This window comes from Rhinoderma darwinii, chromosome 2 (assembly GCF_050947455.1).
Source record: "Rhinoderma darwinii isolate aRhiDar2 chromosome 2, aRhiDar2.hap1, whole genome shotgun sequence".
Taxonomy (NCBI): Eukaryota; Metazoa; Chordata; class Amphibia; order Anura; family Rhinodermatidae; genus Rhinoderma; species Rhinoderma darwinii.
Window position 1 is genome coordinate 412996038 of NC_134688.1, and position 72089 is coordinate 413068126.

The window sequence follows — 72089 nt, forward strand, 5'->3', positions numbered from 1 at the left end:
CTCCTGAACATTGGTGATACGGCTGTGGTACTGAGTAAATACCGTCCAGTTGCTAAGCTCTCACAGGTCTTCTTCCAAGATGTCTGGAGCCCTGAGACTACAGTGTTCCAGCAAGCTACCCAGAATCAAGTTACCCCTGAGATGACAACAAAACCCTGGTGGACCGAGATCCATGTTGGCGACGCTAATACTACCGAAGAGGAGATCGAAGGAGCCCTGATGGTGGCCAAAGACAATCAACAAGCCTTCAGTAAACATCCTATGGATTTTGGGAAGGCTACTATCATTGAGCACACCATCCCTACAGGCGTCCATCCACCCATCAAAGAAAGGTACCGTCCCCTTCCACCAGCCATGTACCAGCCAGTGAAGAAAATGATTCGGGAGATGAAGGACGCAGATGTGATTCGGGAGAGCTACAGTCCATGGGCTGCACCCCTAGTCCTGGTGAAAAAGAAGGATGGCAACATTAGATTCTGCGTGGACTACCGCAAAATCAATAATATCACTCACAAGGATGCGTATCCCCTGCCACGCATTGAAGAATCCCTGACTGCTTTGGGGTCTGCTGCCTACTTCTCAACTCTGGATTTGACCAGCGGGTATTGGCAGGTACCTATGGCTCCCGAAGATAGGGAAAAGACTGCTTTCACTACTCCCATGGGGTTGTTCGAGTTTAATTGTATGCCCTTTGGGCTATGCAATGCCCCGGGAACCTTCCAGAGGCTGATGGAACGCTGCCTGGGTCACCAAAACTTCGAGACTGTCCTCTTGTACCTGGACGACGTAATCATCTACTCAAAGACTTATGAGGAACACCTACAGCACCTGGCAGAAGTCCTCAAAACCCTCATCAAATATGGCCTGAAAGTGAAACCCTCCAAGTGTCATCTCCTGAAGCCGGAAGTCCATTACTTAGGCCATGTCGTGAGTGCAGAAGGAGTGGTTCCTGATCCAGGCAAAGTAGCAGCAGTAAAGAGCTGGCCAGCCCCTACCACAGTCAAGGAGGTGAGAAGTTTCTTGGGATTTGCAGGGTATTATAGACGGTTCATCCCACACTTTGCCCAGATTGCAGAACCCCTCCAGGGATTGTTAAGAGGTCACTCCAAGGAAGCTATGAAGAGAAGGATCCCGATTGAGTGGGCTGAAGCCCATGAAGCCGCTTTCCAGAAGCTGAAGCAGCTGTTAACCGAACCACCTATCCTGGGATATCCTGACTACAACCAACCCTTTAGGCTGTATACTGATGCCAGCCAGAAGGGATTGGGGGCCGTCCTGTCGCAGGTACAGGACCAGAAAGAGAGAGTCATCGCTTATGCCAGTAGAGGTCTTCGAGGCGCTGAACGGAACGACCAGAATTATAGTTCCTTTAAGCTGGAATTCCTGGCCCTTGTGTGGGCAGTGACCGAAAAATTTAAAGATTACCTGGCTGCAACACCCTTCATCGTCTTCACGGATAATAATCCGCTGGCCCACTTGGATACAGCGCGACTGGGAGCTCTTGAACAGCGATGGGCATCCAGACTGGCGAATTATCAGTTTGTGATCAAGTACCGGACTGGTGCGTCCAACGTGAATGCCGATGCCTTATCCCGTTTGCCTGTGGGTGAAGAACTGGTCCGATGTAATGATGAATGGGAAGAGGTAGAGATGCCTACATTCTATGCTCAGTTTGCAACCCAGAATTCGGTGATCGCTCAGAGGAAGCGAAACGAACATCCGCAACCAAATGTTCCTGACTGCTCCCAAGATTCCAGACAGTGGGCTAGATTCCAACGGGAGAGTAGAAACCTACAGGAATTGCAGACTTCCCTTCTTCAGAAGAGGACTCCGGACCGAATAAGTAGAGGTCAAGCTGATCAGGAATTAATTTGTCTATGGAGACTGAGGAATCGACTTTTCGTGTCCAGAGGTCTACTACAGAGGACTGCCCTGGATCCAGTAACGGGTGAGCGTCTACATCAAATTGTGGTACCCCGGCGAGATTCCAAATCCATCTTGGAAGCCTACCATGACAGATCGGGACACTTTGGGGTTCATAAAACGGAAGATACCATACGCCGACGATTTTACTGGATTGGCATGAGAGACGACATAGAGAAGTGGTGCCGAGAATGTCCCACCTGTGCTCAGAGCCGAGGAGAGCGTCATGACCAGAGAGCCCCACTTCACCCCATCATCAGTCATAGACCGCTGGAACTGGTAGCCATTGACCATGTCAAGTTTGAACCAAGCCGCACTGGGTATACTTATGCTATAACTATAATTGACCACTATACGAAGTTCGTGGTAGCTATGCCAGTGAAAGACCTGACTGCCAAGACCACCGCTGCCATCTTTTGGAAGAATTTCGTACTCCCCTATGGCTGTCCGGACAAGATCCTGACTGATCGTGGTTCCGCATTTGAGTCTCAACTGTTCCACGAGTTGTGTTCCCTCTATGGCTGTCAGAAGCTGAGAACTACCGCTTATCATCCACAAGGTAATGGCTTATGTGAAAAGATGAACCAGACTCTTATTGGGATGTTAAGAACTGTTCCGTCCCAGAAGAGGGCTGATTGGCCGACTCTCCTGCCAGAATTGGTGTACCTGTATAACAACACTGTGCACTGCTCCACAGGGTACACTCCTTACTATCTCCTGTTTGGCCGTCAGGGCAAATTGCCTTCGGACTTGGCCATGGATGTCGAAGTTCCAGATACTATCAACCCCCTGCCAAACACAGAGTGGGTGAGTGATCACCAGCGTCGCCTGGCTGAAGCCAACGAGATTGTGGAAAGACGGATGGAAGATGCTCGTCAAAGGCAACAAGCAGGTTTTGATCAAAAGGCCGAAGCAGAACCCTTCCAAATTGGAGACCGTGTGTGGCTGAAAAACAACCATCGTTCAAGTAAGTTGGACAGCAAGTGGCAGAAAGAACCATACACAATTAAGTCCATCCCGCACCCTGGGACTGATGTCTATGAGATTGTGCGCGAAGGCCGAGATTCCCAAGTCGTCCACCGTAATCGTCTCAAGCTCTGCCTAAAGGAAGAGGTACCAGCAGAACCACAGACAACTGAGAAATCTCCTGCAGCTGAACCGCTACCGCCAACAACTAGTATGTCCCCTCTTGATTGGCTGTTCCAACCTTGGCTGTCTATTTTTGTTCCTAGAACTGTTCTTGATCCCGGCGAAGACCAAGTGACCTCGTCATCCGAGTTCCGGCCTGGTCCAGAGGAATCCAGGGACCCTGAAATTGTTATAGAGGAGCCCCTGAGGAGATCTGATAGAGCTACCCGAGGTAAGATGCCAGCTCGATATCAAGATTGAACTGTTGAATCTGAGACTTCATTTTTGGATTATCCTTCACCAGAGACATTGTATTGTTTACATCCCAATTGGGTAACAAGCCCTTCATTTTCCCCAGTTCATATGACAAGGACTCTTGGACATTTTCCCTGTTCAGCATTATATCCTCATATTCCTCAGAGACTGTATGGACTCTTAGTTTATTATTGCAATTGTGATTAACCTTTGTTTTAGGTTAACCTGCCGCCTGGAGAGTCGGACGCCGAGGACGGCTTTATTTAAAGAGGGGGTGTATGTAGTGTCCCACAGGAGCACTACTATGAAAACTATGTTTGTCTTTATGTGTTGTGTTATGCTGCCATCTACAGGTTCAGAAATGTTATGACATTGTGTTTCAGCCTATGCGGAGTGTTTTTTCTATAATGTAACAGAAGCTGGGAGGAGTTAATTAGGGAGTGGGGAGAGTGGTGAGCTAGGAGGGGATGCAGCAGGAAGCACAGGGAAGGTGCTCCTGAGTTCAGCCATTTGCGGATTACAGAGAAAGACAGGCCTAAAGAGATTCATTGGAATAACAGCTCAAGGAGCCAGAAGAGTCCAGAAAGAGAGACTGTGAGTAGAGAGATAATAGCACTCCTGCATTTAGCATTGGGCTACACTGATTGAGCTGAATTTGGATGACATATTTGTATTGTACTATCTCCATCTTGAAAAGTAAAAGTGTGCTGCAAGCTCTCCTGATTAACTGCCACCACCGTCTCCTGTCTTCTATTTGCATTCTACACCAAGGGCACCCCAAATAACACCAGACAGGAGTCAGCCACCAAGGGAGTGCCCCGGGGGAAACAACAGTCATCATCATCATCTTGTGCAACCCCCTCATCACTGTGTGTGTGTGTCCCTGGGAGGTGGGAAGGCCTGCAAGGCAAAATACCACCGTGACACAAGACAGAGAGCCCAGTATCCACCATTTTGGGTTCCTGCATTCCCCGCCACCCACGGGCCACCACAGATCTATCTACTAATAAATGCAATGCCCACATTTATTTTTTATTTCAAGAACACTTGTGGGGTCCATGTTCTGAATAGACAGATGTGGGCTCCTGCACAATAAACTGTATTCATTTGTGAGTGATCAAGTCCAGGATTTAATTGTCCAAGAATTGTATAAAAAAAATCATAAAGGGGAAATTTAGTTTTACAGTCTGAAATAAATAAACCTCCCCATGAGAATCCCTCCCTCCCTTGGAAAGCCCAGAAACTAAACAAAAAAATATGCATAAATGAAATTGACTCCCTAAAAAGAATCCCCCCCCCACCCCACCCTTTCTGGTTTTCCCTAAATTATAGATAAAATTTATAATTAGAAACGGTGTGGTAGGTCTCAAAACAGGGGTAGTTGCACAGGCCTGGATTTGAAGGGCACATGGGGCAGTAAAACCGGGAATCGCTCCTCCTTCCGTGTTTACTGCACACCCGTCATCTCTTTTGGGGGTATCTTTGGTTCACAGAGGCAGGGACGGGGTGAAGGAAGTGGCGCTCAGTGAGCCTTTTGACATCCTCTGACTCGAAGGTGCGGGGGAGTCAAACAGGAGGTGCTCTATAATTTTCTCCTGATACTGGAGGAAACTGAGCGTTCCCTGGGTCTTGTACAGCACATAGCTGTTGTAAGTGGCCATTTGGATAAGGTAGATCGCTACCTTTTTATACCAGGCCCTAGTTTTGCGCTTGACCAGGTACGGTTGTAGGACCTGGTCAGATAGATCGACTCCCCCCATGAACTTGTTATAGTCCACCACGCAGACCGGTTTCCTCTTATCAGAGGTAGCGCCCCTCTCTCTTACTGCCACTGTGGTGTCCTCGTGCACGGTGGAGAGCATGTACACGTCCTTTTTGTCACTCCATTTGACAGCGTGCAACTGGTCACTTGCAAATGAGAGTGACGCACCCCTTACTAGTCGCCTGGACACCAGTCGTTGAGGGAAGCCGACTCTATTTTTTCGTACCGTCCCACAGGCCCCTGTATTCGCAGCATGGAGGGACTTATACAGGGGGACACTGGTGTAGTAATTGTCTATGTACACATGGTACCCTTTTTGTAGGAATGGCACCATGAGTTCCCAGACAATGCCAATATCCTCTGGGCATCCTGGGGGATTAAGGTGGCGGTCCCTGCCCTCATAAATGAAAAAGCCACAGGTGTAGCCCGTTGTGCTCTTGCACACCTTATAGAATTTCACTCCGTATCGGGCTCTTTTGGAGGGGATGTATTGGCGAAACGATAGACGGCCCTTGAAGGACATAAGGGACTCATCTACCGCTAGTTTTTGGCCTGGGGTGTATAAATTGAAAAATGAGTCACTTAGGAGGGAGATTAGGGGTCTCAGTTTGTTGAGGCGATCATGGCCTGGGTCACTTCTTGGGGGGATTTGTGTATTGTCAGAAAAATGCATGAAACGCATTAGAGTCTCATAGCGCGTTCGGGCCATAACGGCTGCAAATACAGGCGTGCTATGGATAGCGCTGGTAGCCCAATAGGAGCGGATAGAGGGTTTTTTTACTATGCCCATGTTTAGGGTAATTCCCCCAAAAAAAATTTTATTTCAGAAACTGTTGTGGGGATCCATCCTCTGGCACAGCAAGACCTGGGATTTTGGGTGCCAAATTGCCTGGCGTATAAATTCGTCTGCTGGACGATTAGTTCCAGGACCTGATCGCCTATAAACAAATGAAAAAAATGATAGGGACTAAAATTTGAGACATCTGCGTTGATGCCTGGAGTCGCTGTAAATGGCAAAACTTGGGGGGAGAAAGCAATTGCAGGATCCCAAATTGCGGAAGGGACTGCAGTACTAGGCCCGTCTCCTGACGCTTCACCGCTGACCGCTGCGTCCACCACCATAGGGCTGGGGGGTCCAGTGGCAGAAGCAGAACTTGTGTCGCTTTCTGAGCCAAGTTCTGCTTCTGACGCAGTGTCCGTATCACTGCCGGAACCGCTAGTGCACAGCATGGCGTATGCCTGCTCTGCAGAGAACATTCTGCGGCTTCTGCGGTTCATGTTCACCACACTAATAATTTTTTTTTTTTTAGAAGACAAACAAAAAAACGGAGGTGATTACGTGTAATCTGGGGTGATTACTGGTAATCTGGGGTAATTACGGGTAATCTGGGGTAATTACGGGTAATCTGGGGTGATTACGGGTAATCTGGGGTGATTACAGTAATCTGGGGTGATTACGGGTAATCTGGGGTAATTACGGACAATATTCGGATAATATCGGAACACTGGCGAGTAAGTATGTGGTGTATTTTACAGTATAATACAGCACAAGATTTGTATAGTATCTCTCTATCTCTCCTCTCACAGATCAACTACAGTGAGAGGAGGGAGGGAAAGAGCACAAATCCTGTGCTGTATTTTGAAAATATGGGACTATGGTCACTGTGATAGGTATATCACAGTGACCATCTGATCAGGGACCAATTATAACGGTCCCTGATCAGTTTCTATTTACAGGCAGAATAGCTGCCTTTCACTGACAGCGCATGCGTGCGCCATTTTTTTAAAATTTTCCCGGCGGTTGGGGGTGAGGGGGGGCACGATCGGGGGCCTAACAAGTAGTTTTTTATCTCCTCTCACCAAACATTCATGGTGAGAGGAGATAAAAAGTTAGATTTCACTGCTGCACTAATTGTAACGGCGATCGCCGGTATTCGTTGAATCTCTTTTCACGGCGCCGCAATTTTATTCTCATGCAGCGCCGTGAAAAGGCGTATGCATCAGAATAAAGCCCGTTCGTGGCCGCCGTGAAAAGGCGTATTGGCGGTCACTCACGGGTTAATCTACTGGCAGAAACAAATCAGTCACCATTTTAAGGAGGGACTCCAGACCGCAAGTGTGTATTCAGCCTTACCAATCTAAAGATATTCAAAATTCAGGCATGTTCGCCCACTGTCCCCCATTCTGTACAGCAGTCTCAACATAGGAGTTTTGTGACCAGTAGATATAGCACTGTACAAGTACAGTTTAAAGTCTGTTGTATAGGCTGGCAAATTTGCAATAATACTTACGAAATTCCTGAAGGTGGAGCTAAAGTCTTAGTTTTTAGCCTTGATGATCTAAAAGACACAAAGTAAAGGTCCATTTACACCGGCCGACATGGGGCATGAAAACGTGCGTTGATCAATGGGACAGCTCGTTGATCGGCGCTCGTTTGCTCCTTTCACTAGGAGCTATGTATGGAGACAAGCACTCGTTACTCCGATCGCTCGTCCCCATGCATTTGCATCATGTTTACACAGGGAGATGTGCTGCTGAAAACGATAACATTTATTGCTGCATAAAAGATGTGATCTGCCGATGAATGAGCATTTCCCCGTCCATCGGCTGATCGTTGCCCCGTTTACACAGGGCAATGATCGGGAACGAGCATTCAAATTAACACTCGTTTATCCGATCATTGGTCCATGTAAAAGGGCCTTAATACTTACGTATACCTAACATCAATCTCCCTGGGGGTTGAACTTTTCTAATATATATTTAGTATGTACTTTTAGTAAAGTCTGTGTTTTGTAATAATGCATCGGGTGTATCGCTAATATTAGTAAACATACTGAAAAATGTATATATTTATTTTTCAAAAAGAATAGCACTATCTATGCTGAGCTAGTATTTGGACATTAAACATGATTTTCCCTTTATAAGGTACGTATTTGTGTATGGGTGTAAGTTACCTGATAATATATTTCTGATCTGTGATCTAGTTGGCTTTTGTTTATAATCATTCTATTCTTGCTGTAATGGATATCAGTTCTCCATACACTGACTAAGGGCTCATTTAGACGAACGTGAATAACGTCAGTGTGCTGCTAAGGGAAATCACGCGCAGCACACGGACCCATTGATTTCAATGGGGCCGTTCACACATACAGTAATTTTCACGCAGCGTGTGTACGTTGCGTAAAACTCACTGTATGTCCTATATTAGTGCGTTTTTCACGCAGCTATCGCCCATTGAAGTCAATGGGTGCGTAAAAATCACGCACCACACAAGGTTTACTCCATTACTAAAATTACCATTTTAATGTGGTGGGATGACGATTGTATAACTGGTGCAAAATAAGTATCACGTATGTGCTCTCTTCCACTGTGCTGTTATCAATGGCGAATCATCATATGGGCTTTTCGGCCTGAACTACACATAATCTTAAAAAACTATGGTCCCGCTTGCAACTGAACCTGCGTCTCCAGGACGCAGATTCAGTTGGGTTGAATGCTGGAGCCTTGCTCCAGTAGTCACTCTGCCGTGAGCGGCTCGGCGCAGGCAGGCGCGATGTAGTGACATCATTGCGCCTGTCTGCACCGAGACACTCACGGGACAGTACAGAAGAGGAGAAGCATCCTCCACCCGTCGTGGGAACGGGAATAGGTGAGTAATTATGTTATTATTTTTCTATTAGGTACATACATATGGGGGCATTATACAGTATAGGACAGCTAAGGGGAACATTATACTGTATGGGGCAGCTATGGAGGGCATTATACTGTGTGGCAGCTATGGGGGCATTATACTGTATGGGGCAGCTATGGATGGCATTATATTGTATGGGGCAACTATAGGGGGCATTATACTGTATGGGGCAGATATAGGGGGCATTATACTGTATGGGGCAGCTATGGAGAGCATTATACAGTATGGGGCAGCTATGGAGAGCATTATACAGTATGGGGCAGCTATGGGGACATTATACTGTATGGGGCAGCTATGTTGGGCATTATATTGTATGGGGGGCATTATACTGTATGGGGCAGCTATGGGTGGCAATATACTGTGGGGGTAGCTATGGGGGACATTATAATGTGGGGGCAGCTATAGGGGACATTATGCTGAGCAATTACAAGAGCTGCAGGTCCAAGGGGTGGGGGGTGCTGTGTAGCACTATATGCAAGGGGGGAGGCGCTGTGTAGCACTATATACAAGGGGGGTGGTGCTGTGTGGCACTATATACAAGGGGGGATTGCTGTATAGCACTATATAGGAGGGGGTGCGCTGTGTATCAGTATATCTAAGGGGGATTGCTGTGCAGCACTATATACAAGGGGGGCTTTGTGGCACTATATACAAGAGGGGGAGGGCTGTGTGACGTTATTTACAGCGGTCTGTGTGTAGCGCTATCTACAGGGGGCAGTGTGTGGCTCTATCTACAGGGGTCTGTGTGTGAAGCTATCTACAGGGGGCTGTGTGTGGTGCTCTCTACACAGGGTCTGTGTGGCGCCATCTACACGGGGCTGTGTGTGACGGTATCTACAGGGGCTGCATGTGGTGCTATCTGCAGGGGGTGTGGCGCTATCTACAGGGGTTTGTGTGTGGCACTATCTATAGTTAGGGCTGTGTGTAATGCTTTCTACAGGGGATGTGTGTGGCGCTACCCACAGGGGGGGTGTGGCGCTACCCACAGGGGGGGTGTGGCGCTATCCACAGGGGGTTGTGGCGCTATCCACAGGGGGATGTGTGTGGCGCTCTCTACAGGGCGGGTGTGGCACTATTCACAGGGGGGGTGGCGCTATCTATAGGGGGTGTGTGGTGTGATCTACAGGGGGATGTGTGTGTGTGATGCTATCTACAGGGGCTGTGTGTTGCGCTATGTTCAGGGGGCTATGTGTGGCGCTATCTACAGGGGCTGTGTATATGTGGTGCTTTACTTTACAATGTTTAACACAATTATATTCTGGGGTGCAGTCTGTGGTGCTATAATATTTAGGGACACAGCGTTTGGTACTATTTTATTCAGGGGTGCAGTATTTTGTGCTATTATATTTAGGGGCACAGTGTGTGGCACCATGATAATGTTAACTTTGTTTATAGGTGTGGAAATGTTGGAAAAGTGAGGAGCCGAAGACATCTGAGTGCCAAATTGTGCAGAAATGGGTCATAGCTGGGAGAAGTCGTCATGAAGTCTGGACCGGATGGAGTAGAAAAGAGGAAAAAAACTACGTAGTGACCTGTGAGTCACTAGATTTATAGAGAATCTGTCATCTCTCCTGACATGCTTATTATAGGAAATCCTTGTATTTCACAAAAAGTCTTTGTGCAGTCCAGGACTAATAGACAAATAAGTGTTACTATTCCCCTTGTCAGGAGAATGTGTCCCTACACGGTGCGATACTGTCAGCGATGGTTGGAGACTGTCAGTTTGTAGGGACACAGCCTTTTGACAAGGGGAGTTGTAACACCCATTTGTTAATGCCTGGACAAAAAGGAAGTGTTAACAATAGTTACAGGGCGGCGGTGGAGAAGGGGGGCCCAATTTTGGGTAACAGCCCAGGGCCTATGGTCTACTTAATCCGCCACTGGCTGTTATCCATGAATGCTGGTCGTGGCTGCTTGCTTTTGGCACACCAGCCGCAACCATGGGATTCCTCTTTACACAAGTTTAGCAGTATTCGACCCGGGTCAGTCAATAGCACTAGTTGATCCTTACAAGCCTCTGTGATTTACGAAGGCACCTGTCACTTACATAGACAAGAACATATTATTGAGAGTTTTCCAGCAGGCCAGCAGCTAAACAGTCTTTAATGGTAATTACTTAACCGACAGATGACAATGAACTTTTCAGATATTAATGTGGGTCGTTTGCTTTTGTCAGCCACTTTTTAATTGTTCTTTTAGGGCATATTTATATAATAGGCTAGTTGTGTTCTTAGTATGCCACGGAAGAAGCCAGAACTGGGACGAAACCCAGGGTCGGGCTGTTACTTTGGGATGCTGCGCATGAGATTTTACTGATACATGTGTTTTTTATCATACCAGTTGTGAGTATAATAAATCACTATTGTTTCTTACAAGTGTGTGGCAATATTACACTATCACACTCTATTTGGCCTAAAATAGGTGAATCTCATCCTAACTGCTGACTTTAGTCGGAGGACGAACCACTGGCCTCAGCACACCTTGCGAGGGTTTCTCACACCCCTTGTCTGTTCCACTTGTTGTATCTCCCCCGAATGAGCAAACAATCCTGAAGTGTTATCGTGTGAACACGGACCCAGCAGTATCTTGGATTTAAAAAACGAGTGGTGAAGTACATATATTTCTTTAGTTGTGTTCTATATTCAAAATTCCCATCTTAAAGGAACACTCCAGGAATACACATCATGTCCTGGCTGGAGGTAACGTATATTCATTGTCATGACACTGCAGTAACGTTACAGTGTGTTTATGTGGCTGCACGTAGCGATATAGCTATATCGCTATGTGTTGTATAAATGAATGGAGAGAAGTGCATGACGCTGATTGGTCACTGATTGGTCAGCGTCATACACTCCTCTGTACAACGCCCACTTGGCCATATAGTAAAACACGCCCAGTTGTCCATTGAGAAAGTCATTAGCATAAAGCTAACATAGGTCATAATTCCGTCAAAAATGATCGGTTTTCTAAATAAAAAAACACTACTGTAATCTACATTACAGCTCCGATTACATAATGTACAAGATAGGCCACTTATAATGTGGTGACAGAGCCTCTTTAAGGCAGTGCATTCCTTCTCTCTTTGGTGTTCTTTGAATCTCGGTCAGTGGCATGACTACCACTGTAGCAGCCATAGCGGCTGCTACGGGGCCCATGGCATGAGGGGGCCCTTGCCGCCCGCCAGCACGGGCACCCCCATGCCGGTGGCTCCGCTAGCAGCCGCTATGGCTGTTACAGTGGTAGAGATGCCACATTTAATATTAGGGCTGTATAGAACTGTCTACAGGGGGGGCTATATAGCACTGTCTACAAGGGGGCTGTATAGCACTGTCTACAGGGGGCTGTGTAGCACTGTCTATGGGGGGCTGTATGGCACAGTCTACAGGGTGTGCTGTATGACACAGTCTACAAGGGAAGCTGTATGGCACAGTCTACAGGGGGCTGTATGGCACAGTCTACAGGGGGGGATGTATGGCACAATCTATAGGGGGGCACTATCTACTAAGGGGGGCTGTGTGTAGCACCCAGGGGAAGGAAGGGGGCCCAGTCAAAAGTGTGCTATGGGGAACAGTGTTTCCTACTTACGCCCCTGATCCCTGAACTCCCACAGGCCCTGCATTGTGAATAACACAGTGTATATGTTTTTTCTGGAGTGTTCCTTTAACTAAAGCCAGTAGCCATGTCAAATGCAGTCCCAACAAAATCTCTCATTGTAAACAATGTTCGGCACAAACAGCTAATCAGAAGAAAACTCCAAGGAACATTTAGCTTCTGGAAAGCCAACCTGCAAAATGACCCCTAGTTGTACAAATTGCGCAACCCTTTCAAGCCTCTACCTAGAGTTGAAATTAATTACTTCTGTTCATAATATCTCTAGATGCACTTTGGCCTTTGAGGACAATTTTGCCATCTTACAAAGCATTAGTATATGAAATTCATTTCTGGACTCAATTTCACACAAAAAAAGATGTCCATTAGCTGTAAAGATCACAAAGAAAAGTATCACAATTGACAAGGGGCATGAAGAACTGCAGTTATAAGAAGAGGTTAACAGAGTGGAATCTGTTCTGAGACGAGTTATTAGAGGGTAGACATGATTATCTTGTACTAACAAAAGCTCCCTTGGGTCCAAAACAGTGCTGTGGAATAGGTTGGTGCTATATAAGCGAAATTTTAAAAAGGCCTCTAAAAGGCTGTAAAGGTTTAGAATATTTTTCTCCTTAAGAACAAATGGGACCATGCCTCTGTTTTTAGTATCTGGATTTTCAGAATTTTCCCTCTTCCTGCTTAAATAACCGCAACATAAAAAAAATATATAATTACTCAACTTACTATTTATGATCCAGTGCTGGAGATCAGAGGGACCATCTTATCCTGTGTAATGAAGGGCAAGAAAGAAGATGTGCTAGAGGTGAATATCGAGACATAGCTGGATCCTTACAAAAACTTTTTAACCACTAATACCAGTGACTGATGCTAAATAGCCACTTAAACTGCCCAGCAAGTACAGGGCTTGCAAAAGTTATTTAGGAATTCTGAATAAAACATACTTGAAACTATTCAAAAAGCTAAATATGCCATTTTAGATACTTTATACTAAAGGCACGGCTACATTTTTTACAGTATGATAACCTAAACCAAATTGATTTGTTTGCTTTAGTCCTAAAATAAATTGTGTGTACAGAAATTTCATTTATTTGCTTTCTGTTGATGACATGTTTGGTATCATGATGCCTAAATCCAAAGAGCTCTCTGAGAATTTCAGAAATAAGATTATAGATGCCTATGAGTCTAGATAGGGATTTAAAAAAGATTGCCAAACAATTGGACATCAAGCATTTCACTGTTTAGAAGATGGTCTCCAACTGAAGAAGATTCCAAAAAACGTCTAACTTGCTCAAGCCATCGCAGCAAGTTCAGCTCAAGAGCAGAATGCAAGATGCTGAGAGAAGTCTTTAAGAACAACACAATTTCATCACGGGACCTGCAGTTAGCGCTCACCACTATTAATGTCAAAATGCATTAGTCTACCATTAAAAAGAAAGAGGCTGTGCGTATTAGATCTACATGGGAAGTTTGAGAAACCTTTATTGTCCAGAAGGAACATCTGCAGAGGATTAAATGGTTATTCCCATCACAGAAAGTAATGACTTATTGCTGGAATATGTTATCACTTTCTGATCGGTGGGGATCTCGCTGCTGAGACCTCCTCCATTACTTAAAATGAATGGGCCGCAGCACATCTCCATTCAAGTGCAGCCCCTTTATGCTCAGGATCTGGGACACCCTACCCCACCCCACACCCGATTAGCAATGGATGGCATTTCGTAGTGATATACCATCGCTTTTTGTGATGAGAATAATCTGTCAACTTTGCCCATGAACACCTAGGAAGAACCAGAACTTATAGAATAATAATAATCTTTATTTATATAGCGCCAATATATTCCGCAGCACTTCCAGTATCTGTGTATGACAGACGTGAAGTGCATTACATTAGGGTGCAAGGATGTGGGGGATACTGCTGAATGAAGGGGTCAAGTTCTGATGACTAATGTAAAAGCGGGGGCAGAAAAATGCGTCCGATTAGGGAATATTATAGGATAATTTGAGACCATGTGTCAGAAGATTGAAGCTCAGCCAAAAGTGGACCATGCAACATGAAAATGACACATGCCAGTAAATCCACCTAGGAAGGGCTGAAAAAAATGGAGGGTCCTTGTCATAAATGGCCAAGTCAAATAGGGAACTACTAGGTATTAGAGAGCAGGGCCAGGACAAGCGTTCTTTACATTTATATGTTACAGGGGAGCTCTGATTGGTTACAGTGCGTTCAGGTCACACAGTTAAAGGCACTTACAGCATTATCAGCTGTTCACATACAGCATCTTAATGGTTGTACAAAAAAATGTCTAACAAGCCTACCCAGGGCCGCACCGTCCATGAGGCGAGATGAGCATCTCCTCTCTGGCAGCGGCCTGCTGCCTCTCTGAGGGACCACCCCCACTTCTGCACTATAATTGTACATGCATATAAGACACAGATAGAATACATGCATACGTGCTGCATAAGAGCTCAGTGCCTTTTAACCCCTTAAGGACTCGGCCAATTTGAGTTTTTCATTTTCGATTTTTCCTCCACGCATTCCAAAAGCCATGACTTTTTTATTTATTTGTCGACATAGTCATATGAGGGCTTGTTTTTTGTGGGACAAGTTGTAGTTTTTCATGGCTCCATTTATTGTACTGCACAATTTACTGGGAAGCTGCAAAAAATTATCTGTGGGGTGAAATGGGCAAAAAACTGCGATTATGCCATATTTTGGGGGGTTTTGTTTTTACGGTGGCCATCAGGCGGTAAAAACTACATATTCACTTTCTACAGGTTGATACGATTATGGCGATACCAAATTTATATGTTTTGTTTTATGTTTTACCACTTTAAAAAAATATATATATATTTTGAGTCGCCATATTCTGAGAGCCATAACTTTTTTTTATTTTTACATCAATTTAGTGGTGTGAAGGTTTAAATTTTGCAGGGCAAGCTGTCGTTTTCACCGATAACATTTTGGGGTAAATGCGACTTTTTGATCACTTTTTATTCTATTATAAAATTCTATTTTTATTCTATCTATCTAAGGTGACCAAAAAACAGCAATTTGCATGTTTTATATATTTATTTTTTTACGGCGTTCACTGAGCGGCTTAAAGAGGCTCTGTCACCAGATTTTGCAACCCCTATCTGCTATTGCAGCAGATCGGCGCTGCAATGTAGATTACAGTAACGTTTTTATTTTTAAAAAACGAGCATTTTTGGCCAAGTTATGACCATTTTTGTAGTTATGCAAATGAGGCTTCAAAAGTCCAAGTGGGTGTGTTTAAAAGTAAAAGTCCAATTGGGCGTGTATTATGTGCGTACATCGGGGCGTTTTTAATACTTTTACTAGCTGGGCGTTCTGATGAGAAGTATCATCCACTTCTCTTCACAACGCCCAGCTTCTGGCAGTGCAGATCTGTGACGTCACTCACAGGTCCTGCATCGTGTCGGCCACATCGGCACCAGAGGCTACAGTTGATTCTGCAGCAGCATCCACGTTTGCAGGTAAGTCGATGTAGCTACTTACCTACAAATGCTGATGCTGCTGCAGAATCAACTGTAGCCTCTGGTGCCGATGTGGCCGACACGATGCAGGACCTGTGAGTGACGTCACAGGTCTGCACTGTCAGAAGCTGGGCGTTGTGAAGAGAAGTGGATGATACTTCTATACACAACGCCCAGCTCGTAAAAGTAGTAAACACGCCCCGATGTACGCACATAACACACGCCCAGTTGTACTTTTACTTTTCAACACGCCCAGTTGTACTTTTGCAAGCCTCATTTGCATAAATACGAAAATGGTCATAACTTGGCCAAAAATGCTCGTTTTTTAAAAATAAAAACGTTACTGTAATCTACATTGCAGCGCCTATCTGCTGCAATAGCAGATAGGGGTTGCAAAATCTGGTGACAGAGCCTCTTTAAACAATGTTTTATTGTGATAGTTTGGACTTTTACAGTTATGTTAACATTTATTTTTTTAACATTGCTTTAGGGGAAAAATGGGAAAAGGTTGTTTTTTTTTAACTTTTAATCCTTTTTTTTTTGCAACATAAAAAAAACTTTATTTAATTTTTTTTTAGTTTTCTTTATTAGTCCCCCCAGGGGACTTGAAGCAGCGATCGTTGAATCGCTTGCATAATATACTTCAATACTAATGTATTGCAGTATATCGTGATTCTAAGGCTGGATTCACACGAGGTCATTACGTCCGTAATTGACGGACGTATTTCGGCCGCAAGTCCCGGACCGAATACAGTGCAGGGAGCCAGGCTCCTAGCATCATACTTATGTACGATGCTAGGAGTCCCTGCCTCGCTGCCGGACAACTGTCCCGTACTGTAATCATGTTTTCAGTACAGGACAGTTGTCCGGCAGCGAGGCAGCGAGGCAGGGACTCCTAGCGTCGTACATAAGTATGATGCTAGGAGCCTGGCTCACTGCACTGTGTTCGGTCCGGGACTTGTGGCCGAAATACGTCCGTCAATTACGGACGTAATGACCTTGTGTGAATCCAGCCTGACAGTCTCCTTTGAAGCCTTGCCGGAGGCAGGGCTTCAAAGGTAGTACAAAGATGGCAGACCTGGGGGACATCATTAGTCCCCTACTCTGCCATGACAAGCATTGTCACCAGCCGATCGCGTCACGGGGGGGAGCGATGTCGTGTTGGATGTGGCGACCCCATTATTCTAACAATTTAAATGCCGCGGCATTTAAGGTGTTAAACAGGCAGAATCAAAGTGATCTTTGATTCCACCTGTTGCAGTGAGGTGTCGGCTGTGTAACACAGCTGTCACCAGCTGAATATGGCGCAAGTTTAGACCGTGAGCCCCCTCCATAGCTCCCCTTAACTAGTACGTGACATGTCGTTAAGGGGTTAATGACGCAAGCGGCGCGATAACGTCATTGCGCCACTTACGTTGTTGAATGACAGGGCAAGGCACCCTGACAATCAGCGCCTTTCCATGGCGCAAGAGGTGCGATGACGTCATCTCTCCGATTGTGTCGTTCATTGTAAGAGGAAGGCGCAGGAACGGTATCAGGTGAGTATATAAAGTTGGGTTTTTTTCAGTTAAAAGTATGTGGGGCAGTATCTACATGGGGGCTATATGTGGGGCACTAGCTACAAGGGGGCTATATGTGGGGCACTATCTACAGGGGGGCTATATGTGGGGCACTATCTACAGGGGAGGCTATATGTGAGGCACTATCTACAGGGAGGGCTATATGTGGGGCACTCTCTACAGGGAGGGCTATATGTTTGGCACTATCTACAGGGGGCTGTATGTGTGCCACTATCTACAGGGGGCTGTTATGGAATCACCAGTTGAGCAATTCTCAGGGTGTAAGTTTATGGAATTGCTAGGTGAGCGATTCCACAAAGCCTGCTGGAGACGGTCAGGCATGAGCGTGCAAATAAATCCGCAACCCCAAATCCGTCACAACTCTGATCAACAGAATCTAAGGCTATTCTATGGTTTTTGCCAGAGCCCACCACAAGGCAGGTTGGACTTTGCAACAAAGAACCGAGGTTGTTTTAACAGAGTTCAGTGTTGGATAAGAGGTGCAATGCAGGCAATACCAGAGCAGATAACAAGACAGCCCGAGGGTAAACAGAAAGTCCAAATCACAAATCTAATGGATATCAGGGATTGCAGAGGTCAAAACCAGCCGGGAGCAGAAAGTCCAAATCAGTAAGCAAAGGTAATGCAGAGTATTTAATAGTGCCCTCTATGATCCATTGTATGATCTGCAGGGAGATGATCGATGGTATTATTATTATTATTATTATTATTATTATTATTATTATTATTATTATTATTGGTGAAACAGCAACTCCCAGCATATCCTTACCATTGTTCGGGCCATGCTGGGTGCTGTAGTTTTACGCCGTACAAACCTATACGACAGGGGTTGCACTAAATTGAACTGTTTGTCCTGGTGCTGTATTTATGAACTGACCTTGATTCTGGTGCTGTATATGTGTATGAAGCTCAGTTCTGGTGATGTAAATATGAACTGTGCTTGGTTCTGGTACTGTATATATGTTAGAGCTTGGTTCTGGAGCTGTAATTATATAGGATATATTTCTAATAACAGAATTGCAGGGCAGATGGAATTGTTGCTATTCAATGTATATTTAATGGGAACCTGTCAAGTAGGTTTAATCCCTTGAACTGCCACCATGCGGTAATACATGACCTTTCAATATTTCCAAACATTCCCTTTTATGTTTTTTTCTGATGCAGCAAATCTATAAAGTCAACTTTTAAAACAGCGCACACCTTATGCTAATTACTCACTAAAGGGTCATAGGGTGGTGCCGCTATCCTGAAGAATCACATAGCCCTGCATCCAAACCCATCTTTACATGCTTGATTGACATCCCCCTGGCTGTTATACATCATTACCAGTCTCCTCCAACTTTCTCGGATGCGTCATTACATGGGCACACACCATGCAGCGAGGTGTACTCTGCCCGACTTCATCGCTGCACTGTGCATGCCAGGGAAGTTGAAAGCAAAGGTGCATCCACAAGTGTTGGAGGAGGCTGCTAGTGATGTAGAACAGCTAGGGGATGTCAATCAAGACACGGGGGCGTCATTTAAATTTTTGCCTCCGGCAGGAGAAAAGCTATAATCGGCCCTGAGCCTACCCCTCATTTTGGCCCTATTGGCGCCTATTTACTTTCTCCACAGAACGGCATATTTGTGAATTTTGAGAAATTATTGTGAAAACAATTAGTGTTTTGTTTTTGTTTCATTATCTTATCTGTATCTTTAACATACTGTTATAATGAAGATCTAATATTAATATCCACATACATTTTAAAAATGAAACCGTTACAAGGGGTGACCTTACTTTTTCACTGTAGATGTAGATGTAGTATGTGATATACTGTATAATTAAAGTGTCCTGCATTGAAAGATCACTGCCTTAAATCATGGCAGATAGCGTGGGAAGATAGAGATCTGAAAAACTAGAGATTGAAATGTTTCACATCGTCCTGGGTGCAATATGTCAAAGTACATTTTAGGGCCACCACCAGTCAAGAATGAATGTTAAAGGTTATCTAAATTTTACATCAGGAATAGCCCTTGCTAATGACAATGGCCTCATCCCGAGATAAATTAGATTATCTGACGGCACTATCAATCAGGTCTGTAGTATCTGCAGCTGAATAATATAATGCTGTAGCCGCTAATTTCTAGTGGTGACACTCTGTGCATGCAAATCCCTACAGATTGATGAATATGTCATCCTGAGGTGCTAACATGTGATTATTTTATAGAAATTACATTTTAGCTTTTTACTAAGAATGGTGCTCATAATACAGTTGTTTCCACCAGATGTTAATTTTCTTTGGTTATGCCAAGAAATTCTAGCTAAGTGCCGCAGTGTCAGAAAACCCCCGAGGAAACACTTAAGAAGACTAAAATCTAATGACCCACTTCCTCATTGCTGACAATAATCGACAGTGTCATCTATCAGTTTGAGAACATTTTAATAATAAATAAGTCATATTTTGCACTTTCCCTTTTCAGTAGATCTGACTGCCGGGTAAGATTTGCTATTGACTTTTCAATCTCACACTAAGCATGTTTTAGGGTCATGGTATTACATAAAATAATTTATATTGTATTATGATATAGTGTATAATGTTCAATTATTTGTAACTATAAATAATGGATAAGTAAAATGGGCAAACTATTAATAAAATATTTATATATTTGTATACAAATATATTGAGGAAGGGTACATTTCTAAAATATAACTTTTATTTTTTCCCATAAAAATGGAATAACAATATCGTTGTGTGTGATAATATATTGCATATACAGCCTGCGTATCCGTCTTGATGAGTATAGGATAGATGTTCCCAGAATGAGTACAGCAGGGTAGTTTAGGATCATAGGGTTGTACAGTGGTATCCTGTCAATCCCCAGACTAAATTTCTGCCCCCTCTGTTGTTAACGGTGTCTAGTACTCATTCTTACAAGAACGACCACATTGTCTCTGAAGCCAATCCCCAGTTAGTTCCGTAACTGAGAGTGCTTATTACAGGGTTCATTGGGATCACATAAGTATACAGTGGTATTCTACCTAATCCACAAAAGGATTCTCAGCCCTCACTGTTGACAACGATATTGGGCACTCGTTCTGAAAAGAACGACCCCGTTGTCTCTGGAAAATATAACTGTACTGATATGATAGTTATGCTAGAGGTCGTACTCCTATTGCATATACAGCCTGCGTGTTAAGCTTGATAAGTGTAGGATAAATGTTCCCAGAGTGAGCACAGCAGGGTAGTTCAAGATCATAGGGTTGTACAGTGGTATTTTGTCAATCCCCAGACTAAATTTCTGCCCCTCTGTTGACAGCGGTATATGGTACTCATTCTTACAGGAACGACCACGTTGTCTCTGAGGCAAATCCTCAGTTTAGTTTCATAACTGAACAGGGTTGATCGGGATCATCGGAGTATACAGTAGTATTCTACCTAGTCCACAATTAGATTCTCAGCCCTCACTATAACGGGAACCAGCCCGTTGATTCATTACTGGGAATAAACAATATATTTGTATAGCTTCAGTACATTTACCATAATTCTTCTGTGGTTTAAATCTCACAAAACCAAGGCAAAGAGGTTCTTGTTATTAATTAAAATATATATTTTATAATAGACTATTTAACAACGTGTTCGGATTATACTGTAGAAAATTGTTTATTTTGATTGTTTACATTAACACGTTTTTTATTATATTCCAGAACTGCATTCACAATTCTACAGGCTTCAGAGCTGAAATCTGCAAACATTTATAGCTGGTTTAAAGTCTATGCACAGCTTGTTCTGGTAATTTTCATTCAGGGAAGTGTAGCTTGTACACCAGGCAATGAACAGTAATTTGATGTATAATAGGAGCGTAGTTATGATGTCATAAGGACTAAAACACATGCTGGGACGCAGGGCCAATGAAAGATCTTGCTAATTCCCATTCCCTTTCTTTAATTGCCTACAGACCCAGAGTTATGTAGGGAAAATATTGTCACAATTGCCACAACAAGAATGGGTTTCACAATTCAGATTGCTAGTTTTTACCACAGCTTCACGAAAGTCCCATATTGCACAACATTTTTAAGTACTTACATTCGACCTGAGACTATTGTACCACAGCTAATAACCTAAACAAATGGAGTCAAGATGACCCGGCACTAACCTCCTCCATTATCCTGCAAGCCATAGAAAAAGCCCATACATTTTTGCCCTCCATGAGATATACGGACACATTGTTTATAGTAACACACGGCATATTTGAAACCGACTCGAGGGTATAGAATGGCTCTCTAATGGACCTTTCCGTCCGGGAAACCCACGAATGCAAACCAAACGGAAACCATAGCTTTCCGTTTGCATTACCATTGATTTTAATGGTAATGCTTCTGTTGCAAATAGTTTCCGTTTGTCTCCGTTCCGTAAGGTTTCAGGTTTTTTTGGGCTGAATCAATCCCCCAGTCGACTACGCTTTTGATTCTGCCAAAAAACAAAAACTTTACGGAATTGAGACGAATGGAAACCATTTGCAACATAAGCATTACCATTGAAGTCAGTGGTAATGAAAACGGAAAGCTATGGTTTCTGTTTGGTTTCCGTTCATGGGTTCCCCTGATGGAAAGGTCTGACGGAACCCACGAACACACACTTACTTATCCTGTACACATCTTAAAGGGAACCTGTCATGTTGAAAATGCAGACCAATCTGTGGACGGCATGTTATAGAGCTGGGATAGCTGAGCAGATTGCTAAATATTTTTGTAGCAAAACAATTAGTATAACTTGTAATTTATTAATTTAAACCTCTGCTCAGTCTGGGCTATGGAGTCAAGTGGGTGGTCCTAATCAGTGATTGACATCGATCTTTGTATTCACACTCATACTGGGGGGAGGCTGTTAATCATTGATTAGGACCGCCCACTGGATTCCTAAGATGAGAATGAGGGGGGGGGGGGTTTAAATGAATAAATTACAAGTTATACTGAATTGTTTGCTGCTAAAATGTGCATTAACCTGCTCACCTACTCCTGCTCTATATCATGCTGCCTACAGATTGGTCTATATATCAAACGTAACTGGTCCCTTTAAGTTACATGTTGTTTTCTCCCATACCCACATCCATATCTAAACACAGAATTCTAGTGGTTGTCTGTTAGGAGGGTGCAGTGCATTCTGGTAGCTGTCACACAGAGCTAAGCTGTCACATGTCAGACACTGAAGCGTCACTACAGTAAACTACAGTCTGTTTTCAAAAGCAATCAGTGGTACTTAAAAGTATCTATGGTATAAAAAAATTATATAATTTAAAATAAGCCAAGTTTTTGCAAAGTTACCCATTTTATAATCTAGATTGATACTGTTAAAAATAGAAAAGTTATGCTTAAAGGGGCAGTGCGCATCCAAATACTGAAAAGATGCCAGTGGCCACACATTTCTACTGCAGGAAAAATTGAGTATTAAATGGCGCCCATTCAAATGGAAGTTTAAGAATATAATAAATGGCCGTTCCATGGCCTCCAGAGTGGGAACCACTCATTCTAGCTGCTTTTTGCTTTTTAGGGGACTCCTGTATCTCATCCATATGCATTTGTATACAAACTATAACTGCAGTGTAGACTGCACAACTAGGGCTCGCAATGTACACAGTGACTAAATGTGTGAGATTTGCTGGATGCGTATATCTACTACTATCCCTGTTCTTTTTTTTAAAGATCCATAACAAGCTTATGATAGTACTTTTATCACGAAGTCCAAACTCCAAAATTTGTATTTGAATACTTTTGCAATCAAAATAAGAATTTATGGTTGCTCTGTGATTAACTAGCTACAGGAAAGTAATTGCATTAATGATCTCTATGGAATAGTGAAGATATATTGCTTGCAACAATTTAATCGCCTCCCTGGTTTCACACAGGGAAACTTAATCAACATGCACCATCCTCTAGTCAACTGTTACTGAGCTGACATGCCTAATAAACTATGTTTATTCTAATAATAATTGATAGCTTGCCTCGCTATTACAGGTTAATAGCTTGATGTTGTGCCTAGTATACTATGTAGAATAATACTGTTTATTGTAAGAGATAAGATAATCTTTGCATCTGTATAACATTTGCCATTATCTAAATAATAGAAAATATTATCACGTAAACATAATGATCAAGTGCAGGTGGACTTTCTTCCATCCAGGCAACTATGCACTTATTTACTATACAAAGTATTTTTACTCAAGTGTCTCCACATGGTTCATTTGCCATGCACCACAATGAAAATAAATACAATAAACAGATAAAGCGTTAAAGTGTAGCTAAACGTTTGACAAACTTCTGATATGTCATAGTGACATGTCAGAAGTTTGTATTGGTGGAGGTCCAAGCACTGAGCGCTTACACGAGCGCTTGAGCTGCTTCGTTCTAGCGATTGGTGGGGGTCTCAGTGCCCAGACCCCCACCAATCCAAACTTCTGACATGTCACTATGACACGTCAGACGTTTGTCAAACGTTTAGCTACACTTTAACCTATTGCAACAGATACGTGGGACATGAATCTGTAACTGTAAACGGTAAAGGACGCCAAAGTGGGGGTCCCTAATTTAAGGAGAAAATTTAAAGTGGACCTCTAATTTCCAGAAAATGTCATAGTATAGTATTATACTATAGCCCTGAGGAAAATGTGATAGTAAAGCAAATAATAACTAGAGAGGTATGTTTTCATTAATGCAAATGTCGAGTTAAATCACAAAGCTATGAATATGGGAATAATATACTCTGGATTAAAGGACGAGGGAAGAGAAGAGGAGGGTTGTAAAGGGGCAGGTAGGTATTTGTGTATATTTGCAGGCAGGACCACCATCAGGAATTTCTGATCCCCATACTCCCAAGAAGTCTGGGCACCCACCCCGCCGCCTCCGATAATGAAGAAAAGATAAAGGGGCGGGAGGTAACGCACAGTGGAAAACAAACTATCATGGTCTCTTTGGAGGGGCAGGGCAGGGAAAGGAGGTGGGTATCAGAGGGCAAAGGGGAGAGACTAAGTGTCAGTGGAGGAAGGGGAGGAGATGGCTGGAAGAACTAAAAGTGGCAGGGGTGGGACAGGGAAGAGACAGCTACTCTGTGGGGGCAAAAAGGGAAACAGTGTAGACATGGGGAGGACACACTAGGTGGCATGAGCAGGGGGCACACAGATTAAGGGACTCTCTAGGTGAGAGGGCAGTGAGGAGAGACCTTGCAAGGAGCTCTGCATACCTCCCAACTTTCAAGTATCGCAAAGAGGGATAAGCTACAGCTAAAAACTACAGCTCTCAGCATATGCCCGAACAATGGTAAGGATATGCTGGGAGTTGCTGCATCACAAAAAATAATGATAATACAACCCATCATTTCGCTGCAGATCATACAGTGACTACAGTACTGATTAGAGGCAGAATATACATTTACAGTAAGTGACTCACAGCTGACGTCTTTTCAGATTCTAGTTGTTAATTTTCTCTTTTCTTCTCAATCCGGTCCAGAACTCTATGATGACTTCTCCCGGCCACACTCCATTTCTGCAGTTTGCCGCTCAGATTTCTTCAGCTTCCCACTTTTCAAACATTTCTGCACCTATAAATGAAGATAAAATCCTCATGGTGCCACACACTATGCTCCTAAATATAATAGTGCCAGACACTGCACCTCTAATTTTAATAGTGCCATACAACTGTGTCCCTGATTATAATAGCACCATACACTGTCCCACACACACACAATGCCCCTTGTAGATAGTGCCCCCATAGAGCCCCATGCAGAGAGTGCCCCATAGAGCCCCCTGTAGATAGTGCCCTACATAGATCCCCCTGTAGATAGTAGCCCCATAGATCCCCCTTTAGAAAGTGGCCCCTGTAGCTAGTGCCCCACATACAACCCCCTGTAGATAGTGCCCAACATACAGCCCCCCTGTAGATGGTGCCCCACATATAGCCCCCTGTAGATAGTACCCCACATATAGCTCCCTCCCATAGATAGTGCTCCACATATACCTCCCTCTGTAGATAGTGCCCCACATGTAGCCCACCCTGTACATAGTGCCCCATATATAGCCCCCCTGAAGATCGTGCCCCACATATAGCTCTCCCCGTAGATAGTACCCTACATATAGCCACTCACACTTTTAACGAAAAAAAAAAACCTTTACATACTCTCCTGATCCCGTTCCCGCGCAGTCCTCTTGCAATGCAGGCCTGCTCTCTTCTGAGCAGGTCTCCGGGGGCTGAACGATGCAAGCGGTGAAATTATTTAATCGCACCGCTTGCGTCATTAATAGGTGCTGAATGGCAGGGCAAGGCATTCTGCCCTGCCAATCAGCGCCTTACAACGACGCAAGCGGTGCGATGATGTAATTGTTCTGCTTGTGCCCTTTAAAGGTGCGGATTGGCAGGGTGCCTTGCTCTGCCATTCAATGATGCAAGCGGTGCGATGATGTAATGTGCCCTGCCATTCAATGCTTATGAAAGTAATTGTATCTGCGTCCTATAGACGCAGGTACAATTATAGTGCAGGAGGGAGCGGAGGCGGCTGGTTTCCGTGCTGGCCACGCCCCCTCAGAAAAGCAGCAGGCCATTGCCCCCTGTAGATAGTGCCACACAGACCTCTGTAGATAGTGCCACACAGCCCTGTGGGTAGTGCCACACAGCCCCCTTGTAGGTAGTTCCACACAGCCCCCTTGTAGTTAGTGCCACACAGCCCCCTTGTAGGTAGGGCCACACAGCCCCCTAGTAGATAGCACCCCACCTTCCTGTACATAGCGCCTCCCCCATTCCTGTAAATAACGCCACTGTAGTTCACTGAAGGAGCGGAATCCCCCTGTGGTCGGTGATACGGCACCTGGACGGAACGCTTGATGTGTCTTGATGTCTGCTGGATGCCCTAGCCACTGCACCCCCAATGCCTAGTGGCAAATACGGCCCTGACTGTGCAAGATTACATATTTCAGTGAAAATGTACTTCAAGCTGCTGTTTTTGGTTCTGCTATACAGAACACTGATCCTTCACTTTAAAACAAACAAACCATAATATAATTATACAATTATTATTAGTAATGAAATTTATCATATCTGTTTAGACAAGGACATGGCCTATTCTATTTTTATGATGGTTTTTGTTTAATACAATTTTATCTCTATTTTATCTATGAAGAAAATTAGGATATACTTCAATCATGTTTTCCTTGTAGTATGTGTTCACCTAAAGTACATATTTGGGTCAAGCTCCTGACAGCAAAACACTACAAAGGACATTTCTGGCTTCTATAGAGATATACTACCTTAGACTAGAAATGTTACTGATCATTCTTTGAGAGTACCAAATTACAACAAGAAGGTGCAAGTGAAAAATATCTTTAGATGTGGATAACGTCCAAATGCAGCTTGGCCAAGCTTCTCTGGAGCATAAAAGTTGCTTAAATAATTTACACCTGTTTCATCTCATCCCTGTTAAATAATCTTATGCCTGAGATAGAGAGTTTAGATTGTGGACCCCATGGTTACAGGGAGGGGCGTAACTACGAAAGACTGGGCCCCATAGGAAACTCTTGAATGCCCCCCCCCAGGTGCCACACGCAGACTCCCTTATAGATAGTGCCCCTTGTAGATTGTGCCATACAGCCTCCCTGTAGACAGTGCTATACAGCCCCGCCTGTAGACAGTGTCACACCCCACTTGTAGATAGCGCCCCCCACCTCCACCTGTAGATATCGCCATACAGCCCCCCTGTAGATATCGCCATAAAGTCCCCCTTGCATATAGCACCATACAACTCCCCCTGTATATAGTGCCACACAGCCCCCCTTTAATAGATAGTGCCACACAGCCCCCCTTAGTAGATAGGGCCACACACAGACCCCTGTAGATTGTGCCACACACAGCCCCTGTAGCTAAAGCCGCACACAGCTCCCTGTAGATAGAGCCACACAGCCCCCCCCCCTTAGTAGTGCCACACAGCCCCTTGTATATAGTGCCACACAGCTCCCCCATGTGTATAGTGCCACATAGCTCCCTCATGTGTATAGTACCACACAGCCCCCCTTGTATATAGTGCCACACTGCCCCCCAAGTAGTACAAGGCAATGGCGCATCCGAGAAAGTTGTATCAACCAGGGAGATGTCAATCAAACATAGAAAGGTAGGTTTGGAGGTAGGACTATGTGACACTTTAGGATAGTGGCACCGCCCCATGATCCTTTAATGAGTAATTAGCATATAGTGTGCGCCGTTTTAAAAGTTGATTTGATCGATTTTGCTGCATCTGAAAAAAACATACAGGTGAATGTTTGGAAGTATTGTCAGGTCATGTATTACCGCATGGTGGCGGTTCAAGGGGTTAAAACTACAAGACAGGTTCCCATTAAATATACAATGAATTGAAAACAAATCCATCTGCCCTGCAATTTTGTTATTATACTTGTATCCTATATAATTACAGCTCCAGAACCAAGCTCATACATATATTAAGTACCACAACAAAGCTTAGTACATAAATACAGCACTAGAACCAAGCTCTGACATATATACAGTACCACAACCAAGTTCAGTACATAAATACAGCACTAGAACCAAGCTCATACATATACGGCACGAGAGCCAGGCTCAATACATATATACAGCACCAGAACTAAGCTCAGTACATAAATACAGCACCAGAACTAAGCTCAGTACATAAATACAACACCAGAACAAACAGCTCAATTCAGTGCAACCCCTGCTGTATAAGTTTCTATGGTGTAAAACTACAACTCCCAGCATGGCCCAAACAATGGTAAGGATACGCTGGGAGATGCTGTTTCACAACAAAAATTCATACCACCCATCATCTCTCTGTAGATCATACAGTGACTACAGTACTGATTAGAGGCAGAATAAACAAATACATTAAGTGACTCACCAGTGACATCTCAGATTCTAGTTATTTTTCTCTTTTCTTCTCCCTACGGTCCAGACTTCTATAATGACCTCTCCCGGCCACGACCCATTTCTGCAGTTTTCCTCTCAGATGTCTTCAGGTTCTCACTTTTAAAACATTTCTGCACCTATAAACAAAGATAAAATTCTCAACACCTCCAAATATAATAGCGCCATACACTGCACCTCTAACTATAATAGCGCCATACACTGTGTCCCTTATTATAATAGTATCGTACACTGTGTCCCACACATACTGTGACCACTGTAGATAGTGCCCCCATACCCCCCTGTAGATAGTGACCCCCATAGAGCCTCTGTAGATAGTGCCCTACATAGAAGCCCCTGTAGATAGTGCCCCACATACAGCCCTCTGTAGATAGTGTCCACATATGGACTCCAGAGCTGCAAGGCAATAGTGATAACTGCTGTTCCGCCGTGCCGCCCTAAATATAGTTTCCCCTATAGATAGTGCTCTACATATAGTCAACCTCTGTAGACAGTGCCTCACATATAGCTCACCCCTGTAGACAGTGCCCTACATATAGCCCCCCTGTAGATAGTGCCCCACAGATAACCCACCCCTGTATATAGTGTCCCACATATAGCCCACCCCTGTAGATAGTGCGCTACAAATAGCTCTCCCTCTGTAGATAGTGCCTCACATATAGCTCCCCCTGTACATAGTGTCCCACATATAGCTCACCCCTGTAGACAGTGCCTTACATGTAGCCCCCCCCCAGTAGACAGTGCCCCACAGGTAACCCATCCCTGTATATAGTGTCCCACATATAGCCCACCCCTATAGATAGTGCAGTACAAATAGCTCCCCTATAGATAGTGCTCCAAATATAGCCCACCCCTGTATATAGTGTCCCACATATATCCCACCCCTGTAGATACCACCCCTACATATCGCTCCCCCTGTATATATTGCTCCCAACATATAGACCCCCACTGTAGATAATGCCACTCACAGTTTTAGTAGAAAAAAAACCTTTACATACACACCCTGATCCTGTTCATGTGCCGTCCGGTGGCAATGCAGATCTGCACTCTTCTGATCAGGTCTGGTGGAGCTGAACGACGCAAGCGACGCATCGTTGAAAGGCGCTGATTGGCAGGGCAGAATGACTCTCCCCGTCAATCAGCGCCTTCCAACCACGGAAGCGGCGCGATGACGTCATTGCGCCGCTAGTGTAGTTGAAATGTGCTGATTGGCGGGGCAAGTCATTTTGCCCCGCCAATCAGCGTCTTTGTAAGGCGCTGAATGGTTGGGCACTTTCCATGCCTGGCCATTCAGTGCTAAAGCATGTATTTGTACCTGCGTGCTATAGACGCAGGTAAAATTACTACAAGGGGGCAGCTGTCGCTAGCACCGGGGCCCCCGCCAGTGCTAGCGATGCTACCGGGCATGAGAGGGCCTGTGCCACCCGGCCCATAAATGTTAGAGGCTCGGCGGCACGGGCCCCGTATTAGCATCGCTACCGCTGTAGCAGCCATAATGGTTGCAAGCGGCGCCGCCGGGCATATGTGGGGGCAAGTCGGCGGGCGGTACAGGCCCCTTCATGCTGCGGGCCCTGTAGCAGCCGCTATGGCTGCTGCAGCGGTAGTTACGCCACTGGTTACAGGGACTGATGTAGTTACAATCTGTCAATAGCAGAGCAGAGTAGGGTTGCACAATGCATCAAAATTTCAATACTATTTCGATGCTGTGCACCCCCAAACGGTTCAATACCACAGATTCATGTATTTCGATCCTATGCTGTGCGGCCGCTGCACTAATGAGCGGCGGCACCTTCCCTGGAGACAGAGAAAATGGCGGGTGCACTGCAAAACACCCCTATGTTCTATGTTCAGTGCTTGCCGCTTAGTCACGCAGCCCCGCTCTAACAGCGGAAATCAGAGAAACCTCTTGTCCCTGCCGCTATTCCCTTGAATGCCACGATCAAATCTTACCTCAGCATTCAAGGGGAAAATGTGGATCCCTGTTACACGATCGAGGGGCATACTATATCTGGGGAGACAGCCCAGGGTCTATTGAAGAACCCCAGGGCTGTTTGACCATATTTCCTGTTGTTAGGGAATACTTAGGTATGTCCTAACAACTGCCTGTGTACAATCGGTACAAGGGCTAATGAACTGGCATATAGATATATGGCAGCACATTAAAGTTTAAAAATAGAAAAGTAAAAAAAAATAAAGTAATGTTAAATTTAAAAAAAACTGCAAAAAAAAAAATGCACATGCATATTTTTTACACTAAACATTAAATAAAAGTCTCAATAGATAAAATGCACATGTGCCAGAGCCCTGACTTGAACCCATTCGAACATCTCTGGAGAGACCTGAAAATGGCTGTTCACTGATGGTCTCTATCCAACCGACAGGGTTTGAGAAGTTCTGCAGAGAAGAATGGCAGAAAATCCCCAAATACAGATGTACAAACTTTGTGGCATCATACCCAAGAAGACTGGAAGCTGTTATCACTGCCAAAGGTGATTCAAATAAGTACTGAGTAAAGTGTTGGAATACTGATGTCAATGCAGTATTTTAGTTTTTCTTTTTCAATAAATTAGCAAAGATTACTAACATTCTGTTTTCACTTTGTCATTATGGAGTATTGAGTGCAAAAGGATGGGAGAAAAAAATAATAATTTTGAAGAATTTTTGTATACATTGTATATAAATAGCAATAGAGCCAGTAACTAACCTTTCATTGCTCACTAAGATTTTAGGATTATGAGTGCTGTAGGGACTCAATGGTGGGAACCATAACTAGAGTATGGATTTCTATGGGGGCACCTCTTACCTGTGTAAGGCTGGATTCACACGACCATGTTACGTCCGTAATGGACGGAACGTATTTCGGCCGGAAGTCCCGGACCGAACACAGTGCAGGGAGCCGGGCTCCTAGCATCATAGTTATGTACGATGCTAGGAGTCCCTGCCTCGCTGCAGGACAACTGTCCCGTACTGAAAACATGATTACAGTACGGGACAGTTGTCCTGCAGCGAGGCAAGGACTCCTAGCGTCGTACATAACTATGATGCTAGGAGCCCGGCTCCCTGCACTGTGTTTGGTCCGGGACTTCCGGCCGAAATACGTTACGTCCATTACGGACGTAATATGGTCGTGTGAATCCAGCCTAAGCCTCAGCTATACAGTACCGGATATACAGCTTAGGAGCCTGTAGTCACTTATTGTCTGACGTCTTAGACTCCACTCATTAAAGAGGCTCTGTCACCAGATTTTGCAACCCCTATCTCCTATTGCAGCAGATCGGCGCTGCAATGTAGATAAGAGTAACGTTTTTGTTTTTTTTTAAAACGAGCATTTTTGGCCAAGTTATGACCATTTTTATATTTATGCAAATGAGGCTTTCTAAAGTACAACTGGGCGTGTTTAAAGTTAAAGTACAACTGGGCGTGTATTGTGTATGTACATCTGGCCGTTTTTACTTATTTTACTAGCTGGGCGTTGTGAATAGAAGTGTATGATGCTGACGAATCAGCATCATCCACTTCTCTTCGTCAACACCCAGCTTCTGGTAGTGCACAGACACACAGCGTGTTCTCCAGAGATCACGCTGTGACGTCACTTCCTGCCCCAGGTCCTGCATCGTGTCGGACGAGCGAGGACACCGGCACCAGGCGACAGAGGCTACATCGACTTACCTGCAAACGCCGATGCTGCTGCAGAATCAACTGTATCCTCTGTTGCCTGGTGCCGATGTGTCCTCGCTCGTCCAACACGATGCAGGACCTGGGGCAGGAAGTGACATCACAGCGTGATCTCTCGAGAACACGCTGTGTGTCTGTGCACTGCCAGAAGCTGGGTGGTAACGAAGAGAAGTGGATGATGCTGATTCGTCAGCATCATACACTTCTATTCACAACGCCCAGCTAGTAAAAGAAGTAAAAACGCCCAGATGTACACACAATACACGCCCAGTTGTACTTTAACTTTAAACACGCCCAGTTGTACTTTAGAAAGCCTCATTTGCATAAATATAAAAATGGTCATAACTTGGCCAAAAATGCTTGTTTTTAAAAAAAAAACGTTACTGTAATCTACATTGCAGCGCCGATCTGCTGCAATAGGAGATAGGGGTTGCAAAATCTGGTGACAGAGCCTTTTTAAGTAGAGCACATTTTAAGTCACTTTAAAAAAATTGCTTCAAAATGTTTGCCTGACCTTACAAAATAAAGCAGAACATCCTGGTGCTCTTCTCACAACATCTAGCGCCCTCAGCAGACCTTCTAGTCCCCCAGGGCCACCTATAGGCACAGGCCTTCTCTGCCCGTTGGTAAATCCGGCCCTGACATTATATGAAAAGTATCGTCTAGTGGATTCTAAAACACTTGCTACATTCTAAAAAACAATGAATCAGTTTAGAAACTGGCAAGAAATGAACATTTGCTATTTATATAATTCCTATTTGCAGATGAAGCAGGATTTTCTTTAAATAAATTCTAATTTTGTATTCTGATAGAAAGCTTGTTAAGCACTTGCCACTGACATAAACATAAATCGGAATGTATTTATTACACTCCATTTCCCCTTGCTCTGAGACCCTGTCTTTTCTTTCCTTAAACTGACAGGAGGCAGAGAGCGAGTCAAGCACTCTGACAATTGTTGGGTATGGTTGGAATCTTTTATTTAGATTAATTTCATAAAATTATGGACATGAAACCTCTGTCATGGCACTAAATTTACTAGTGACGCTGGTATTTTCCTGTTTTAGAGCAATCTATAATTATAAATAAAGAAGATGGGAAGCTTAATCACATATCTGTCCGTTTCCCCACAGCGGTGCTGGCATTTCATGTTCTCCTAAAATACACAGCTGAGCGTGTTCTCACTTAACCTCTGCACTACCAGAAGGTACCACATGGTTTGGGAGACTGCCACAGCATTATTAACACATTTTATGTTATTCCTTGTAGGAAGTAGCAAATGACTGAATTGATTTCCCCTTAACCAATGAATATTGTAAGTTCAATAGGTCACTATAGAGTTTATTTGAACAGTAGTTGAATTATGGCCTTAAAGGCTATGTACACCTTAGAAAACGTGTTGTTTTTTTTTGTTTGTTTTTTTTATAAAAAAATTGTGTGATTGGTGCAACTTTCTAATTACATTTTGTTAAAAATGATTGTAACTTTTTGAGATACAGCTGCTTTGTATCCTGTATACAGAGCAGATGTATCTTGCGCTGAGACCTATCATTGTCAGGACTGACGGGTTCAGTGACAGCCGGTCCTGCGAGTCCCTGACACGCAGGATCCACTTGTTATCGATTCCATCTAAGATATTTGTACTATGTAGTATCTATTGCTGTTAGTGATTGGGGTCTGTAGAATGTAAGTGGATGGTGAAGAAGCAATGTTTATATGCGACCAATGTCAGGAGGGGGTCACCAATTCAATAAGGGTAGAGTGGAATTTATTTTATAAAAATGTATTTAAAGGTGTAGATCCCGGCCAACCTCTTTAATGAGGGCAGACACTGAGCCACTGATGTTGGGCTATAAGAAGTAGCGTGACCTTCCAATTCATAGCAAATTATTCAATGGGATTGAAGTCAGAGCTGTTGCCAGTCAAGTTTTTCTAGATTTTTTTTTTTTTTTATGTATCTTGCCTTGTTCTATAAGTCATTTTGAAAACTATTTAAATTTCTATTCACATCCCCAACATAAAAGTGATTAGCCTATTTTATATCAATCTTATTGATGGTCCTTCCTTCTCTAAAATCAAATATATGATTAAGTGGGAATCTGATTTGAGCGCAATTAATTTTTTCTCCTAAGATTGGCTTCATGCTTTAAATTGGGCTGAAAGACATTCAGAATGTTTGTATGTAATACATAAAATTCACATGTATTACAGTGTTTAAATACTTAATCTCCATAAGACTGTTCCATTTCTGTGAATTTCTCTGGTTTATCATTTTCCTTGACCCTGTGCAATTATTTTCCTTACGTTTGGGCTTACGTCCACTATAGTCATAGTTGATCTCAATTTTCCAGGGGAACAACTATGAGAGCTCATTAATATCCTAGTTTTTTATGTGTTTGATTACATGACGGCAATGTGAGCTTTTTGCTAATGAGTATCCTCCGACTGTGGAGAATATATAACTGTGTTTATCTGTATTGCTAATTGTAATTTTATACCTTTTGTCCTGTGGAGATTACTTTATGTCAATGTATACCAACTTAAACTTGTTGTAAAAGTCTTTTCCTATTTTGCAAAATCTAAATAAAATGTTACGTTACAACAATAAAAAAATAAATTTATTCACTTGAACTAAGGCAAAAGAGCTGAAATCATGGGAAATAACCCCATAACTTTATTCCTCTTTTACCCAATCTTACAGCTGGTATTTCCCATTTGGGCAGTTAGCATTCTAGTAACAACTACTGTCCATTTATCAAGTTGCCAGAGAGTGAAGCTTGAATATCTCTTCACTTCTTCAAGGTCCAATGGTGACGTTCAATAGACCTCTCCAGCTGAAGCTTGGCATTGCATATTCGGATATAAAGCTTGTGTGCAGCTACTCAGTCATGTATACCCAATCTATCAAACTCCTGGTGAACAAATCTTATGCTGAAGTAGGTCATTATGGAAAACGATTGATTTTTCAGCATCCCTGTTCTGTAAGTTTGCCCTACGTCTTTACAGTTGAGCTGCTTTTGCTCTTAGACAATTTGTCTTCACATTTACAGTTCACAGGGACAACTCTATCAGGGCAAAAATTGGACAAACACTCGAAAAGTTGGAGTCTTCCGACACCGGCCCTGCTAAGATCAGGAGGCAGGTTCAAAGTTCAGTAGCTAATGCAAGCTTGAAGGTATAATGAAGCAAGAATAGTAACAAAAGTAAAAGGCCCGGTTTCGAACACAAATAAGTAGGAACAGTTTCAAAAGTATGTCCAAGACGTGGTCAGGAGAAATCCAGGATTGGAACATACTACACAGATAAGCAACAACAGTTTGGAGAGTAGGGCAGGACACAGTTATTGCAAGGGCATGGCCTTGAGAGTAGCGCTAAAAAGTTCTGGAACGAGATGCTTAGTAACTATCATACCGGGGTAAAGTATGCGTGAAATTTTTCCCCACATTGGCAGTGGGTATTGGGGATTGAATGGTCGAAACCACTAAGTAGAAGCGATGTACAGATACTTTTACTCATGAAGTATGTTACTCATGAAAGTGCCAGGGGTTATCTCAGATTCCCTTAGGCCTCATTCACACGGCAGGGTTTCCCGGCCGGGTGCCGGCCGTTCATAAATCGGCCGGCACCCGGCTGCATTAGGAATGATAGACCCCTAATGGGGCAATTCACACGACCGATTTTTTGACGGCCGGGAAATCCGGCTGTCAAAAAATAGGACCTGCTCTATCTTTGCCCGGACACCCGGCCGCCCGGCTCCCATACAAGTCTATGGGGCCGGGTATTACACGGCCATCACCGGAATGTGTTCCGAGTGATGGCCGGGTTTCCCGGCGGTTGCGCTCTATCTCCTCCTCCTCACAGCGCAGAGTGCATGTGAGGAGGAGGAGTTGATGCCATTCTGACGAATGGCATCGCTGTACACTGTGTTGCAGGGCCGGGGTGTACAGCAGGTGGAAGGGAGCGCTGCGCTGGCTCCCTTCCCCTGCTTGTTAAAAGCACCCTGGCTCGGCGACACCTTCGATGGCGCCGCTAGTAGCAGCCGCTGCTGCTGCTGCGGCTGCTACTACTGCAGCGACGCCACTATAGCAGAGCAGGGAGGTATCTCCCCGCTCTGCTATGTGCTAGCCGCACTTTAGCTCCTTAAAGGAGCGGAATCCCCGTGTTTTCGGGGATTCCGCTCCTGGACAGAGCGCTTGATGTCTCTGTCCATATCTGGGCAGTGACATCAGGGGAAACTCCTGAAGCGGAATCCCCGAACACATGGGGATTCCCCTTCAGGAGCTGCCGCTGATGTCACTGTCCGGATCTGCCCGGCCCGGCACGGATGCATAACTTTATGCAAACCGGCCGGGCAGAATGGCCGATTTTACCGGCCGGCACTCGGGCTCGGACCCGACCCGGTCGTGTGAATCCCGCCTTAGGCTGCAGTCTTTGTGCTGTAAGCAGAATAAAGGTTCATCTTTATCTGATTTTATCCACCGTAAATTGTGCCTGTAAATTGCAGCAAGTGACAGTCGGAGGGAAATTAAATTTGCTGTTACTACGAAGATCACCTGTACCACCCCTGCTCCTAAAGCGAACAATGTGGGCATTAAGAATACATTAGAGATTTACTGATAATGTGATTACAGACTTTACAAGTAACAATGAGGTTTACTGCCTTATTTCTTTTTTTAGAAGGTTAACTGTCTTGCTATGAAATTGACATTACAGGATGCATATGTTCCATTAGATAACAGAATATAAGCTAGACTGGGGACAGATGGGTGCCTGTTGAATCAGGAGCTATGCTGACATTTTTCAAGAACTGTACATTTGTCTAGCATGTAAACACTATAACATTTACAGACAAATGCAAAAAGCTAGGTGTAATGCAAAAGAACAATGATGTTTCATATTCATTGTAGGTTGTTTAGAATCTCTTGTGCAATTTTTACCAGTGCTAACTTTGGAAGGGTTTAGAGAGTTTCAGTTCTCACTAATACTTTATAAGCATTAGGAACGGCCACTCTGAATGGCAGATATTGTTATTTCCAGTCTTAACTTAATATTTTATAGAATGGGCGTCACTGGGGTCTATTAATATACCTTAGCTCACTTTCATTATGAATGTATCAAGAAACACTTTTTAGGGGTTTTACATCTATAATGGTCCATGGCCATCAGGAAAAACAACTGCTGCTGCACGCTTCTGTTGCACCATCAATGATTGTCAAAACCCTAAAATCGCCACGGCCGTCTGGGGACTATATACAACCAGACCTTAACTAAACCGGGATGAGAAGTCCATAAACACAGCAGGTCGTGTTTAATAACCCTGACTATCCCACAGCACACAAGAGGTTAACCAAAACTCCATGGAGAGTCGGAGATCTGAAATTTTTATTGTGAGTGGATTTTTCTACACCTATCCCAATCTTTGTGATAGGTACATTGTGCAATAAAATTACTGGACTGTAATTTTGAGTAGCTATAAAATTCTGGGTCCTCAGCATTAAATTGGTATTAAATACATGTCCAATACAAATTTATACTCAATGGATTGAACTGAACATCACAAAGGTTCTGGTGGAGAGGAGTGCGATCCCACATTCTAGAGAAAGGTGGGAGTGCTAGTGGTTAAACCCTCACTAATCTAACAATTACCGCCTATCCTGTGGATGGGTGATTTTTTTGGGTGGGAGAACCCCTTTAAAGGGGTTTTCTCACGACTAAGGGTATGTGCACACACACTAATTACGTCCGTAATTGACGGACGTATTTCGGCCGCAAGTACCGGACCGAACACAGTGCAGGGAGCCGGGCTCCTAGCATCATAGTTATGTACGATGCTAGGAGTCCCTGCCTCGCTGCAGGACAACTGTCCTGTAGTGTAATCATGTTTACAGTACGGGACAGTTGTCCTGCAGCGAGGCAGGGACTTCTAGCATCGTACATAAGTATGATGCTAGGAGCCCGGCTCCTTGAACTGTGTTCGGTCCGGGACTTGCGGCCGAAATACGTCCGTCAATTACGGACGTAATTAGTGTGTGTGCACATACCCTAACACTTGTTGTCTATCCACTGGACAGTTGAAAAGTGTCTGACCGCTGGGGGTTCCACTGCTGGATCCTTCACCGATCATGAGAACGGGGTTCTTTCCGTTTGAATAGAGCGGTAGTGAAGAATGCGCACTGCCGCTCCATTAGACTCTATCGGACTGACCGAAATAGCCGAGTTGATCAATTACTTGCTGACCTTACTTGATTATAGACTAGTCTTCAAACAGCTCAAGAGGTAGCCCAGATAACTTCGTATGGTTCCAGTAGGATACACGCTGTATTAAAACTGAAGGATTACCATAAAATAGCCCCAGCATTATGAAGTAATAAAAAAATCCTCTATGGGATTACCTCCTTCTCTTGTAACAGAGCAACAGCAGTCTGGTGAAATTTAAGGTCTTGGCACATAGTTTCGCTTGTACTTCAAGTCATCATTTTGAGGGGATAAAACAGTAAATTTATTGTTGAGGTGAGAACCTTTCCTGGTAAATGGTGTGCTCCATGGCAAAACATAATAGGCTAGACAAGTATTATCAACATTTTCAGTCCATTGAAGGGGTTCTCAGATGTAGGACCGCTATAACTCATTTATAAATGAACATTATTTCAGACTTTAATGTTGTATCAATCATAAAGTACATTCTTTAAAGTATTTCCCACATTTACAGATTTCCTGTTCCTCCCTTTCTTTATAAAATAAACATTGCACACAATTAAGAGTGCGGATAGATGCATAGAAGAGATAGTGTTTGATTTATGATGACAACAGTTGACTTGTTTTCCTAGGAATAAAAGCTCTCTGTACAGATACACCCGGCAGGGACTCGGTCACATGAGCAGGGTTAAGAATGCAAGCAGTAAAGCAGATAAAAAATGATTCATCAATTTGTGGACGCTGTGATTTGGTCATGCTGACTGGTAATGCCAGCGTCTCAGTGCATGACTGTTTTCAAAGCACAGGGTAACAACTATTAAAACGTTCCGATTCCCACTAGCATTGAGCTAATTTTATTTCCTTTTAGGCCAGGATCACACACGCAGATTTGATACAGTTTATGATACCGTTTTCGGCTCCGTTTTTTAGCCAAACACAGGAGTGGACACAGAAGGAAGGTGATGCATCAGCCTTTTCTTTCTTCCTCTCCTTCATTTTGAATACACTTCTGGCTTTGGCTCCAAAAACTACATCAAAACAATGTGTGTGTGATTTTGGCCTTACTGTAATGTAATTCATTTACCAATTTGAAAACCTGACAAATAAATATACTTTTGTGCCAGTGGCGTAACTACCGCTATAGCAGCCGTAGCAGCTGCTACGGGGCCCGCATCATGAGGGGGCCCGTGCCACCCGCCGGCACGGTCCCGTCCCCCCCCCCATGGCCGGAGGCTCTGCTAGCAGCTGCTACAGCTGCTACAGCGCGACGCCACTGAAGGGGTTGTTCTTACAAAAGACATGCATCCCCTATCCGCAGGATAGGGTATACAAGTGTGATCGCTGGGATGCCCAGCGATAAGGAGAACGGGGGACCGAAAGTCCCCCGAAGTTCTCCATGACAAACCTCGGACTTCCGGGGTCTGTCTGCAGCTCCATAGAAATGACTTGTGCGCATGCGTGACCAGCGCTCCTTTCATTTTTATTGAACTGCGCAGACGCCGGAAGTCCGAGGTATGTCATGGAGGACTTCGGGTGACTTTTGGTCCCCCGTTCTCCTTATCACTGCCAGCTGCCAGCGATCACACATGTATCCTGTGGATAGGGGATGCATGTCTTTTGTAGGACAAACTATAGGCCGTTTTTTTTTGGGGGGGGGCTATATGGCGTTATCTACAGGGGGGGTCTGTATGGCGTTATCTACAGGGGGGGTTCTGTATGGTGTTATCCACAGGGGGGGGTCTGTATGGAGCTATCTACAGGGGGGGTCTGTGTGGCGTTATCTACACGGGGGTCTGTATTGCGTTATCTACAGGGGGGGTCTTATGGCATTATCTACAGGGGGGTTCTGTATGGTGTTATCTACAGGAGGGGTCTGTATGGCGTTATCTACAGGGGGATCTGTATGACATTATCTACAGGGGGGCTGTATGGCGTTATCTACAGGGGGGCTGAATGGCGTTATCTACAGGGGGGCTGAATGGCGTTATCTATAGGGGGGCTGTATGGCATTATCTACAGGGGGGCTGTATGTCATTATCTACAGGGGGGCTGTATGGTGTTATCTACAGGGGGGGTCTATATGGCGTTATCTACAGGGGGGTTCTGTATGGTGTTATCCACAGGGGGGGTCTGTATGGCGCTATCTACAGGGGGGGTCTGTGTGGCGTTATGTACAGGGGGGGTCTGTATGGCATTATCTACAGGGGGGTTCTGTATGGTGTTATCTACAGGGGTGGTCTGTATGGCGTTATCTACAGGGGGATCTGTATGACGTTATCTACAGGGGGGCTGTATGGCGTTATCTACAGGGGGGGCTGAATGGCGTTATCTACAGGGGGGCTGAATGGCGTTATCTACAGGGGGGCTGTATGGCATTATCTACAGGGGGGCTATATGGCATTATCTACAGGGGGGCTGTATGGCATTATCTACAGGGGGGCTGAATGGCGTTATCTACAGGGGGGCTGTATGGCGTTATCTACAGGGGGATATGGTGCTGTAATACGTTATCTACAGGGGGGCTATATGGCGTATCTACAGGGGGGCTGTATGACGTTATCTACAGGGGGGCTGTATGGCGTTATCTACAGGGGGGGCTGAATGGCGTTATCTACAGGGGGGCTGAATGGCGTTATCTACAGGGGGGCTGTATGGCATTATCTACAGGGGAGCTGTATGGCATTATCTACAGGGGGGCTGAATGGCGTTATCTACAGGGGGCTGTATGGCGTTATCTACAGGGGGATTTGGTGCTGTAATACGTTATCTACAGGGGGGCTATATGGCGTATCTACAGGGGGGCTGTATGGCGTTATCTACAGGGGGGCTGTATGGCATTATCTACGGGGGGCTGTTTGACATTATCTACAGGGGGGCTGTATGGCGTTATCTACAGGAGGATTTGCTGCTGTAATATGTTATCTACAGGGGGGCTGTATGGCATTATCTACAGGGGGCTGTATGGTGTTATCTACAGGGGGATCTGTATGGCGTTATCTACAGGGGGCTGTGTATGGTGCAATCTATAGGGGGGCGCTGTGTGGTGGAATCTATAGGGAGGCACTATCTACAAGGGGGGGGTTGTGTGATACCCAGCGAAGGGGGGGCCCCAGTCAAAAGTTTGCTTTGGGGCCCAGTCTTTCCTAGTTACGCCCCTGCTTTGTGCAGTTGGTTACATCTGAAGAAGTGTGCAGTACAATAAAGGGCATTATTGTCAGGGCCGCCATGAGGAATTTCTGGGCCCCATAAAGTTGTCTGGGCCCCCCGTCCATTACTGGGGTTGGGCGATGGAAAGTATGACACTCACGTTTGTATGTTATACGCATTAACAGATTTTGGTGCTGATGTCAATTACAGTGAATGAAACCATGGAGCAGTCAGTGGCCGGTTAATGCCCTGGATTTTGTTCTATTTAGCCAAAACGTATCCCACTGTATGGCATACAGTGGGATACGTCCGCCGGGGAATTGCCCATAAATGGACAGTGTTGTCAAGAGCTTCTACTAGCGCTCTGCCCAGGGACTATGGCTCTGATCCTGATGTCAATGTACGTAAAGTGACGTCACAAGCTTTGCAAAGCCTGAGTCCACAGGCAGAGAGCCGGCAATGCTCTGGCCAGGGATTCCGGCCCTGGAGAATCCCCTGACGTCACTTTACATAAATGGACAGTGATGTCAGGAGCTTCCCCAAAGACAAAGTCCACAGGCAGAGCATTTGTGATGCTTTGTCTGGGGACTCCGGCATTGGTAAGCTCCAAATGTCACTGTCCACATACTAATGTCAGGAGCGGTATACGTTTTTTTGTGGGATCACTAAGGCTGGAATAGCATAGTCTACTACGCTATTCCTTCCTTCAAAAGTTGCGGAATTGCTGCGTTTTTTCCTTTCGGAATTGCGAATGGAAAAAACGCAGCAGAATACAGTAGCAGCAAAATTTAACAAATCCCATCCACACGCTGCATAAAAATTCAGAGCAGAAATTGACATGCTGTGCATATTTTTCAGACCGCAGCATGCCAGTTCATGCTGCAGAAAGTGGACTGAATTGCTGCGTTTTTAAGAGGATATGTCACCATCTCCCAGCATTGAGAGTCAAAAACGCAGCAAAATACGCATCATTTTCTGTAGTCAAAAACGCAGGAAATTGTGCGTTTTGTCTGCAGCAGAAAGTCTGCTGCTTTCAACAGAATTACTGCAAAAATTTTCTGCAGCAATTCCGTTCTGTGTGGACAAGTCCTTAGGTGCGTATTTTACCTGCAGAAATACCTGCATTTACCTGCGGTTTTGATGCAGATTTTCTGCACCAAATTTCTTAACGTGTGTATGTAGCCTTACAAATTTTGCTAGGGATTTGCAGCAAATTAACCCTTTGCATTGTAAAGGGTAAAATACGTTCTAATTCTGCAACATAATAGGCATGCTGCTGATTTAAAAATCAGCACCATGTCCTAAATTCCATGCAGATTTTTTTTGCTGCATGTGCATGGGGTTTTGAAAACCCCATTCACATGAGTTAGGGCTTATTCAGACAAAAGTTTTAAGCTATGTTCACAAAAAACGGCTGTAAAATATGGAGATGCTTTCAAGGAAAAACAGCCTCTGATTTTCAGCCGCTTTTAAAGCATCAAACGTTTTTTGACGCGTTTTTTTGAGCCGTTTTTGGAACTGTTTTTCTATTGAGACAATGAAAACTGGCTCCAAAAACGGCTTAAGAAGTGACATGCATTTCTTTTTACGGGGTGGTTTTTTACATGCCCCGTCTAAATAAATCACAGTTTTTCCCATTGAAATCAATAGGCAGATGTTTGGAGGCATTCATCTTCTATTTTTTCAGGCGTTTTTCGGCTGAAAACACAGCGTGTGAACATATTCGTGTCGCGCCTGTTCCTTTAACGGCCGTCACATGGTTGCATGTATTTCTATGGGGCTATTCACATGGCCGTTGTTTTAACGGAAGGGCCCTGAAAAAATAGGACATGTACTATTTATGTCCGTTTTTACAAATCCCTCAATAGACGCAAACGGGTGCAAATTGGCAGTGAAAAACGGCCATTATTAATGGCCGATTTCACAGACGTTCTTCGAGTATAACCTTATATTGTAATTTGTATAGAATTTTCAGTGCGCACTTCGCACCAGAAATAGGAGACAAATCCGCCACTTCTGAAGTTCGTATTCGGTCTGTGATATACGGACCGTATGTCAGCTGTATTTCCTGTGAAAAAAGGAATGTTATGCATGTTGTGGCGATTAGATCTGTTTGTACCATTCATAGTGATTAATATCGCATATTGTTTCTAGCGAAGCTCCTTGTATGATTATATATGTTTATTCCCAATACAAACCTTATATGTTAAATGACACCATGTTATGTTACAAATCTAATATATATTCATTCATGAATTTTATAGGGCCTGATGAAGGTCAAGGATATGACCGAAACGTTCCACTGATACTGGCAAAACTATTAAAATCAACCTTTGGATAAACTACTACTGGTGTGCATGGTACCTTTTTTCATATTGTACGGGTTGGGCCCCTACGCATGCACCCATACGAAAACCTAGTGCGGTCTGAACACTCTCAAATCAGCTGTATTTCCCAGACCAACCACAGTTCAGGGAGTCGGGCTCCTAGCAACATAGTTATCTATGACGCTAGGAGTCCCTGTTTCTCCGCGGGAATACTGTCCCCGATCCCGTACTGAAAACATGATTACAGTACTGGACAGTACTCCCACGGAGAGACAGGGACTCCCAGTGTCATAGATAACTATGTTTCTAGGAGCCCGGCTCCCTGAACTGTGGTTGGTCCGGGAAATATAGCCGATACATGGTCCATATAAAACAGACCGAGCACGGCCGTCTTAATAAGGCCTTAGTCTATTTACACAGCGCGGTCAAATCCCATTTTTTGCAAAAAATGTGATTTTACCGCACTTCGGCTGTAGCCTAACAGCACTGTTTTATCGTGTCTCGTACCCTTTTTTTATGCAATTTTCGTAATCGCGGCACAAACCACGCGATTTTGCTGTGATTTTTTAAAAATTGCAGCGAAACTGCGCCATTTTTGCCACGATTACAAAAGTCACGGCAAAAAAACGCTAGGGAAACAATTTTTTTTAGCATACTGTACTTTATATAATCTTCAATTGGGGTCAGGGCGAATGTGAAGCAGAATGGAAGGGGGGGAATCACTCACCAGCCTGCAGGTCCAGTCAGCTGTGTAGAGAAGGACGTGTCTGGTGGGCGGCTCTCTCCACACGGAGCTTCTGCTTATATGCAGCATCTTCCCCTTCTGTAAGTCATCTCAGGGACCAGTATTAGTTACTTCAGAGTAAGGAACGGGCCCTATTACATTGCAGGGTCCGTTCCTTTCTGCAAGTAACCAACTCTGGGACCCCATTCAAATGTGTAAAGTAGCTGAGAAGCGGGCAGGCCCCTTTTTTTGCATCATTGTGGCCGGGTCCCTGATGGCAGTGCCAGCCGTACTGCCCTGATGGGAGCTAGGTGAGAGGTGTCTCATTACTGCGACGAGGGATTTGATTGGTGATGACGTAATCCTGTCGCTCACTGGAAGTCAGAAACACAGGAGAGACTGACATCCTGCCTACACATAAGAGCATGGTCTATTTTGGTGGTCAGACTGAAATAACTTGATACAGCTGCCCTTAGTGAAAGGGTTCATGTATAGATGCAACTGAGCTGGGAGAAAAAAATTACACTCCAAGAATATTGCAATATTGCAATATTACCATTATATATGCAATAAAAAGAATTGCCAGAGTGCTTTTTTTAATACATAGTGTAAACCTTGATGTATTTTTTATGAAACACAAAGGAAAGTTGGAAGAGTTAATTGAATTAAATTATAAAGTAATGAAGACACATGTTTATTTAATAAAAAAAGGTGGTCTGGTTGAAAAAAAAATTATAGAATTCTTAGTAAATTTTCTTTCAGATCCAGATCATATAATTTTAACCTCTTAACTGTGAAGTACAAACACGTCTTATTTATCTATATGCTACTAGCCACAAAGGATTTTCTGCTGGACAAATGTTAATTTTTACGATTTTAGGAGATAATTTAGAATCTTGGAATATAACGGTAAAATGGTATTCTACCTGTACATTAATGTAAAAATAGTTTTTTTAGTATCTGTGCTGAGATATCTTAACTTGAAGTAAGAGGCCCAAAGCCTGAAGCTACACTACCGAGAGATTCTAATGATAATGTCCCCTTCCTTCTGATTTCTGTATAGTGCAGTGTTGTCATAGTTCATTGGGACTACCAGAGGAAATTATTTTGGGGGGCCACCTTCCATCTGTACAGAACATGAGCGCATTCACTTTTAGTTGCATTGTATAAAGATATAGCCGTCTTTACCGTGACTTTTTAACGCATTAAATAAATAGTGGCTAGATCCCTTATCTTGACTTTTTCAATGACTTTTCAATGGCTTTTGTTGTGTTATACCATGCTGCAGCAAGTTATCAGAATCAAGTTAAAGGGAATGTGTTGCCAGCAAAACATGTTTGTTTTTTTTTTCGTTAAACAATTAGTGTGTAGGTGATTAAACATTGTTCTAATTTTTTTTATTTTTTTCACGAGTCAGGAAATATTATAAATTGGATTAAATTTATAATATTTCCCAGCACTGGTCACTAGATGGAGCAATTCCCAAAATTGCAGCATTGCATGTGGTAAAGCAACCACATTGCTTTATGGTGCAAAATTGGGAAAAAATCCCTCGCTCTAGTAAACTCTCAGAATCCCCCCCTCCTTTATCCTGGCTAGTGCCGGGAGAAACGAGGGGTTTGAACGGTCTAACCTCCTACACTGTGTGTCGCCATTTTTTGAGCTAACACACAGTGTAGAAGGTTTACATACACTAGTAAACACACACTGAAACATGAACATACATAGAAATCACTTACCTGCTCCAGTCGCCGCCGCTCCCTCCGGTCCGTCCGGTCCGTCTGCTGCCGCTGCTCCATGTGCACAAGTCCGGAAGCGCGCATTTCAAATTGGACTGTGTGGGAGCGGTGCATGCGCCGTTCCCACACACACGGCGTACACCATAGTGGATGGAACGGGCCCCATTCGCAGTCCCTATGGGACTGGAGCTGCCGTATTCCATGTCTGTATGTGTCGTTAATCGACACATACAGAAATGGAAAAAAAAATGGCAGCCCCCATAGGGAAGAAAAAGTGTAAAAATAGAAAAAAGTAACACACAAACACACAAATAAATATAAACGTTTTTAATAAAACCCTAACATAAAACTGATATAAAAAAAAAAAATTTGGTGACACTGTTCCTTTAAAGATGGCTACATCCGTACTTTGTTGAAATCCAGCCTGGACGTCATGTGTATTCAGAATCCTGACACTTCTGAATCTTTTCTGTGAGATTCCCGCAAGCCACGCGTAATCTCGCGAGATTACGGAGGTAAACGAGATTTTGTTTCCCTTGCTGGAAATCTCAAAGAAAATAGTCAGAAGTGTCAGGATTCTGAATACACATGACGTCCAGGCTGGATTTCATGTGTATTCATTATCAGGACACTTGATTAACGTTAATCTCTGTGTATGTGGCTGCACATTGCTGCTGTGTAAATCAATGGAGATCAGTGTATGACGCTGACTGGTCATTGATTGGTCAGCATCATACACGTAAACACGCCCATTTTAAAACACAATACACGCCCAGTTGGACATAACGAAAAAAAAACGCCCAATTGTCCATTTCAGAGCTCATTTGCATATATATAAAATAGCTCATAACTTGGCCAAAAATGAAAGTTTTTAAAAAAAACAAAAACTTTACTGTTATCTACATTGCAGCGCCGATCACATGCAATAGGAGATAGGGATTTGAGAATCTGGTGACAGAGCCTCTTTAAGTAGTGATAGTTATAGGTAATCTATGTATTTTACAAGGCCTCCAGTACAATACTACACAGAAGCGTAGCTAGGGGTTTAGCACAGGGGGTGAAACATATCTGAGTGGGCCCCAACCCAGTGGGCCCCCTCCCAACGAATGTAACACGCACGAGCTGTTACCGATCACATCTAAGTTAATAACATAGGGCCTGTTCACATGAGCGTTTTCTTTCCGTTGAGGGGTTCTGTCTGAGCTTTCCATTGGGGCAACCTTAGCTTCCGTTTGCATCACCATTGATCTCAATGGTGATGGAAACTTTGTTAATGGTTTCCGTTTGTCACCGTTGTGAAAGGGTTCCGTTATTTTGACTGGCTGCTATATACAGGGATGATGGCTGGTATATACAGGGATGATGGAAGTTATACACAGGTGTGATGGCTGACATATAGAGGGATGATGGTTGTTATATACAGGCATGATGGGGGTTATATACAGGAATGATGGGTAGTCCAGCCATCATCCCTGTATATACCAGCCATTATCCACGTATATAAACCCTATCATAACTTTATCTATTGGGGAGGGGTGCTTGCTCACCCTCTCCTCACACGCAGGCTTCTTCTGCTTCCAATGTATCAGAGTCGTGCTCCAGCAGACGTGCCTAGCGTGCGGCATGTCTGCTAGTTTAAATAGTACTGTAGTGTGGCCGCCCCACCATCTCAGTGGGCCCGGGCCCCCCTCCCACTAGCTAGACCACTGACACTACACATAGCAGAAATTAGAAGCGGCATGTCAGCAAATGTTTTAGGAATACAACTTTATACTTGTAACATCCCTTTTTTAACCACTTAAGTACTGAGCCAATTTTGGTCTTAAAGACCAAGTGAAATATACAATTTTAGCCTCACCGCATTCCATAATTTTTTAACTAACTAACTAAAGTAAATTTACAATATTTTCTAATGTACACAGTTATCTCCCTTATCTGCATTATATTTAACTGTATTAATCAGCGTAATATCCTGCTTCTTGTTTAGTTTTTTTCCCATCTGCTTTAGTTACTTCATATTTTGCATAAATACTGAATTATATTAGTGGCGCATCTTGCGCATCTTGCAATTCACTTAAAAAAAAACTGCCACTGCATCTTTTTTTTTTTTGACAGATACTTGGACAATGCTCAGTGATCAATATATAACATACATGGACCCTGCGCCTCGACATATGTCTCCCATCTGCTCTATGAAAAGGGTGGGGGGGGGGAGTGAAATGTTCTTATAAAACATCACCTAGAGCATCAAAGACAAAAGCTTGTGTACTCGCACATGAAAAGGATGCAGAACTTCAAAGAACTACGCTGAAGAATACAAATGCTGCTCACGCATACATTTGCATATCAGATTTTTAAAATTTTAATATGCAGAACATTTAATGCTGAATTCTATGCCTTGTGGTCGTCAGCCCGTTTTATACCTAAAAAGAGAGAGAGTGAAAAAGGAATTAGAGTGGTTTCTCTGCAGGTCAAAGAGCCCTTTCATGCTGATTGGAGACATTTACAGACTGGCATCAATGAGGTATCACTCATTAGTATAATTATATTCAACTTTACTGGAGTATATAAATCACTCTATCAGCAGTAATATATGCAGAAAAAGACTTAATCATTTCTTTTACCCATTTACATCTTCCAGTTAAAAATTAGACAATCAGGACAAATTGTTCTCCGCATACGTAGCAAAGTACTACCCTCTACGGCAGTTACCAATCAGCAAAGTCTCATAATTTACATACGTTTTTTGTTACTGATTTATCACTATCAGCACATTTCAAAAGGTATGGAGTATGAAAGTCTTGCAATGTCCAGTTAAATCAGTGGTGGTCAACCTATTACATTATGAGGGCATTAAATGCAGCCTTTCACTCCATAAGTTTACATTCTATGTTGCATGCCCCCCGTTGGCAGCAGAGAGATGACCACACTTTCCTAGTCACAGATGCTGCCAAGTGAGCATGCCCAGCTATTTCTGTATCTCGCATTTACTGTAATGTGCCCCCACCTCACCTGCAAACAGAGGACATGAGACCCTTGTACTTAGGATTGTTAGTGGATCTGCAGTCTGACCACTTAATGAATCAAATTATGTCAGAATCAAATGATATGTCATAAATGTGAATACCAATGATAACCACACACACAAAAAAAATAAAAAAATAGGTCAATTATATTCCGCGATGTCCATACTTGAAATGTGAGATGCTTATAACGATGTATTGGTTCTTTCTTTTTTGTTATACTGATGCATCTTTATTACTTGTCACTAGACTGTTTTATTTGTGTCGCTACAATGACATGTTGGTCATAGGGGTGACTGTTTTGGTTCTTTTGTGTTTTTTCCAGTATTGAAAAATTTATAAAAATATTGAACACTAAAAACAGAGACGTCAAAAAAAAAATAGGTCAGAGCTTGGTCATTAAAAATGTTACTTGCTAGGGTCTAAAGATGATATATTTTACTGCACAGACAGTACACAGCTTGGTGCCGCTCTGCGTACATATACTTCTCTGTGCCACATACAGACCTGTGTACGTATGTAGAGGCAGCAGACTGGGCACAAAGCTGTGCACTATACCAGCTGACTGCCACGGAGTTAAATGTTACTCAGTTTTACCAGATATACAGGATTTTTTGCCCTCCAAAAATTCTACATTCAAGAACTCAAGGAACATGCCTACAAATAAAAAATAGGGACTTAACCGCAGACACACACACAGTTGAGTCACATTATTATGACCACCAGCTAATATCCAGAGTGACTCAATAAGGTGCTGGTAGGTTGTCTCCGGTATCTGGAACCATGCTGACTGCAGTGCATCCCACATTTGCTGGAGGGCGCGTGGGGGAGGATCCAAAGAGCGAACAAGACAATCGAGGTGGTCCCACAGATGCTTAATTGGGTTCAAGTGCGGCGAATTAGGTGGCCAGGGAAGTATTTGGAAGTCTTGGTCGTGCTCTTCCAACCACTGTCAGACATTTCTAGCCGTGTGACATGTCGCATTGTCTTGCTGGAAGATTCCGTCTGCCCCAGGGAAGACGAACAGCATGTATGGGTGGGCGTGATCTGCAACAATGGATTCATACAAAAATCGTTTCAGAGTGCCTTCCACATGGATGAGTTTCCGATGAACCTTTGATAGCATAGGAGCAGTGACCATCTGTCTGCTTCAGAGCCCCATATGCAGTAGGGTTCGCTGAACTGCTGTTTTAGAAACACGTCTGGTAGCCCCCTTGTTGATTTTCACGGTGAGCTGCTCCACTGTAGCGTGTCGATTGGCCCTCGCGCATTTTCGTAGTCGACGTTCACCTCTGACATCAATGGCACGTAGTGCTCTGCAGTTTCCATGTCGGTTATTCGAAATGGTGCCATTTGTCCACTCACGATACACTTTCACCCCAGCATCATGCGACCAGTTCACAAACTGCGCTGTTTGAGAAATACTGCCACACTTGACCCAAAAGCCAATAATCATCCCTTTATGCAACTCTGATAAATTGCCCCTTTTACCCATGGCAACAACGAGTGATATGTGTTCAGACACCTTATATACCCACCAAGCCAGCCCACGACACATCACTTCCTTCTTGGGCTACGCGCTGCTGACATCGAAAGTAGGAGTTGGTCATAATTATGTGAGATTGTGTATTATTTAATGGGAAAAAATTAAAGGTGTTATCACACTATTAAATATTAAATTTCTCTGTTCGATCATACAAAAAATTACTTTTTAATTTAAATAATAAAACAAAATTCTCATTTGTGTAGATATTGCTGTTACATTTTTGTTACGGCGCCACCTGCTGTTCTTTTGATTCCCGTCAGCTCCCTGCTTCAGCATTAATACAGAGAACTCTCCGGGCACAGCGCTACTTTAGGCCAGGGAAGACCTTGATGTCACTGTCCATATATGGACAGGGACATTAGTGGCTCCTCCTGTAGCGGAATCCTCGGCCAGAGCGTTGCCAACGCTATTGTCGGAGATTCCGCTCCTAGAGGAAATCGCTGACGTTACCGTCCATATACAGTTCCTTGTAGATAGCGCCACACAGCCCCTTTGTAAATAGCGCCACACAGCCCCCTTGTAGATAGCGCCACACAGCCCCCTTGTAGATAGCGCCACACAGCCTCCTTGTAGATATCGCCACACAGCCCCCTTGTAGAAAGCGCCACACAGCCCCCTGTAGAGAGTGCCACACAGCCCCCTGTGGGGAGTGCCACAGAGCCCCCTGTAGAGAGTGCCACACAGCCCACTGGTAGGGAGGGCCACACAGCCCCCTGGGTAGGGAGTGCCACACAGCCCCCTGGTAGGGAGGGCCACACAGCCCCCTGGTAGCCACACAGCCCCCTGGTAGGGAGTGCCACACAGCCCCCTGGTAGGGAGTGCCACACAGCCCACAGCCCCCTTGTTGGTAGTGCCACACAGCCCACAGCCCCCTTGTTGGTAGTGCCACACAGCCCACAGCCCCCTTGTAGATAGCACCCCCCTTCCAGTAGATAGCTCCACTTTAGCTCCCTGAAGGAGCGGAATCCCCGTGTGGATTCCACTTGATTTCCGCTCCGCTTGATTTCTCTGTCCATATATGGACAGTGACATCAGGGGAAACTCCTGAAGCGGAATCCCCGTCCACAGCATTGCCGACGCTGTGACCGGGGATTCCACTCCAGGAGAAGCTCCTGTCGTCTGTGTCCATTTTTTGGACAGTGACGTCTGTTATGTTTTGTGGTTGCTTGACAGCCAGTGGGACTGGAAATATTATGCATATAGAGGAATGAATAGATTCTATGAAATATCAACACATCCACTGTCCCGCAGTCAGTAAAGAAACTGAAGTTGAAAATATTACACAGGCTAGGATACATTGCATTATTCAAAGTCAACCATAAACTTCCTCAAGAAAAAAAAACTATAGCCTTCACAGTCCCCAGAATTTAATATTATTACAATTATGTGACTAGATCTCAAATATGCATGCCATAGAATCAGGGGCGTAGCTAGAGGCTCATGGGCCCCGATGCAAAAATTCTTACTGGGCCCCCCCCCGCAAACTTCTCATGGCCGACGGTCCGCTTTCAGCTGCATCGCTGGGTCTCCTAAGTGACCCAACAATGCAGCACTAGCAGCCGGGGGCGTCACTAAGGCTGGGTTCACACACACTATTTACGGACGTAATTCAGGCGTTTTAGCATTGAATTACGTCCGAAAATGCGGATCAAAAGCGTTGGCAAACATCTGCCCATTCATGTGAATGGGTCTTACGATGTTCTGTGCCGACGGTCATTTTTTTTTACGCGCCGCTGTCAAAAGGAGGCGCGTAAAAAAGACGCCCGCGTCAAAGAAGTGCCTGTCACTTCTTCAGACGTAAATGGAGCCGTTTTCCATGGACTCCATGGAAAACCAGCTTCAATTACTTCCGTAATGGACGCAGCAAAAGACGCCTGCACATGCCATTACGGCTGAAATTACGGTGCTGTTTTCTCCTGTAAACAGCACAGTAATTTCAGCCGTAACGGACGCTGCCGTGTGAACAGACCCTCAGGGCTTAAAATGTCCGGGAAAGAGCCCCAATACATATGTGTCCGCCCAAAAAAAATGTGTGTATAGGAGACAGCATAGCATATCTATAGCACTACGACCCTATAAACTATGGATAGGATTAGATACAGTGGCTGAGCAGACAGTATCACACATGATAGGATAAGATACAGCGGCTCAGAAGGCAGTATCACACATGATAGGATTAGATACAGTGGCTCAGCAGACAGTATCACACATGATAGGATTAGATACACAGCTCAGCAGACAGTATCACACATGATAGGATTAGATACAGTGGCTCAGCAGACAGTATCACACATGATAGGATTAGATACACAGCTCAGCAGACAGTATCACACATGATAGGATAAGATACAGCGGCTCAGAAGGCAGTATCACACATGATAGGATTAGATACAGTGGCTCAGCAGACACTATCACACATGATAGGATTAGATATAGGGCCCAGCACAGTATCACACATGATAGGATTAGATAGTGGCTCAGCAGACAGTATCACACATGATAGGATTAGATACAGTGGCTCAGCAGACAGTACCACACATGATAGGATTAGATACAGTGGCTGAGCAGACAGTATCACACATGATAGGATTAGATACAGTGGCTCAGCAGACAGTGCCACACATGATAGGATTAGATACAGTGGCTCAGAAGGCTGTATCACACATGATAGGATTTGATACAGTGGCTCAGCAGACAGTATCACACATGATCAGATTAGATATAGGGCACAGCAGACAGTATCACACATGATTGGATTAGATACAAAGCTCAGCAGACTGTATCACACATGATTGGATTAGATACAGGGCCCAGCTCGCTGACATTGCGTCTCCAGCGCTGGACCCAGGATAGGTAAGAATAATAATTTTGCTTCTTTATGTGTTACTGATTATTTTTGTGTGTTTGTGTTTTTTTACAGGTTCGGTTGTTGGACTTCGGATACGAGGACTTCAATGACGGCGTTTTTTTTATTCTCAATAAAATGGTTAATGAGGGTTGTGTTTTTTTATTTCAATAAAATATTTTTTCTATGTGCTTGTATCTTTTTAAACTTTATTATCACCGCCTTAGTAATGGCCGCCGGCTGATTGACAAGCTCCATTACTAAGGCGGGGCTTAATGTTAGCCGGTGCAGAGGCTACACTAACCCCCATTATTACCCCGGTACCCACCGCCACCAGGGGTACTGGGAAGAGCCAGGTACGAACCAGTACCTGACCATCTGTAGTGCCGGGCAGGCACCGGGGTGGCCGCAGGCTGGTAGTATCAGGCTGCGGAAGGCCAAAAACAGTGGCCCTTCCCACCCTTGTAATGCTGCCTGCTGCTGCTGTATTGTATCTGGCTGGTTATGAAAATTGGGGGGGACCCCACATCGTTCTTTCCAATTATTTTTTATTTTTATTTTTTTTTAAATGACGTGGGGTCCCCCCCATTTTTCATAACCAGCCAGATACAATAAAGCAGCAGCAGGCAGCATTACCAGGATGGGAAGGGCCACTGTTTTTGACCTTTCCCCTCCTGATAATACCAGCCTGCGGATGGTCATGTACTGGATCGTACCCGGCTCTTCCCAGCACCCCTGGTGGCGGTGGGTACCGGGGTAATAAAGGGGGTTAGTGTTAGCCTCTGCATCCGCTAACACTAAGCCCCGCCTTAGCAATGGATGCTGTCAATCAGCCGGCGGCCATTACTAAGGCGGTAGTAATATAGTTTAAAAAAAAAACACAAAGACATATAATTTTTTTTATTGAAATAAAAAAAAAAAACACACAACCCTCATTAACCATTTTATTAATAAAAAAAAAGCCGTCATCGAAGTAGTCCTGGAATCCGCCGTAGTCCAACGACCGAACCTGTAAGAAAACACACAAGAAAAACGATTAGTAACACATGTGTTAGGGTATGTGCACACACACTAATTACGTCCATAATTGACGGACGTATTTCGGCCGCAAGTCCCGGACCGAACACAGTGCAGGGAGCCGGGCTCCTAGCATCATACTTATGTACGATGCTAGGAGTGAGTCCCTGCCTCGCTGCAGGACAACTGTCCCGTACTGAAAACATGTTTACAGTATGGGACAGTTGTCCTGCAGCGAGGCAGGGACTCCTAGCATCGTACATCACTATGATGCTAGGAGCCCGGCTCCCTGCACTGTGTTCGGTCCGGGACTTGCGGCCGAAATACGTCCGTCAATTACGGACGTAATTAGTGTGTGTGCACATACCCTAAGGCTTAGATACAGGGCCCATGTGTGATACTGTCTGTGGGACCCTGTATTTAAGCCTACCACAAGGTAGGCTTAGATACAGGGTCCAGCAGATAGTAATCTTATACAGTATAAGATTACTGTGTGCTGGGGCCCTGTATCTAAACCTACAGTGTGGTAGGCTTAGATACAGGGCCCAGCAGACAGGATCACACAGTCTGTGATCCTGTCTCATGGGCCCCCTAAGCCTGATACATCGTAGGCTTAGGGGTTGTGCAGTCCCTAAACATTGATGGCCTATCCTCAGGATAGGCCATCAATAGCTGATGTGTCTCCCGGGACCCGCAAATCAGCTGTTTTGAAGGGGCCGCAGCACTGGTACGAGAGCTGCTTCCCCTTCATTTCACTACTCGCCCACACTGTGAATCGCCGACACCGATTCACAGTGTGACCGGAATGAAGTGACAGGAATGAAGGGGAGCAGCTCTCGTACGACTGCTGCGGCCCCTTCAAAACAGCTGATTGGCGGGTCCCGGGAGTCAGACCCCGCCAGTCAGGGCTAACATTACCTTCCTCTTCGGCCGCGGCGGGAGTTCTGTCATCTCGATGCTGTACGCGGCGCATAGCGTGGTGACGTCATGCGCTGCGCACAGCGCTTGACGTCAGGACCTCCGCTGCGATCCGGAACCAGGAAGGTAAGTAAAGTATGTTACTATAGTAACAGGGGCCCGCGGCCCGAGTTACTATAGTAACTTTTTATTGATGTGGTGCGGGGGGCCGTGGGCCCCCCTGGCTTCGGGGCCCGGTCGCAATTGCGACCGCTGCGACCCCTATAGCTACGCCAGTGCATAGAATATTTCTGAACTAGAAGCATTCTGCAAGGAAAAGTGGGAAAAATCCTAAAACACGAATACAAAGACTGTTAGTTGGGTACAAGAAACTTTGGGAGGCTGTGATTTATGCTTTTTTCTGATTTCTTAGTATTACTAAGTATTTACTGACTGAATACACATACTTATACACACGCCTAATGTTTAATTCTTTATATGATGATAAAATTAGAAAAAAAATAGTAAAGGATGTTGTTCTGCATAATACTTTCTTTGTCAGTGTGTGTGTGTATATATATATATATATATATATATATATATATATATATATATACATATATATATACACACACACACACACACACACACACACACACACACACTGTGTATATATACGGTTTTCTTTCTTTTTTTTTCTTGGAGGAATCATCACACACACATATGCATATGCAATTTCTATAATCTGCCATTTGGTAATCCAGAAATTGAGATTGTTTCTTGCACAGGGCTACAAAACTTACCTGGAAACTTACACAAACCAAACTAAGGCCTTATTCACACAAACGTATTTCATGTCCATGTGCTGTCCATCTCAATAACTAAGGCCTCATGTCCACTTCCGTTTTTTCCTTGAGGGTGCTAGCACCCTGACCCATTCATTTCAATGGGGCCATGCACACTTCAGTTTTTTTGACGGTCCTGTTGTTCCGTTCCGACAAAAGTAAAGCATGTCCTACTTTGGTCCGACGCGCGCAAAACGGACATGCTTGTGTGAATATGGCCTAATAGTGACATGCAGGAAGTTCTCTACTTATAATCGTCCAATAATTCAGAAACAGTCAATAAAATGTATAGCCAAACGTGCTGGGGGTTAGATGAGCTGAACCAGGCGAGCTTCTTTTCAAAACCTGGTTCTCTTTATGAGACAACTCCTTTAAAAAGGAGCTGTCAGCTCTCCTGACATGTCTGTTTAAAAGTATTCGGCACACAAGATTTGTGGTTCATAAATTCTTTCGTTTTATTGTGTTCGATGCCATGGGCAGAGTGCGTGTAACGTTTCGGTCAAGAGACCTTCGTCAGGCACTATTGGTGTAGAAAATAATACACGTAAGTATCTTGGCATCATATGTAAACAAGAAGTGTAACATATCTCATATCACAAATAATAAAGAAAATTTTTTAACAAAAATTTCAAAGGACATAAATAAAATCAACAATAAAAAATAAAAATAAGAACAGAGTCTTTTGGCAAGACACATACAGAGTTCATATTTTATAAGTAAACACTCGACATTTCATTAGGTACAAAATAGATATGAACATGTGTATGTAAATGGGTGACATCCTACCAAGGGCACAATAACCATATTTTAAGGCAGGAGGTGTGATACAGGGTTGAGCATCCCATAGATATCATGTTAAATAGAGGAATAACTTGATGAACAAGACTATTACTCTATGTATACCCCATATGCATATATACAAAAAGATACAGAGAGGAAAGCTTATACTATCTAATAGTCTTGTAAAAGTTAAGGAAAAGTTTATTGCATCCGAATCTAGTTCAAAGAGACCCAACATAGCATAGAATATTGTAACTGGAAAACCAATGAAAAAGCACATAATGTTGAATGTTCTTGTAGATTCTCACTATGTCTGGTTCCCATACTTAAAGAGGCTCTGTCACCAGATTTTGCAACCCCTATCTGCTATTGCAGCAGATAGGCGCTGCAATGTAGATTACAGTAACGTTTTTATTTTTAAAAAACGAGCATTTTTGGCCAAGTTATGACCATTTTTGTAGTTATGCAAATGAGGCTTGCAAAAGTACAAGTGGGTGTGTTTAAACGTAAAAGTCCAAGTGGGCGTGTATTATGTGCGTACATCGGGGCGTTTTTAATACTTTCACTAGCTGGGCGCTCTGAAGAGAAGTAACATCCTCTTCTCTTCAGAACGCCCAGCTTCTGACAGTGCAGATCTGTGACGTCACTCACAGGTCCTGCATCGTGACGGCCACATCGGCACCAGAGGCTACAGTTGATTCTGCAGCAGCATCAGCGTTTGCAGGTAAGATCGACTTACCTGCAAACGCTGATGCTGCTGCAGAATCAACTGTAGCCTCTGGTGCCGATGTGGCCGTCACGATGCAGGACCTGTGAGTGACGTCACAGATCTGCACTGTCAGAAGCTGGGCGTTCTGAAGAGAAAAGGATGTTACTTCTCTTCAGAGCGCCCAGCTAGTGAAAGTATTAAAAACGCCCCGATGTACGCACATAATGCACGCCCACTTGGACTTTTACTTTTAAACACACCCACTTGGACTTTTGCAAGCCTCATTTGCATAACTACAAAAATGGTCATAACTTGGCCAAAAATGCTCGTTTTTTAAAAATAAAAACGTTACTGTAATCTACATTGCAGCGCCGATCTGCTGCAATAGCAGATAGGGGTTGCAAAATCTGGTGACAGAGCCTCTTTAAGGAAAGAGAATAATTCACAGAGTATTGCAATATAGAGAACAATGTAAAGCAACTATGTCATTGATGCGGTAGCTGTATACCCCACAACACGGAAAGCATGCAATCAATAAGGCAAAGTACAGTAATCTTTTGTGGTGTATCCAGCATGTCTATTAAAGGTATAGTATCATCTCTGCCTGTGCACCGAGGGTTATGAGTGTGTTGTCAGCAGAATCAGTATCACTGCTTTCCCCTGTTACAATGTGATGGTCATGTAGTAGGCAGCGTGCATGCTGTCTTAGGACAGGACTTAGTCGTGGCAGGGTGGGAGGACTGTAGTGAGTAAAGACTATTGCCTTCTTACCTAGATCCCACTTGGCGTTGGTATATCCTGTCGTTGAGCGCTGTCGTCAGAATGGCGGCTTACCGCTCGCTTTTGGCGCTAACTGCAGTGTTTACTTCTGCAGTTTAAATACTGAAAACATGGGACAGACGGTGGGCGGTCCCCTGTGTGCGTAATGCCGTAAACGTCACTTAGGGGGCGTTCCTATCTGCGACTGGATAGGTGATGGTGGTGTGTTGTGTGACGTGGCTAGCGGGGGCGTGTCTAATGGAGGGTATTCCCCTCTAGCGTGAATTTGACTATTTGCTGTGCATATAAGGTCCACCATAAGCATTGGCCCCTCCTTAAAGAAGCATACCCTGATATTACAGAATTCCGAGCCCCTTTTCTCCCATGCTCTAAAAGACCACGGAACCTTAGGAATAAATTGGTAAAAGCGGATGTAGGTTCAGCCAAGAGACCCCCTAGACAAACCTTTCTGAACACCCCTAAACAAGGGACTTTCCCATGCCGATCCTGCATGCAATGCTCCCATGTGATCAAAGGAAACACATTACAGCATCCCCAGACTTGCGAACGTATACCGGTGAATAAGTACTTCACTTGTAATAATAACTACGTCATATATATGATAAAATGCCCATGTGGACTAGCATATGTTGGTGAAACGACACAGCGCATACGGGATAGAATCGGACAACACAAGAATAACATACGCTGTAATAAAACTCTACTACCGATCACAGCGCACTTCTTAACGAGAACACACAACATTTCACAATTACAGTTCCAAGTGATAGAACATATACCAGCCCCCAGGAGAGGAGGGGATAGAATTAAAACGCTGAAACGTAGGGAAGCATACTGGATCCATAGACTACAGACACTGGAGCCCCGAGGTTTGAATAGGGAATATGAAGTCAGCAGCTTTTTGTAACTATAGAACAATATTGTAAAACGCATAATAGTGATCATTAATATGATATTCACTAATACTTATTTTATTTCATGCCAGACACGCTGATCTATCACATGGCGTATAACAAACCTCCATCCCGTCAATCCAGACTACGGTATCCTTGATAATACTAAGCATTGGGTCTACTATAGTATGTGAAATACTTGAGATGTACGGAGGAGATATACATAGGGCATTTAATTATACCATAAATATCACATTCATTACATAGGACTATCAAAGATCCTACAACATCACACAGATGTATTCCCAACACATGTATACCCAACCTATGCCACACTCTACTGAGATGACACTACCTTCCTGTACCCTAAAATGTCATGGCTAATTACAGACACTAGTCCCTGATCTGTCATATGAAATATAACTGCCGCTATTACTTCTCCTACTAACACAGTATGAGATACCACCAAGTCCCATGTGATTGCGATATGCTATACTATGAGATTATGATGTTAGTGCCTCTACTCAATACCAATGTGCTTTAATTCCTGCTAACCTACCCCGTTTTATATTCTCTGGACATGGTGAAAAGACTGGGATACAGCACGGCCAGCAAATAGCCAAATTCACGCTAGAGGGGAATACCCTCCGTTAGACACGCCCCCGCTAGCGACGTTACACAACACACCCCCATCTCCTATCCAGCCGCAGATAGGAACGCCCCCTAAGTGACGTTTATGGCATTACGCACACAGGGGACCGCCCACCATCCGTCCCATGTTTTCAGTATTTAAAGAGGCTCTGTCACCAGATTTTGCAACCCCTATCTGCTATTGCAGCAGATAGGCGCTGCAATGTAGATTACAGTAACGTTTTTATTTAAAAAAAACGAGCATTTTTGGCCAAGTTATGACCATTTTTGTAGTTATGCAAATGAGGCTTGCAAAAGTCCAAGTGGGTGTGTTTAAAAGTAAAAGTCCAAGTGGGTGTGTATTATGTGCGTACATCGGGGCGTTTTTACTACTTTCACTAGCTGGGCGCTCTGATGAGAAGTAACATCCTCTTCTCTTCAGAACGCCCAGCTTGTGACAGTGCAGATCTGTGACGTCACTCACAGGTCCTGCATCGTGACGGCCACATCGGCACCAGAGGCTACAGTTGATTCTGCAGCAGCATCAGCGTTTGCAGGTAAGTCGATCTTACCTGCAAACGCTGATGCTGCTGCAGAATCAACTGTAGCCTCTGCTGCCGATGTGGCCGTCACGATGCAGGACCTGTGAGTGACGTCACAGATCTGCACTGTCACAAGCTGGGCGTTCTGAAGAGAAGAGGATGTTACTTCTCTTCACAGCGCCAAGCTAGTGAAAGTATTAAAAACGCCCCGATGTACGCACCTAATACACGCCCACTTGGACTTTTACTTTTAAACACACCCACTTGGACTTTTGCAAGCCTCATTTGCATAATTACAAAAATGGTCATAACTTGGCCAAAAATGCTCGTTTTTAAAAATAAAAACGTTACTGTAATCTACATTGCAGCGCCTATCTGCTGCAATAGCAGATAGGGGTTGCAAAATCTGGTGACAGAGCCTCTTTAAACTGCAGAAGTAAACACTGCAGTTAGCGCCAAAAGCAAGCGGTAAGCCGCCATTCTGACGACAGCGCTCAACGACAGGATATACCAACGCCAAGTGGGATCTAGGTAAGAAGGCAATAATCTTTACTCACTACAGTCCTCCCACCCTGCCACGACTAAGTCCTGTCCTAAGACAGCATGCACGCTGCCTACTACATGACCATCACATTGTAACAGGGGAAAGCAGTAATACTGATTCTGCTGACAACACACTCATAACCCTCGGTGCACAGGCACAGATGATACTATACCTTTAACCCCTTAGTGACCAGCCCATTTTAGGCCTTAATGACCAAGCTATTTTATTCGTTTTTCTATAGTCGCATTCAAAGAGCTATAACGTTTTTATTTTTCCGTCTACATAGCTGTATGAGGACTTGTTTTTTGCGGGATTAGTTGTGCTTTTTAATGGCACCATTTTTGGGTACATATAATTTTTATATTAACTTTTATTAACCTTTTTGGGGGGAATTATAACAAAAACCTGAAATTCCGCCATTGTTCTATGCGTTTTTAAATTGACGCCGTTCACTGTGCGGCGTAAATAACATGTTACCTTTATTCTATGGGTCGGTACGATTACGGCGATACCACATATGTAGAGGTTTTTTTATGTTTTACGACTTTTGCACAATAAAAACACTTTTGAACTAAAATTATTTGTTTTTGCATCATCGCTTTGCAAGAGCCGTAATTTTTTTATTTTTCCATCAATGTAGTAATTTTTTGGGCTTGTTTTCAGCGGGACAAGACGTAGTTTTGAATGGTACTGTTTTGGGGTGCATGGGACTTATTGATTCATTTTTATTATGACTTTTTTGGGGGGCAATGGAAAAAAATTGCAATTTCGCCATGGTTTTTTGCGTTTTTTTTTTACGGTGTTCACCTTGCGGTTTAAATGACATATTAACTTTATTAATGGAGTCATTACGGTCGCGGCGATACCACATATGTGTACTTTTTTTTTTTTTTTTACACTTTTACTAAATAAAACCACTTTTTATGGAAAAAAAATATTTTATTTATTTTTTTACTGTACTTTTTATTAATAATCTTTATTTCACTTTGACTTATTTTATTAGTCCCACTAGGGGACTTTACTGTGCGATGTTCCGATCGCTGCTATAATGCTCTGGTATACTTCGTATACCAGAGCATTATTGCCTGTCAGTGTAAATCTGACAGGCAATCTGTTAGGACGTGCCTCCGGCGCGTCCTAACAGGCATATGTCCAGGGCAGACCTGGGGGCTTTTATCAAGCCCCCGGCTGCCATGACACCCCATTGGAGACCCGCGATTGCATTCGCGGGCCTCCGATGGGTGACAGAGGGAGCGCACTCCCTTTGTAAACAAAGTTAAATGCCGCGGTCGCTATTGACGGCGGCATTTAACGTGTTAAACGGCCGCGATCGAAGTAAACTTCGATCGCGGGCGTTGGAGCAGCAGCTCAGCTGTCATCAGACAGCAGAGCCCCGGCTCCTGCCTGCACGGGAGACCCGTGCAGGACTTAGACTAGGCTGACGTGAAAAGGCGTCAGCCTAGCCTAAAGCCCATTAGTGACTCACGTGAAAAGGCGTATTGGTGGTCACTAAGGGGTTAATAGACATGCTGGATACACCACAAAAGATTACTGTACTTTGCCTTATTGATTGCATGCTTTCCGTGTTGTGGGATATACAGCTACCGCATCAATGACATTGATTGCTTTACATTGTTCTCTATATTGCAATACTCTGTGAATTATTCTCTTTCCTTAAAGAGGCTCTGTCACCAGATTTTGCAACCCCTATCTCCTATTGCAGCAGATCGGCGCTGCAATGTAGATAAGAGTAACAAATGAGGCTTTCTAAAGTACAACTGGGCGTGTTTATTAGTAAAAGTACAACTGGGCGTGTATTATGTGCGTACATCTGGGCGTTTTTACTTGTTTTACTAGCTGGGCGTTGTGAATAGAAGTGTATGATGCTGACGAATCAGCATCATCCACTTCTCTTCGTTACCACCCAGCTTCTGGCAGTGCACAGACACACAGTGTGTTCTCGAGAGATCACGCTGTGACGTCACTCACTTCCTGCCCCAGGTCCTGCATTGTGTCGGACGAGCGAGGACACATCGGCACCAGAGGCTACAGTTGATTCTGCAGCAGCATCAGCGTTTGCAGGTAAGTAGCTACATCGACTTACCTGCAAACGCCGATGCTGCTGCAGAATCAAATGTTAAAAAAATGTAAAAAAAAAAAACGTTACTCTTATCTACATTGCAGCGCCGATCTGCTGCAATAGCAGATAGGGGTTGCAAAATCTGGTGACAGAGCCTCTTTAAGTATGGGAACCAGACATAGTGAGAATCTACAAGAACATTCAACATTATGTGCTTTTTCATTGGTTTTCCAGTTACAATATTCTATGCTATGTTGGGTCTCTTTGAACTAGATCCGGATGCAATAAACTTTTCCTTAACTTTTACAAGACTATTAGATAGTATAAGCTTTCCTCTCTGTATCTTTTTGTATATATACATATGGGGTATACATAGAGTAATAGTCTTGTTCATCAAGTTATACCTCTATTTAAACATGATATCTATGGGATGCTCAACCCTGTATCACACATCCTGCCTTAAAATATGGTTATTGTGCCCTTGGTAGGATGTCACCCATTTACATACACATGTTCATATCTATTTTGTACCTAATGAAATGTCGAGTGTTTACTTATAAAATATGAACTCTGTATGTGTCTTGCCAAAAGACTCTGTTCTTATTTTTATTTTTTATTGTTGATTTTATTTGTCCTTTGAAATTTTCGTTAAAATTTTTTCTTTATTATTTGTGATATGAGATATGTTACACTTCTTATTTACATATTTTCATCAGGCCTGAGGAAGACGCCGGTGCGGCGTCGAAACGCGTAGCCTGTTACCAATAAATCCTTTTATTTCTTTACCCACTGGAATGGTTGTGGATTATCTTTAAACCAAGCAGCGCCGTTGGTCCCGTTTTTCTCAACTTAATCGCACTATTAACATTGACAGCAAACCTGCTTTGACTGTGACGTGGACCTGGCTGCAGCTTTTCAAGCCGTATTGACACCTTAAGGTGTCCACCACACGAGGTAAGCGGAATCACCGCACTCACCATTCTTCTGATAAGTATCAGATTCTCATTTGCGGCGCCGTGTCTCTTTTCTAATCTACATATTTACATATGATGCCAAGATACTTATGTGTATTATTTTGTACACCAATAGTGCCTGACGACGGTCTCTTGACCGAAACGTTGCACGCACTCTGCCCATGGCATCGAACACAATAAAACGAAAGAATTTATGAACCACAAATCTTGTGTGCCGAATACTTCTTTATATACGATTGGGGTGGGACCCTATTCGTGCACCTCCTTTAGTCTAGTGCACTCTGAACCTATACCTACATGTCTGTTTAAAAGCTTGTCCACACACAATGGAATCGTTGCAAAAATTTGCATCATTTCCTGAGGTTTTTACAGCAGGAAAAGGTGCGTATTTTGCTGCATTTTTCACAATGCAAGGAGATGGTGAAATCTATGAAAAACACAGCAATTCAGTCCACTTTCCGCGGCAGGAATTGACATGCTGCAGTCCGAAAAATACACACCGCAGGTTAATTTCTGCTCAGAATTTTTACACAGCGTGTGGATGAGATTTGTTAAATCTCGCCCACTTTGCTGCTACTGTATTCTGCTGCGTTTTTCCGGCCGAAATACCGGACGGAAAAGACACAGCAATTCCGCAGCGTGTGAACGAGCCCTAATAGTACCTTCAATTCCCCATGAAATGATATTGCTGGAGCATTTTTTTCATAGAGCAAGCATTGTGCTGTTCCTCTGGTATTCCTCCTGGAAATGTATTAAGTTGACAACTTGATGTTAATATTTTGAAAGTCAATAGGGTGTGTCAGTTTATAAGGGATACACGTTATTGTCAAGAGGAACGGTGACGCCCATTTTTCACTTTATTCATACATTTCCAGGAGGAATAGAAGAGAAAACAGACATGTCAGGAGATTGGAGGTGCGCTCCTAAAGGCATAGTTCTATCTTGCTTGGATAGTATATTAAACTGCAGATATATAACGTAGTGAGATAAAAGTTATTTTTATGTCATAGTCTCATTGGCCCTTTAAAATTGGTAATATTATGTATATTCTACTAAACACCAGAACAAAATAATAACGACAATAACTTTTTTTTTATCCTGGAGATGTCTGTCATTTGTATTAACTAACAAATAGTTAATTGACATAACTATTTTTTTAGCATTCAAAATCAACCAATTTACTGCACATAATAAAAAAAAAATTAAAAGCAATGATTGGCTATGTCAGAAATCTGAATAGACCAGATCCTTTGTTAAACATTTCAGCCTTGCGTATAAATATTTTGGATTCAGTTCACAGTAGGAATCTCTGCATAAAATGATTTATTCACTAAACGTGCAATTACTGGAAAGAGCAGAAAAATTACAGATGTTGATTTTCTATTTTTCACTTCCGTTTACGGACAAATAGTGCGAGTTGTTCTTTTATTTACGTTGATTGCCGGGTTTGCACCCGGAGTTTGCAGTTTAAATGTTTTGTTTGTATAAATAATGTAGAATGACTCTGCATTAAATTTACTTCTCCTGTGAATTGCATGAGGGGCATATGGCTGAAGAGGTGAGAGAAAAGGATTCACGCAATGTGGAGAGCACGTGCTGCTGTTTTCTGCTAGAGAATGTTAGCGTGGATAGAAACTTTTTAACCATTTTTATCAATCTAGCCTTAAATTGTCAAAGCAGATTAGCTGTAGGATAATTATAGACTTCCTAAATCCTATTAGGCCAGTACTGTGTATTGTAGTATGGCCACACAGAAAAAATACTGTAAAAAAAAACAAAAAAAACCACAGCAACCTTTTTGTTACAGTGACTATTTTTTTTTTAACCTGTTAACAACCACGAGATTAGACATCGTAAATGTATAGTGTGGTAAACTCCTTAAAACCCTTTTTCATACAGTTAGGTCCAGAATTATTTGGACAGTGACACAAGTTTTGCCATTTTTGCTGTTTACCAAAACATATTAAATATACAGTTATATAATCAATATGGGCTTAAAGTGCAGACTCTCAGCTTTAGGCCTCATTTACACGAGCGTATTATACGCGCGTGCGACGCGCGTGCTTTTCACGCGTGTCGTACGCACCTATAATAGTCTATGGGGCTGTTTAGACGATGCGTGAATTTTGCGCTGCGTGAGTGCGTTGCGTAAAACTCACGACATGTTCTATATTCTTGCGTTTTTCACGCAACACGCACCCATTGACTTCAATGGGTGCGTGAAAACAACGCATGCCACACGGACGGTCCTGCGTTGCTTGCGCGAAAATCACGCAAGAGCTGTCAAAAGGATGAATGTAAACAGAAAAGCACCACGTGCTTTTCTGGTTACAAACATCCAAACGGAGTGTCAAATTAGAGAAGAGCGCACCGAACTTCACCGGGTTCGGCCGAACTCGTTTTGACCGAACCCGGCAAAAAATGTTCGGGTACGCGACGTCAGGAGACAGTCACTGCCCACGGTGCTCAAAGACTTAAACTGTTTCAGCACCATGGACAGTGACTTTCGATCACAATATACATATACGTGTAAAAAAAAACAGAAGTTCGGACTTACCGATAAGTCCCGGCTCCTTCCTCCAGTCCGACCTCCCGGGATGACAATTAAGGCCAAGTGACAGCTGCAGCCAATCACAGGCCAAGCACAGGCTGCAGCCAATCACAGGCTGCAGCGGTCTCATGGCCTGCCGCGTCATCCTGGGAGGTGGGGCCGGATGACAAGAGAGGGACGCGTCACCAAGGCAACGGCCGGGAGACCGGACTGGAGGAAGCAGGCAGTTCATGGTAAGTTTGAACGTCTTTTTTTATTCACAGGTTGGTGTATATTGTGATCGGAACTCACTGTCGAGGGTGCTGAAAGAGTTCCTGCCGATCAGTTAGCTCTTTCAGCACCTTGGACAGTGACGGGCGTTGACTAGCCTCATCTCTATGATGGCGGCTGCGCGAAAATCACGCAGCCGCGCATCATACACGGATGACACACGGAGCTGTCAATTGCCTTTTGCGCACGCAAAACGCAGCGTTTTTTTGCGCGCGCAAAACGCACACGCTCGTGTAAATGAGGCCTTAATTTGAGGGTATTCACATCCTAATTTGAGGAAGGGTTTAGGAATTACAGCTCTTTAAGGGCACGACCAGACGTCGCAGAGTTTTTCCGCTGCAAATGTTGGTGCAAATTTGGGGCATTTACGCAACGAATCTGCACCAACATTTGCATATTTGACAGGTAATTCAGACGTTGCAGAAAAGACAGTGGACTTGCCAAAGTTTTCAGTTTTTGCATTGCAAAGGCTGAAATCCGCAGTGAAATTCTGCTTCTTCTCCGTAACAGACAGTGCATGCTGCGGAGGGAAAATTCCGCACCGCAGCCTATGGTCGGCAGCGGAGTTTTCCGCAACGTCTGAACTAACTTGCCTAAAAATGTTTTGAAACCTCTGTAAAAAATGTCAGCTGGAGAATTCCACTGCAATCCCGCCACATCTGGTCGTGCCCTAATATGTAGCTGCCTATTTTTTAACCTCTTAAGGATGCAGCCTTGTTTTGGCCTTAAAGAGGCTCTGTCACCACATTATAAGTGCCCGATATTGTACATGATGTGATCGGCGCTGTAATGTAGATCACAGCAGTGTTTTTTATTTAGAAAAACGATCATTTTTGACGGTTACGACCTATATTAGCTTTATGCTAATGAGTTTCTTAATGGACAACTGGGCGTGTTTTACTTTTTGACCAAGTGGGCATTGTGGAGAGAAGTGTATGACGCTGACCAATCAGTGACCAATCAGCGTCATACACTTCTCCCCATTCATTTACACAGCAGCATCGTGTTCTTAGTAGAACACGATGTGCAGCCACATACACACACATTAATGTTAATCAAGTGTCCTGACAATGAATATACATTACCTCCAGCCAGGACGGGATGTGTATTCGGAATCTTCTCTGTGAGTTACAGCATAGCAGGCGTAGTCTCGCGAGATTACGATGTAACCTGTCATTTACAGCGAGATCTCGTTGTGCTGTGCTGTAGTCTCACACAGACGCTACAGAAGTGGTCAGGATTCTGGATACACATCACGTCATGGCTGGAGGTAATGTATATTCATTGTCAGGACACTGCAGTAACGTTATAGTGTGTTTATGTGGCTGCACATAGCGATATAGCTATATCGCTATGTGCTGTGTAAATGAATGGGGAGAAGTGTATGACGCTGATTGGTCAGCGTCATACTTCTCTCCATAACACCCACTTGGTCAAAAAGTAAAACACGCCCAGTTGTCCATTGAGAAACTCATTAGCATAAAGCTAATATAGGTCATAACTCCATCAAAAATTATCATTTTTCTAAATAAAAAACACTGCTGTAATCCACATTACAGCGCCGATCACATTATGTACAAGATAGGCCACTTATAATGTGGTGACAGAGCCTCTTTAAGGCTTAGAGCCCATTTTTCATATCTGACATATTTCCCTTTATGTGGTAATAACTTCGGAATGCTTAAACCTATCCAAGCGATTCTGAGATTGTTTTCTCCTGAGACATTGGGCTTTATGGTCGTGCTAAAATTTGGTCGATATATTCAGTGTTTATTTGTGAAAAAATTTTCAGAATTTAAATGCATCTGCTTGTAAGGCAGATGGTTATACGACAAAATAGTTACTAATTAACATTTCCCATATGTCTACTTTAGATTTGCATAGTTTTTTGAACATTATTTTATTTTTCTTGGACGTTACAAGGCTTAGAACATAAACAGCAATTTCTCATATTTGTAAGAAAATTTCTAAAGCCTTTTTTTTAAGGTACCTGTTCAGTTCTGAAGTGGCTTTTAGGGGCCTATGTATTAGAAACCCTCATAAAACAACCAATTTTAAAACTAGACCCCTCAAAGTATTCAAAACAGCATTTAGAAAGGTGTTTTTTTTAACACTATAGGCATTTCACAGGAATTAAAGCAAAGTGGAGGTGAAATTTGCAAATTTCATTTTTCTTGCTGAATTTCAATTTTATTCCATTTTTTTTCTGTAACACAGAAGGTTTTACCAGAGAAACACTACTAAATATGTATTGTCCAGATTCTGCAGTTTAGTGTGCTCGTGGACTAAAACACAAGCCCTAGAAGCAAAGAATCACCTAGTGCATTTTGGGGCCTCTTTTTTATTAGAATATATCTTAGGCAGCATGCCAGGTTTAAAGAGGTGTTAAGGTGCCAAAACCGTAGGAATCCCTAAAAAATGACCCCATTTTGGAAATTACGCCTCTCAAGGAATTCATTTATGGTTGTTGTTACCATTTTGACCACACAGTTTTTTCACAGCACGTATTTGAATTGGGCTGTGAAATTTAAAAAAATGCAATTTTTTCCAATAAGATGTAATTTTTTTATCAAAATTTCTTATTTTCTCAGGGAACAAAATAACCCATTTGTTGCCCAATTTCTCCTGAGTGCAGCAATACCCCATTTGTGGTGATAAACTGCAGTTTGGGCCCATTGGAGAGCTCAGAAGGAAAGAAGTGCTATGTGTTCTTTGGAGTCCAGATTTTGCTCGATTGGTTTTTGGGTGCCATGTCGCATTTACAGAGCCCCAGAGGTATCAAAGCAATGGAAACCCACCAGAAGTGATCCCATTTTGGAAACTACACCCCTCAAGGAATTCATTTATGGGTGTTGTGACCATTTAAACCCCACAGTTTTTTCACAAAATTTATTTTAATTGGGCTGTGAATTAAAAAAAAATAAAAAAATTTCACACTAAGATGTAGTTTTGGCTCAAAATTTCTTATTTTCACAAGAAATAAAATACCCCATTTTGTTGCCCAATTTGTCCTGAGTGGACAATATCCCATTTGTGGTGATAAACTGCCGTTTGGGCCCATGCGAGGGCTCAGAAGGAAAGGATCACCATTTGGCCTACTGGGGATTTTCTGGTGCGAAGTCATGTATGCAGAAGCCCCTGAGGTACCAGTACAGTAGAAACCCCCGAGAAGTGACCCTGTTTTAAAAACTACAACCCTTAAGGCATTCACTAGAGGTGTAGTGAGCATTTTGACCCCACAGGTATTGTGTAAAAGATAATGCGCAGCAGATGGTGCAGAGTAAGGTTTGCAATTTTCTATACATATATGCCAATTCAGTGTCCGATATATTGTGCCCAGCATGTGCCACCGGAGACATACACCCCATAAACTGTAATGTGGGTTATCCCGGGTATGGCAATACCCTACATGTGGCTGTTATCAGCTGCCTGGGCACACAGCAGGGCCCAGAGGGGAAAGATGAGGGGGATAAGCTGTGCGGAGTGCGTCATGGTAGATTAAAAATCAAGGGATGTATAATAAATTTGAAAACACACTTTCATACAGAGCCCTAGTTTTTCGGGACACGTGTCACAGTGATATATTGTGTCCTTCCTTATCCCCCTCTTATAGCAGACTTTGCATCTCTTTTGACTTTTTCCCTTCTTGCCAGTTTGGGGAACTTCTCCTGGAAAGTGTTGCCCTGGTACGATGCGTGTGGCCTCGCTTCCAGAAGTACTGGGTGCCCCCCCCCTTCTTGGTCCCTAAAGATTAGGTTCTTGACAACCACCTCCTGTAAGTTCCCCTCTGGCCTGTACATCGACGTAGCACGTAAGCATTGTACAATGCCATCTGTATGATGTGCCCGGCCAGCTTCTTATACCACACCGCATGGCGCTGTAGGGCTTCAGGACTTGTTCTGACAAGTCCACCCCCCCCCCCCCATGTACCTATTGTAGTCCAGGATGCAGTCTGGTTTGGGGGTCTCTGTACTGGTACCTCATACAGGTACTGGTGTGGCCATGTATTGTTGTCAATACAAGGACATCTCTCTTGTCCTTGTACTTGACACACATTATGTTGCTGCTGGATTGTGCCCTGCTCTCACCCCTTCTGAGTGTTTGCCCAAGGAGAGTTTTAGGGAGGCCTCTCATATTTCTTCTAGCAGTGCCACAGTACTTCTGGAAGCGAGGTACTTGGAGAGTGGGACGCTGGTATAAAAATGATCCAGGTAGAGGTGGTAACCCTGGTCCAGCAGTGGGTGCACCAAATACCACACCATTTTTTGCATTAACTCCCAGTAAGGGGGGGCATTCTGGGGGCTGAATACTGGTGTCCTTCCCTTCATATATCCTAAATTTGTAGGTATACCCTGATGCACTCGCACAGCTTATACATCTTCACACCATTCCTTGCCCTTTTACTCGGCAGGTACTGGCGGAATTGAAGCCTCCCTTTAAAATGTACCAAGGACTCATCAATAGAAATACACTTCTCGGGGGTGTATGCTTGGGAAAACCGAACATTGAAATGGTCTAATAGGGGTCTCCGTTTATACAAACGGTCAGAACTGGGGTCATCTCGGGGTGGGCACTGCTCATTATCAGTATAATGTAAGAAGCGAAGTATTGCCTCATTTTTTATTTTTTTTTAAGGTTCCAGTTCAGTTCTGAAGTTGCTTTGAGGAGCCTATATATTAGAAACCCCTATCAAACACCCCATTTTAGAAACTAGACCCCTCAAAGTATTCACAACAGCATTTAGAAAGTTTATTAACCCTTTAGGTGTTTCACAGGAATTTAAAGCACAGTAGAGGTGAAATTTACATATTTCCTTTTTTTTGTCAGAAAATCCTTTTATTCCATTTTTTTTCTGTAAAACAGAAGGTTTCACCAGAGAAACGCAACTCAATATTTATTGCCCAGATTCTGCAGTTTTGAGAAATATCCCACATGTGGCCCTAGTGCGGTAATGGACTGAAGCACCAGCCTCAGAAGCAAAGGAACATGTAGTAGATTTTGAGG